This window comes from Vicia villosa, unplaced genomic scaffold (genome assembly GCF_029867415.1).
Source record: "Vicia villosa cultivar HV-30 ecotype Madison, WI unplaced genomic scaffold, Vvil1.0 ctg.002629F_1_1, whole genome shotgun sequence".
NCBI classification, from domain to species: Eukaryota; Viridiplantae; Streptophyta; class Magnoliopsida; order Fabales; family Fabaceae; genus Vicia; species Vicia villosa.
The window spans coordinates 128274-200362 of NW_026705989.1; the positions used below are offsets into that span (position 1 = coordinate 128274).

General features: G+C 34.3%; 4 protein-coding genes across 6 annotated transcripts; 1 reads left to right on the forward strand and 3 right to left on the reverse strand.

Annotated features, from left to right (window-relative positions):
- Window positions 1–16065: 16065 nt before the first annotated feature.
- Window positions 16066–18320, reverse strand: LOC131639431 (membrane steroid-binding protein 1-like). The gene is made up of 2 exons (XM_058909929.1): window positions 17931–18320; window positions 16066–16717 (listed from the first exon to the last, which is right to left on the reverse strand). The coding sequence occupies exons 1-2, from the start codon at window positions 18245–18247 to the stop codon at window positions 16390–16392; spliced, it is 645 nt and encodes a 214-aa protein (XP_058765912.1). The 5' UTR covers window positions 18248–18320; the 3' UTR covers window positions 16066–16389.
- A 5929-nt stretch (window positions 18321–24249) lies between these two features.
- Window positions 24250–26554, reverse strand: LOC131639433 (F-box/LRR-repeat protein At3g48880-like). The gene is made up of 3 exons (XM_058909931.1): window positions 26420–26554; window positions 25401–25796; window positions 24250–24996 (listed from the first exon to the last, which is right to left on the reverse strand). The coding sequence occupies exons 2-3, from the start codon at window positions 25757–25759 to the stop codon at window positions 24438–24440; spliced, it is 918 nt and encodes a 305-aa protein (XP_058765914.1). The 5' UTR covers window positions 25760–25796; window positions 26420–26554; the 3' UTR covers window positions 24250–24437.
- A 9640-nt stretch (window positions 26555–36194) lies between these two features.
- Window positions 36195–46156, reverse strand: LOC131639425 (DNA mismatch repair protein MSH3-like). Of its 3 annotated transcripts, XM_058909922.1 has the most exons (14): window positions 45044–46156; window positions 43604–43792; window positions 41697–41858; window positions 40821–40919; window positions 40458–40706; window positions 39706–39987; window positions 39468–39599; window positions 38856–39116; window positions 38702–38773; window positions 38322–38471; window positions 37610–38077; window positions 37174–37451; window positions 36882–36943; window positions 36195–36782 (listed from the first exon to the last, which is right to left on the reverse strand). In XM_058909922.1, the coding sequence occupies exons 1-13, from the start codon at window positions 45977–45979 to the stop codon at window positions 36925–36927; spliced, it is 3297 nt and encodes a 1098-aa protein (XP_058765905.1). In that variant the 5' UTR covers window positions 45980–46156; the 3' UTR covers window positions 36195–36782; window positions 36882–36924. The 3 variants fall into 3 exon arrangements, with proteins under 3 accessions (XP_058765905.1, XP_058765907.1, XP_058765904.1); XM_058909921.1 differs by having other exon boundaries at window positions 36214–36943; XM_058909924.1 differs by lacking the exons at window positions 39468–39599; window positions 39706–39987 and having other exon boundaries at window positions 36195–36943.
- A 13927-nt stretch (window positions 46157–60083) lies between these two features.
- On the forward strand, window positions 60084–63882 carry LOC131639426 (pre-mRNA cleavage factor Im 25 kDa subunit 2). Its single transcript, XM_058909925.1, has 7 exons — window positions 60084–60342; window positions 61389–61434; window positions 62623–62716; window positions 62805–62878; window positions 62973–63059; window positions 63154–63264; window positions 63606–63882. Exons 1-7 carry the CDS (start codon window positions 60224–60226, stop codon window positions 63675–63677), a joined length of 603 nt encoding a protein of 200 aa, XP_058765908.1. The 5' UTR covers window positions 60084–60223; the 3' UTR covers window positions 63678–63882.
- The last annotated feature ends 8207 nt before the right edge of the window (window positions 63883–72089 follow it).

Here is a 72089-nt window from a genome sequence, read left to right on the forward strand (position 1 = left end):
TAGCACTACAAATTGAATTAAGTGAAAACACACACCCTCAAATTAACATATATACTTATGTCTCCACAAAACCAACCATCTATAAATAAGATTAACTAGTGGTTTTTAGCTGGGCTTTAAGAAAGGTTAGCCCACACTAATAACCTGAAGTACTTGAAAAGAATAGTCTTTTGTAAGGGTGTTTGCAGTGTGGTTTGGGCGATTTTGACGCTAAAAGTCGTCTGAACCATAAGAGAAAAAGTCTTGCGGTTTGGTTCGGTTGGCTTTTAGAAGAAAAAAAACTGAACCAAACTAAACCAAACCAATGTGGTTTGGTTCGATTCGGTTTTTTACAAATATTTTATTGAGTCATACATACACATATAGATGACAACATAACTTTAAACAACAATAAAACTCATCATATTTAGACAACAACTTCCCATTTGATATTTATAAATTATATCAAACAAAAGTGAAATAATAAACATAAAATTATAGCATAAAAAATATAAAAAATATTATAATGAAACAAACAAAAAAATAGAAGAGATGAGAGATTAGTGAAGATGGAAATGAAAGAACATAAGAGAAGAGAGATTATAGAAGAAGATATGAGATAAAAACGAAATTGAAAGAGAGAACATTTGCATAAAAATGAGAAGGTAAAAAAGAAAGAATATAAGATAGTAAAGATTAGAGAAGAAGAGGTGAGATGTATGTGCGGAAGATGACGCGATAATTCTAGGAGAGATTTGAGAAGACTGGAATTGAAACCATAAAAATAAGGATGAGAAAATTGTTCGTAATCATAAGGCTAATGTATAATAGGTTTAAGTTTGATTTGAATGTGAGTTAAGTAAAATATATTTAGGTTGTAACATAATGCGGTTTGATTCGGTTTGGTTCGGTTTGTAAAATATAAACCGCAAACCGAACCGAACCATATGGTTTTGTTAAAATATGACTCAAACAAATCTGAATCAAATGCAGTTTTTATCGGTTTGGTTTGGTTTGTAGTTTTCTATTAGGTTGGTTTGATTTTGAACACCCCGCCAACTTTTTTAAGTCTTAAAAGTTACTTTAAAGTTAAAGTTAAAAATAAAAGCTCTTAAACTTTAAAATTATTTTTAATTTAAAAGTTGTTTCGTAAAAGTTAATAATATTATTATTGAAAATCATTATACAATAAAACAAGATATAATATTAACCTATATAATTTAGTGTATAGTATAAGAAATTAATAATATTATTATTGAAAATTATTATACAATAAAATAAGATCAAATATACAAAATAAATAAAAAGTTGGACGTATTTACAAAAATGACAATGTAAACAGAATAAAAATAAATAAATAAAACATAACTCTAGATGTTATGAACCATGGAAAAAAAGTGAAAAACTTACGTCTATTGTCCAAGTGCCATTTTCTTTAAAGAAAAATATTTTTATTGAAATTCGAACCGCGACCACATGTTTTAAGCTCCAAAAAAGTTAATTTCAACCCATTTTTTACAAGCTTCTTTTATTTAATTTTTTGTCTTAAAAGAAAGCTACATTTTTTCATAAGAGCTTTATAAAAAATGTGTTTGGCCCTCCATTTTCTTATAAAGAAAAAAAAATTAGATAAAAAGCTAAGCCACGAGAATAACTCAAATATAATTATCCATAAATTTGATAATGAAAACTATATTTTTTGTAATGCTTAGTACAAGTGAACTAGCTATGTCTTGTGGTGGAAGGAAATAATCTTGTATATATTTGATTTGATTCGATTTTATAGAGAGAGTTAATTTTTTTGTTTCAATTTCTCTTTAATATTGATGGCAAAAAGAGATTTAAATTGCAAAAAGTTAAATCATGCCACACTCGAGGAATCGATATAAAATAGTATATCTACATCTATTGCTTGAATCAATTGGAACCAGCCCTTGCTTCATTCCTATTATTGAATTATTTGACACTAAGATATAGTAATTTAAAACTAAAGTATGATTGAAAACATAATTTAAATCAAATACCATAACCAAAAACACAATATAAACTTAAAAGCTTGAGTTTTCTATTTATTTATCTATTGTATAATACATATATTATATACATGTAACTAATCACCAAAGAACTTCACCAAACAAAAGTATCAAAAGCAACTCTTAAAATCTAAGTAGAGTGACCCTTCCAAATCTGATGAATTAATTATGTAGAGGGTTTGGTCCAGTAGGAACTACATGATGAGAAACTACATGAATTTGATTGAACTTACCCTTTCTGGAATTCAAAGAAGAGAGAATAGCAGAATAACTTTGTGTAAACATGGAAGAAAGTTTCCTTTCTGATCTCTTTTCCAAATTACGAGACATGGAACCTTGCATTACAGACAGGAGAATCATGAGAAGCAGGACTATGGTTGAAGTTTTAGGAACAACCATGTTTGTAAGAGCAAGAAAATTGGAAGAAGAAAAAATTTGTTTTAGAATTAATATAGTGATTTTAGCAAGTCTAAGGAATGGTTCATGAGTCTACACTAGAAGCTATAATAATGGAAAATAAGCAAATTTGAAATATAAATAGACATTAGTGACGATTGCCACATTCTGTGACTCATATGCTATGCCAAATGTCAAAAGTTGACTTTTCTAAAATAAATATGTTATCCTTAAAATAAATGTTGCACCATTGCATTGTTCTAGAGGATTCTTAGTTGTTAATTCTGCTAAAGAAATATTTGGAAATATTAATTTATCATGTGAAGTTTGCAGTTGTGTTATGTAAACACAAAATAGGACATCAAATACAGATACTCTTCCTTCACAATATAGATATTGTGAGATTTTTTTTTGTTAATTTTTTTATTTGTTTTTTCTACAAATCTATGTATTTTTATTATTTTATAAATATATAGAATAAATAATCAATATCTTATTTTTTATTAGTTAATTACGCGGTGAAAATAATTAATATGATATATCACTAAGTGGGTAATAATTTATAATTTTAATTAATAAAGTAGCTAAAATGGTCCCAAAAAATTATATAAATAAATTGAAAAAAATAAATATTATTCACGGTGTAAAAATAAAAAATTGTTTTATTGAATACATAGTGGTGATTGGTTAACGGTATAAAGATATTTTTTAAAATTAATTAAATTATTGATTTTTTAAAGACCATCCACAACTCAAAAACAAGACGGCTTATAAGTTTTAATAATATTTTCTGTCTTAATAATTGCAGTCTAATGGTTTAGACAGTCAGAGCAAGAGAAACCAGCTGTATGCAGGCTCCTTTATGAAATAAAATGGAAATTGACATTAATATTATTTTAAGGGAAAAAACTTCCAAAAAATGTCAATTCTTGACAGTTTTCTATGTGTTTCATATTTTATATCTCTGTCATTGACTAAAGCTAATAATATATACGCACAAAATACTTGACCCAATCAAAAATACAAAAAAATAATGAAATTCAATTTAGAAGTTTACACTATCATGAATATGAAGACAATTTAGATTATTCGCTAACATCCAATCCTATAACAACAACAAGCAGCAAGCAACAGTTTGGGAATTAGAATTGTCTATTAAATATTTGTATATATGCAAGGAACCAATTTTAATATGGCACTCTTAACATAAATTTTCCTAACTTTTGTATGGTACTAATAATTCCTTGATAAGAACTTATTAGTTAGACTATTAATTGGTCATATCAACACACTATTTTCGTCCCACGTTGTTTTAGTAATTATGTAAATTTAGATAAACTTAATGAAATTCATACAAATTACAATCAATCAAAATGTCTATATGGAGAGGAGTGTGTTAGTATTGATTTGTTAAGTGTGAATTAGAAATTTTATATTAAATAAAAAAGTAGATAGAACTCTTGTAAAATTAGAAGCCAATAATAACCAATACTCCTACCTATGCATATAATTACATGCATACAATCATAAATTTAACAAATTATTCATGTATGGGCGCATAAAAAAATGAAAACGATTTTTAATTATATAATATAAGAAAATTTCTTCACCCACCTCCTAACCTTCTTGCCCACCCCTGGTGAATTTACCACAATACCCCTTGTTTCGGAAGTTCATTTTCGAAACTGTACTTATTTTCTTAAAAAAGGTGTTTTCGGAAATGTATCTCCGAAAACGTGTGTTTTTTAATATAAAATATTGATTTCGGAGATGCATCTCCGAAATAAAGTTACTATTCAGAAAATGTGGTGTTTCGGAAGTTCATCTCCGAACGCACCTCCCTTGGAGAATTCGGAAATGAACCTCCGAAAATATGTCTGGACAGAATAAAATGAAAAACAACAACAATTCGCTTTATTTAATCGGGTGAAGATTACAACGATAATATTACATAAAATTAAAGTTACATATTGTTGAACACGGGTAGGTGGGGATGAGAGAGTGGTGGGGAGAAAAAAAGGCTTCCAAATTTCAAAAGGTTTTTTTATTCTTTTAATAAAAATACGTACTACTGTAAGTAACAAATGACGGAGGAGGTGTAACCGGGGCCGGAACATATGACGGAGGAGGTGGATGTCCAGAGGAAGAAGAACCGGAGGTACGTCCACCGCGAGACAAAGGAGCCAATCAATGTAAGCTATAGTTTATCATTATCATCAGGGGACGTCATTACAAAAAATTAGGAAAAATCTTATTATTTTTAATCTTGATTTTTTAGAAATGACGTCCCCAGATGATAATGATAAACTATAGCTTACATTGATTGGCTCCTTTGTCTCGCGGTGGACGTACCTCCGGTTCTTCTTCCTCCGAACATCCACCTCCTCCGTCATATGTTCCGACCCCGGTTACCACTTCCAAAAACTAACATGATAAATCTAATACAAAAACACTGTGCGATACAATCCGAAATCAGAACAAAACAAAACAAAACACATCAAACAAAACAAAAACATGTTATTCTGCCCGACGAGCGTTACAAAATACACATCAAACAAAATAAAAACACGTTATTCTTCCCGACAAGCGAACTCCTCCGAATGAAGATAATTATACCAATCCTCATCCCACTCAGTATCAGAACCATCAGCGTTGATCACGCCTGAAGGCTGAGCCTGCACGTCCGAGCCATGGACCCCCAGGGGACGAGAAGCAGAACCAGTCAAAAGCTTCTTCACCTCCTTCACCTCCTTCACCTCCTTCACCTCTTTCACCTCCTTCTTTGAAGAACCCTTTCTTCTCTTAGCGCCCTCTTTAGAAGACGCAGTCCTGCGTGCTGGTTGGTTGCCTGACATGTTCCTGTAAACAATTGAAAACGATTAATATGCATAGACAAAATAAAAAACAAAAAAATTTGAACTTCTGATACATTTCGGAAGTTCATTTCGGAAAACTAGGATGGAGGTGTTTTCGGAAATGAACTTCCGAAACACCCCTGCGATGGAGTTTTCTGCAACTTCCATGACAGACCCCTAAACCAAACTTCAAACCAAATCAAAATGCTTCTAAACAACCTAAATACTACTAACAACCTAACCATATATCATTTATGCAATTAAAACCCTAAATAACATGCATTTCAATAATAGATCTAAAAATTTCAAAACTTACAAAGTGTTAGGATTGAGGGCTTTTGAATGTTGTTTAGCAGTGTGATTGGAGCCTTGATGCAGCTTTGGAATTCTGTTTGCACAAATTTTCGCCTTTGCCACTTTTTGTTTTGATTTAGGGTAAATGATTGGGGGAGGGGGAGTGTTTTGATAAATCTGCAGAAATCGCAGTATTTCGGAAGTGCACTTCCGAAGTATGTAAATTTTTTCAAAAAAAGACGCTTTCGGAAATGAACTTCCGAAGCAGGGGTATTTTGGAATTTTCGCTGGGGGTGACCCCCATAGGGAGGTGGCCAAAGAAATTTTCTAATATAAACATGTTGTAAAAATTAGAATTAATATTACATGATATTATAACATATTTATTTATTAAATGCAGGGTAAATAATTCAATTGTCACATACTTCAAATTTTAAGATTCTCAATAAGAAAAGCACAAATAAAATGCGACGGTAAAATAGATCTAACATAATTTATAGGAAAAATACTCTTTTTCTCGTCCCTTAACTTTGCCTTGAGGTCCATTATGGTCCTTTAACTTTTAAAAAGTTCAAATCAATCCCTTAAGTGTTAAAAACAGAGCATGTAGGTCATTTCCGTCCAAATGTCAATAACGGCGTTAACTTTTGCTGATGTGGCATGTGACATGTAAAATTCAATTTTTGTGACCAATATAGTGATAAAAAAGCGGACACTAAATGAGAATTTTTGGATTTTAATATATTCTTCATCTTCTTCAAAATTCATTACCAAATTAAATTAAAAATATAAATTAAAACAGTTTTAGAAGAATTGTTCTTCTCCAAATCTTCAATCCTTTTATCTTTCCAGAAAAATCATTATCTCCACCTAACTCCTTTTCTTTTCCATTTCCATAATTTTTAATGTTAAGTGTTGATGCTTATGGGTATTTTTTCTATTAAAAACAATAAATTTGAACAATACCCATTCATATGACAGTATCCATTCGTGAGGGTACTGACTCAAATCATCTACAATGGGTTTTGAAAATTTTCTCACAACCTCCATGGAAGAGCCTCAAATCATCTACATGTTTTACTGCAACCACGATATAGCATATTAACTCATACAACAACCCACTATATTCTTCAAACCCACAATATCAAATCTACAAAAATGGGTGTTGAACGTTCTTGATGGTGGTGATGAACGATATTGTTGTTGTTGTGGATTGTTGAACCGATTTGAACTGATGATGATGCTACTGTTGCGATTCAGAATATACAGAAACGGGTGAGACCCTTCTGATTTTTACAGTTCTTTCTTTAATATCTCTTCCTCTCACAAAATAATTTTTGAAGGGTTTTTATGAAGGAAAATGATGGTGATTTTGGGTTTTTATTGTGTTTGTGTTGTATGTGGTTTACTGAACATGAACCGTGTTCTTTTTCTTTCTTCTAATTGTTTATGAAAAGTTTGTGTAGATGAGGAAGATGGTGATGAAACTTTAGGGTTTCGGTTTTGTGTTTTGCAGCTGGGTTTTCTGAAATCTGTATTTGGGCTTTGCAATTGTTTGATTCTGATCTTGGGTTACGTGTTTATTTTTTTTCGCTGATTTCCAGGCCCCAGACTAGGGTTTGATCTGATTTGGATTTGGAAAAATTGGAGAAGAAAATGAAGATCATAAGTCAAAATTCAGAAAATACTTAAGTGACATATTTTTCCGTCGCTAAGCCACGTGGAATTCCACGTCAGCGTCACATGGTGTTATAAATTGACTTTGACTAACAGAATGGATGGAAAGGACTAACGTGGTCCAGTTTGCAGAGTTAAAGGATTAAAATGGTCTTTTTAAAAATTAAGGGACCATAATGAACCCGGAGGCAAAGTTAAATGACGAAAAAGGGTATTTTTCCTAATTTATATATAAGATAATAATCCCAGTATCTGTAGTCTCTAGATGTTGAGCCTATACTCTCTACAAAATCAAAATTAATGTTTTAAATTTATTATTATTGCCCAGCTTAAGCGTCTTTTAATAAACAACATTTACAATTCCAATATGTTTTACAAAATCAAAATTTATTATTGATTGTAGTATAAATATATATATATATATATATATATATATATATATATATATATATATATATATATATATATATATATATATATATATATATATATTTTCTTGTTAGGAATTGTAGCTTCTAATTTGGTTTCAATTCTAAAAAAGGGTAAAAGCACTTTTAGAGTGTATAATTGATTCTACAATGATTTTAACATGTTTGTTTTTATTATGTAGAATTGATTATGGCTTTGAAATTGATTCAACTTAAGTTAAAATTTGTAGTTTTTGCCTTCAGAATTGATTTTGTGTGATTTTTATATTTAAATTTATTGTTCAACATGAATGTATTCAAATATAAATCAATTTTATTAAACTCGATTCTATTAAAATCAATTATATTAAAATCAATTATCTTAAAATTAATTTTGGTCACCGTCAATACAAACAAGGTGTAAGAAAATTACTTTTGAAAAAGAAAAATTGAAATTGAAGTTGAAGTGGAAGTACTTTTGAGACTTAATTTTATTAAAATCAACTCTACCAAATTCAATTGTACTAAATAAAAAAATATATCAATTTTAAAATTAAAATAGAATAGAAATACATTTGAGATTTGTAAAAGTCAATCTAAACCTGTCTCCGGTATGAACTTGGTCCCTCATAGTCCAATAGTTAGAAAGTGTGTTCTCCACGCAAGAAAAATATTTAAGTGGAAAATAATAATTTTTCCGTGTTTCATTTATTTTGCAAGGGTTTGACAAGTCTAAGGAAATCAATTCTAGATTTCTAGGTTAACAAGACATTTATGATTTATCTAAGAAGCAAGATGCGATCACATGTGGGGTTGCTAGAAAGTTCAATTTGGTTTTAAGTAGTGACTTTGTTTTAAGTATATTTCATATTTTTTAGAAATTTAATTTCTATTTCAAAACTCGTACCACTTAGATACTCTTTTAGTTTTTATAAAGCATCATTTAGTTTGTTTTATAAATCTATATTTGTTAATCTAATAGTAATTTTTTCAATTAATTTATGAAATCATGTTTTTAATAATATTATACATGTTCATGTTGAAATAAATGAAAATTTTGTAAATATCTAATATTAAATACATAAAATATAAAAATTAAATCAATTGTTAATTGGTCTATTATGATTGATGTTGGACTGATAAGAAAGATCACACGACGATCGGGAGGTGGTAGAAAATATTTAATAGTATAAATGACCCACAAATCAGATTACACGGTCAATGGACCAGATACCAGTGGTGAAAACCAAAAAAAAAAAATCAAAAAACTTATGGTGATAAAATTTGATTTGGTGGTCAATATTGAGTTGGTGGTCTATATATATTTGTTCATCCACGCTTGTCTTTTTATTTTACTTAAATGCATTTTTTATTACCTATTTTATTAGGTTTTGAGACTTTTTTACCTCTCATCAATTTTCTAGATATGACATACTGTTGGGGGCGTTCGCGGTGCAGTTTTGGCAGTTTTGACGTAAATAATCATCTGAACCGCAAGAGAAAAAGTGTGTGGTTTGGTTCGGTTGACTTTTATAAATAAAACCAAACCAATGCGGTTTGGATTGGTTCGGTTGGTACGATTTTTTTTAGAAAAAATTATTGAGCCATACATATACATATAGATGACAGCATAATTTTGTATTTAGTCATTTATGCTTTATCAAATAACAACAAAACTCATGATATTTGGATAACAACTTTTCATTTAATATACAAAAATAATATTAGATAAAAGTGGAATAAAAAACATAAAATAGTTGTATAAAATAATATCAAAAATATTATAATGAAATAGAAAAAATAGGAGATGAAATATTAGAGAAGATGAAAAAGAAATAGCAGAAGAGATGAGAGATTAGATAAGAAGAGGAACATTAAAAACGTAATTGGAAGAGAGAACGGTAGAATAAAAATAATAAGATGAAAAAGAAAGAACTTAAGAGATGCAAGACTAGAAAAGAATAGATGATATGTACTTGGAAAAGAAGATGAGAAGAAGGCACAATACCGCTAAGAGAGATTTGAGAAGACTTAAACTGAAACCTTAAGTGTGAGGAAGAGAAAATCATTCGTAATTGTAAGGTTAAGGCATAATAGGTTTGAGTTTGGGATGGATATTAGTTAATTGAAGTTTTGAGGGTTGTAACATAATGCGGTTTGGTTAGGTTTGTAAAATATAAACCGCAAACCGAACTGAACTGCGCGGTTTGTTAAAAAATGACCCAAACACATCCGAACCAAATTCATTTTTTTGCGGTTTCGATTTGGTTTGGTTCGATTTTGCGGTTTTCTATTGGGCCGGTTTGGTTTTGAACACCCCTACATACCGTATTCATTTAATATGTCATAGTAATGCATCATCTAAGACATTGTTCCCTTGTCACTTATTTAGAATTATAAGTTGTTGTTAAAATAAATATAATATAATTAATATTAGAGAAATTATTTTTAGATAATTTTTCAAATAAAAAAAGTTAAATTGAGAGAGTTTTATTCCGCTTATGAACCCTAATTGCAAGAATCCTAAAAATAAATTTGGAGATCTTGATAATTAGGTCATAAGCAAAACTCCAAAAATTGCAGATGATAATGAGCATAAAGCAAGTGAAGATTATGATCACTTGCGTATCCTACTTAGGAGTGATGATAAATGTGATATTGAGAAGCTTTAATCTTGTTCATATTATAGCAAGAAATGGAGTGAAGATCGGAGTTAATGGTGGATCTGAACTTCTAATACAGCGGAGTGGAGACTGATTTGCAAGGTTAGCACTCCAACGCTCAAGTCAGTATGTGAAGGAGACGAGTGAATTGAAATTGAGTACCTGAATTGGCGAACTCTCTATATATACTGGATGGAAAATAACAACCTTATATTTGTTATGCATGAATTATGGAGAGACGTTGGATGTATCTGGAGTTTTGATCCTCTGTACTTATCTATAGGGAAGTCCTTATATGCTTAGAAGGTTCTTAAAGGATCATAGCTCCTTTTGGGTGGTCGTTCGAGGTCCGATATGATCATAAAGGCACAGCGTTTAATGCAAATAATAATGAAAACATGACCAGACAGGCTAGTTGTTTCTTATTCGCCCTGTTTTCTTTTTGTTTGCTCAAACACTTATTGGGGAACAAATTTCCATGCTTCTGATTTGGATGGTTAGGAAAGCCACATTTATTTCCATTACCTTGCATTCTCCTTGGTTTCAGTGGAGTGTTTGATATATTCTCTTTGCTCCCTTGAGGTCGGCATTGATGGTGACCAGTTTTCCTTAAAGATTATGGTATTTGAGCTTGGGGTGGACTGGCGAGGCTACAACATTCATGATGGCTGCGAAGGGTCTTCCTAGAGTGAAATTATAGACGGTCTTGTAGGAGACCACGAGGAATTGCCTCTTTTTTTGGGCTCGTCTTCTTCTAACTCTATTTTATGACTTCTTGGATAGCTAACCAGCTCTTCAAGAGCTATGTTGTTCATATCCTTAGATAGCTTTAACACAATAATCATAGGTCTCCATTTTTTTAGAAGGCTTCTAATGATCTTTTTGACATGATCAATTATGGTGTAACCTTTTCCAAAACCTTAAGGGTGTTTTTGGTTTAGAAGAGAAGTTGTGAAGAGAGAATTAGATAAGAGAAAGAGTGTGTGAGAAGAGAGAAAAAGATAAGAAATAAAGTAGATTTGATATAATGATTGGTATAAGAGAAAGAAAGGAGAAATAGAGAAGAGAGAAGTGTAGTTTTTTTAAAGTACAATAATGCCCATAAACTAAATAATATTTCTATCAAAGTTCATTTAATTCTTGTATTTAAACTCAATTAATTAATTAATTAATTAAATAATTTTTAATTTAATTAAAAAAATAAATTGTTAATAGTAACATTATTTTGATACAATCGATAAACATTTTAATAATAATACAACGTGAAGAATATTATTTTGTTGGAAATATTGTATTACATATTAGTTTAACTAATAACATAAGGGTAATATAAGTTTTTCTCACACTGGATCTCTCTACACAGTTAAGTGTTTGATTGAAAAATCAATAACAGAGTCGGAGCTCTGATACCAATTGAAGGTTAAGAAAAACACAAGAAATGGGGGGTTTGAATTGGATTTTCAAAAACTTTTTCCTTAGAAAAACTATTCACTCAAACGAACAAGATAGACAGGTGAAGAAAGAAAAGTGGCACTTTCGGTTTATACAAGCTCACCTTAAACAAGGTTAATCGTGTTCATACGCCAAGGTGATTTCTCCTTCAAAAAGGACTTAATCCACTAATCTTGAAAGATTACAAACAAACATCTAAGAGTTTAGAAAAACACCTTAGTCGTCTCAAGTATACAGACTAACACCTAGTCACTTGAGGAACAAACAAATCTCAAAAGATTTAAGAAGTGTTTACAATAGTGCTTCTAGATAAGAGAGTGAAACTGATTTAAGAACAAATGTTTACACACAAATAACGAGTAACAACTCTTTGTGCTTGAGATTCTCTTGAATGAATTTTTTTTTAATTGATTATTTTTCATTTTGACTCTCAATTTTCTTTCTCTTTGTTTTTCATTCATGTTCTTGTAGTTTAAAATTTTCTTCAATGGGATAGTGATTCTCTATATAGCCTAAAAAAGTATACCGTTGAGAAGAACAAAATATCACTATCATTTCCAGCTGACATAACCGCTCCTATGAGATCGTGGGAGACAAGAGCACACAAATTCCTTTGGTCGTACATACGTTCTCACCTTAGTGGAGTTGGTACTGTGATGTTGTACTATTATCTTCTTGTGCAAGTTTCTGATCTTCTCTTCTAATAAAATACTTCTGATCTGAAGTAATGATGAGTACTAAAGAGATCATGTTAGATGAGTATTCCAAGAGTATCAGAGTCTTTGGAGTCAGAACTTTGTCTTTAGAGTTGAAAGCAAAAGTTAATCTGAGGAACAATTCTTGATTTCTTAGGTGGAAACGAAAGTTTATCTGAGCTGGAAATCTTGATTTATGATTTGGAAGCGACATCTTATCTAAAAAACACATGGAGATCCTTTTCTATCGAACATTCAACTTTCTTCTAAACTATTGATGTTTCTTTAGAAATGGATGCAATAGCTCTTCTAAGGTGTGCCAGCAATGTTTATGATGATTTTTCCATATGACTATCCAAAATCAAATAAATAATTTTATCTGCACACTTAAGAAACTATTAGAGTAAAAAATTGTTATATATAAAATATATGCATTGTTATCATCAAAACTAGAGATTAAGTGCAGAATCAAATCTTGTTCTAACCATATCCCCATTTTTGATGATGACAAAACCATGTATTTTGATTAAACAATTTTACAAGGTTATATCAAAAAAGTATCAGAGTTAGATAGAGTAAACTCCCTTGATATAAACAAGCTCCCCCTAAGTCTAAGACTTATAACAATTTTAGAGATTAAGGGATATCATAGCGTTGTTAACTTGTCAGAGCCTAATTTCAGCATAAAGTTTGCTTATCAGAGCTTGATTTTATAAGAACCTTGAGTTATCAGAACCTTTTGAACAACAAAAGTTCTTTTTCTGAACTAGATCCATTCGCTATGTTCAGCTTTTTCCTAAAACAAATTATAAATTTCTTGCATATATAATATGTTAGAAATTCATGTAAGCAATGAGATTTAGAGAATTAGATATGAATCAAAATCATCACTATTTTCTCCCCCTTTTTTCATAATAAAGAAGATAATAAATTTTGTTAAATTTTAATTATTAAGTGCACTTGTTTAAAAACATCAAGAAAGGAATAACCAAAACATGCAAACTTTCATTGATAATAGAGAAAAGTGAATACAAAAAAACACTCATAAAACAAAAGGAAAATATAACAAAAACTTAACAGAAATAGTTAAAAACTTAAAGAGTTTTCCTAATGTGTCTAAGGATTAGAATGAGGAAGGCTCTTCTAAACAAATTGAGCCAGCATGTTCTAAATGTTTTCGTTGAGGGCATCTTGCTTGTCGAGTCTTGTTCCGACCAACTATTTTTCTTTGTGCATGTCTTCAAGAGTCTTTAACAGAAGGGGGAAATATTAGCACCATTTGAACCTCTGGAAGTCTCTTCCACTTATTTCTCAGTTGTTATTCTAGCAGCTTCAGTGGCTGCTTCCTCAGTTGCAGCTTTCTTAACGACCTCTTTCCCATCATCCTCTCTCTCAACAGCTTTCTGAGCCTCTATATCTTGAAACCTCTCTTCAACTTCCTTGACAAAATTATCTTTGATCTGGCCTAAAAGATTTATGATTCTGAGAAACTCAACAGACATCCATCTGTTAAACCTGTTCCAACTAGTATTCACTTTAAAAGAGTTATTGCAAGTGCTAGACTCCTCTTGGAGCTTCTTCACTCTCTGTAATGCATTGTCCTTGAACATAGAAATTACTTGATCAAGGTTCAGGTTATGAGGATGAAGACCAGAGGTTTCACCATCATGATTGGTTTCCTCGTCATAACCAGTTTCATCAGAAACGGTTTCATCAGAGTCAGAGGAATTATTTGGTAGGATGATGTCATTGTTCATGCAGGTGACTCAGGATCAGAGGGTTCATAGATGTTGGTGATATCTTGGAAGGGTTTAGTGGTCTTAGTTGGAGAAATAGGAAGTGTAGGTGAAATACTAACATCAGAAGGTTGAGTGTTAAAAGTGATGGAAGGTTCAGAAATAATAGCATCAAACATTAGTGGAGCAGTGATGATGATTTGTGGTATTTCTGTTGGGCTAGTGGTTTCTGGTTGAAATGAGATAGTGGTTTTTGGGATAGATGAGAAGGCAAACGAAAGTAGTGATTCAGATAATGGTGGTGTGAATGTTGGAGGTGTAAATGTGACTGTGGGACATACATATGTGGTTGTTGTTGTGGATTTTGTTGGTTGAAAAGTAATTGTTGCTTTGAATTTTTTAAAGGGAGTTGTACTAAAGGTTGATGAGAGTGGGATGAAGGTAGTTGTAACTGTGGCCGAATTATGTGGAGGTGGTGTAGGAATAGATGAAGTAATTGTTCTAGTATCAGAACCAGAAGCATCGAGATTTAGAGAGTCAGAAGACTTACTAGCAGGATCTAGATGAGAAGCCAGTGCAATATTCTACAAAGAGTTTGCAGATTCTCCTCGCTCCAGAAATTTGAGCTTCTTACTTGGTTTCTTCTTTATTTTATGAATCCTCTGATCCTTCCTTTTGAGACTAGTTGGAGATAGAGGTTTGTCCACACGAGGTGTGTCAAACCCTTCAGCTTCAAGCATTTGAAGATAAGCTTTTAGAGCTTCTGGTGGATCAATCTTTATGAAGAGAGGATATTCATCAACTGGTATCCTTTGATTCCTTATGCTTTGAAAGTCCGTATGAATGCTTGGTTTGACCACAACCCAAGATTTCTTAATAATGCTCGTGCTTTTGAGATTATTTCCATTGGAGGGTTTTCCGATTTCTGCCACAATATATTCCAAGAGATTTAATTTGGTCAGATGATCTATAAGACTATTTTCAATCAGAAAATCCGATAAGAGTCTTCCTAGAGGAATGTAGTTCTTTTTTCCAGTTTCACTGTTTCTGGTTTCTATGATAGAGTTTCTTAGATAGTTGAAGATGGAAGGTGTATCTTTTCTCCCTTCATCAAATAATACAAAGTATTTTTTATCTGAGTTAACATAATCAAATGAGCTGGAAGCTGGTCTGTAGTGTGTACACACCAGAATGATTCTGAACCAGACTCGAAGATTCTTGGATAGATTTGTGAACTTATAGGATGATTTTCCTTCATGAACCGCTTGCTTGCTTCCTGAATAGATTGTTGGATTTATCACATTCAGCAGAAACTTTGATTTAGGATTTGCACGATAAACCCCTTTTCCTCTTGATGCATCCATTCCAAGCAAGGTAGTGATAGACCGTTCAGTGATAACCACTTTAACACTCAGAACATGAGATACAATGTATAACACAAAACTAGCCATTTTGATGAGATGTTTAAGTTCATGTTTATGTAATTTCAATGCCATTTTTAACTACTTTTATGTTACATTCATATTTATGTAAACCATTGTAGCTTGTTTGGCTTTATAAGAGGTTTTTGACTCAGTTATTGAAACCATTTTTGTAACATCTTCCCACTAGTTTTTCCTTTTAGATTTGAGAGCATTCAAATTATAAAGTAATAAAGCATGATGAAAGAAAGACCACATTGTCTACTATCAATTAACCGCCATATAGAAAACATATTTGGGACAAGATGAAAAAGTCAAATAGAAAGTAACTCGGGGAGAAGAAAGACACCAAATCTATCCCAATATTTTAAATCAAATTGACCTTCATGACAGGAAAAAAAATATAGTGCTAATTGAATGGAATAGATGTCACTTTACTTCATCACATAACAATCAATTTCATCAAATTCCATACATTCACTTCTTTTATTATTTGCTAAGAGCAATGGAGAACAATTATTCTTGCTAAAAGCAATACATTATTCAATCAAGGCTTATGCAAAATATGCAAAAGACCACAGCATTTCATTCCTCTGTTACCACCACTACAATTCATTATTTATCAGACTGAATGTTCAACTTCAAGAAAAGCAACAGTGCATGCAAAGTGGCAGGCCTAACATTAACCATGAAAACATGCCTGACACTTTGCTCGGACTTCTCAGCAACTACTATGTTGTTTTTCTTTTTCCATGATTTTTTTTGCAATGTCTTTGTGGGATTAATCTTTATCTGCGTCAACCTTCGAAGGTGTTTCATCACTTTTAACAGCTGCAGCAGTTGGATTAACAGCGTCAACATCGCGGGGAGTAGATTCCGATTGATCGCCGGTGGACTCGGGAACTGGAACTTCCTTTTTAATAGTTCCAACCTTAACATACTTCTCCATGAACTTGTATTCCCAGTCTTGTAATGCATCAACCTCAAATGGGCCAAGATCGGAAATATCACCAGTCAGATCTTTCTCTTCAAAAGACATCCTTGCTAAAGCTCTACTAGCATCCTTGCCAGCAAATAAAGCATAAGGACCGCCGGGTCCATAAAACATCCTGGAACGACAGATGATAATAATAAGAAATGGTATAAGCACTCTCTTAAGTTACACAGAAAAATAGTTGCATATGTATATAATTCATTGTTTTTAAGAAAGTGTTGTTAAGAAAAATCATGCATCAATTCTGTTTCTTGGAAATTGGCAGTTGGTCAAGATTGGGATCTTGCATAAAATTGGGAGAGGATAGTAAGATCGTAAAACATAAGATTGTATCTAAGATTGGAAAATCTTACCCAATGTTTTTGTAAGATCGAGAGGGGTAACAAAATATTAAAATATAAAATAGTAACAAAAGTTGTTAGATACTTCTAAAACAAAAAATCATACTATATATTTGAAGTATTTTTACATAATATTATGGTAGGAAAGTGGATTTGTGGGAAAATGACCATCAAACCGTGATTGTTGCGCATTTGTATCTTGTCACCATTCTCGGTTTGTAATGGCAGTGGTAAGAAAACAGCCGATCATAACCGGAACTATCCTAGATCGCACAAAATCAATGGTTTTACGCTTTCTTTTTTTTTCACAATTTGGCTACTACACACAGTTCTTCTTAAGACTAGGATTGTTGGGGGATGATAAGATCACAAAATCGTAAGAATCAATTTTAGAGACAATTTGGCTACTAAACACAGTTCTCCAAATTATTGCTTCATGTTAGAATCAATTTTAGAGACAAAACTAATTTACTCAATATCATCTCTACACCTTTGAAATCAATTTTGAAAAGTGGAACCAAACATGTGTATGGTTGGTTCTGTTTATAGTTATGCAGTGACAAAACTTGATTTTGACAAAAAATAAGTTAACTTTAAAATAGTTCTTCAAATATCATTGGCAAAATCATGTTTTGCCCAGCTTTAAGTTAGAATCCACACAGAAGGCAAAATAAATTCTACTCAAAAAAGCAACTTTACACGTTCAAAATCAATTGTGAAAACAAACATAGGCTTAAAACCATATACTATCTAAAGTAACATTACAACAAAAAAACAAAGGAAACAAAAGGGACAAAAGATGCACATATGGGTAAAAAAAACTTCGTAGAGAATCAAAAAGAGCCGCACACAAAAAAAACAAAAAAACAAAAAAACCCCAACTTTTTATATGTGTAATGAAAAAACTGAAAATTAACAATCACATTCACAATAGGGTATCAGAAAAATAAATTAACAGAAAAGATAAGAAAAAGGGTTACGCTAAACCTGCTCTGGGAGACATCATAGATCTGACCCTTAATGGCCATGAGCAAGGGCTTATCATGATCCTTTCCATCGTAACCCTTGAGCTCTTCTTCGGTGATTTCACCCAGCTGAACCGGAGGTCGGAGAGGGGGAACCTCCGCTTGGATGTGGCGCGTTTGGTGGTGACGGTCGGAGGAGGAGGAGGCAAAGAGACTAGAAACGGAGAAGTAAAGGGCTATTAGAATCGCCGCTAGAGTGTAGAAAGTGATCGGAGATAGACCGGTGAAGGCGAAGACGACCTCCTTTTGGGCCTGCCACCACAGCTGAAAGGTTCCCATGAATGAATCGGTGTTAGAGAGAGAGGAACGGTAAAATATAAACAGAGAAACGTTAATGCTTCTATAACAAACTAACAAAAATGCAATTATATTCCGAAATTCTTAAATATATATTAAATTGTAATTTTATATTTTTCTTGTTATCTCACATTAAAAAAAATAATAAGACTAAATGTTTTCTATTTTATTTTTTAAGATTTGTATTGATTTTAATTACTAACCAAAAATATTATATATTATTAAAATGAATAGTTATCTTTATTCAATACAAAACAATTAAAATAATTTTATTATATTAAATATGTATTATAGCTAATTGATTTTGTTTCAATTACAATTATTTAATTTAAAATTTACATATTTAGACAATAAAAATTAAATATTTTCAAAAAAGGAGCATAACTTTAAATCAACTTTTCATAAAATATAAAAAGTGACTTTTTGGATAGTTTTAACTTTCTCCTTTTTATTTTTGAAGTTTAATTGATAATGAAATTGATAATGAAATCTTTTAACTTAATTTAAAATTTTATTTTTTTGTTTTTATTTTATAAACATATTTTAGTCTCTTAAAAATCGATCTAATAGCTAAATAGATCATTTATGTTAAATGTTTTGAAAAAAAATTAAGTTGCGATGACTTGGCAAACCACTTGCAAAAAGTTAAAATAGTGAATCAGCAAACATTTTATAAACATATAATTCTCTTCATTCTAAAGTAAATTGTAAAAAGAAGATCATCTTTCGTTTTTTCGTGTTCAAATTTCGTCTTCTTCAAAAAAAATCTTCAATGTCAAAGATTTCCAATAGTTCTTCAATATCAAACAACCAAAGTTTTGAGACGGTTGAATTTGTACTTAGAAGAAACAAAATGAGGGAGTTGTTTTTCAATAGAAATGTGTTATCGGTACTGTATCGAACATGAATAGTTTGAACTTTAGGAAAAAGTTTTTAAATTGTAGAAACTACATAAATCACATGGAAAATGATTGTAATTTCTTCTACTGGTTAGGTGATGAAATTGTTGATGAAATGGATCTAAAGATTGAAAGACAAACGATTTTGAAGATAACTAAAACTTCTTTAAAGCGAAAGTCAGAGATAAATGCTTTAACAAAATACACAATGAAGGGGTCTCTACATTAAGAAACAATTTTGAAGATAAGATTGATATATTGCAAAATGCTTTTAAGACATTAATGCAACAATTTAATCTTCAAATTAATATAGAATCTATAGAAGTTTTGTTAGGATTATCCGGGAGTGGAGATGCCAATAGTGATACAAAGGAGAGTGATTTCCAAATGCATTCATCTACATCATCTCATGCTTCATTTCTTATAAAGGTAATTACATCAATGTTATTGTTTTGGTGATGTAAGTTGAGTTGTGTTTGAATTATGCTAGACATTTTCTCCTAGTGATCCGATAATGTCCTGCCCTTAGGTTAATGAAAGAAAAATTATATCATCCCCCTCTAAAAGAATTGCAATGCAGTACAAATTTATTATGTTAATTACTACAAGAATGACAAACCTCAAATTATAATGATATGTTTTAATAGTAATCCCTAGGAGATCTAAGAAAATGTGTGTCAGGTTCTTCTTTTTTTTCTTCCATTTTTTTATGATTTTGTTTTTTTTTAATTCCAATTTTTGTGATTTTATTGGTGTTTACCTATGGAATTGTTTTCAATGAGCAAAACTTAGAGTATGTGTTTATTGTTTGACAAATTTTAGTGTTTTATATAAGAAGGTTATTTGAACTTAGAAAATGTTTACATGATAATTGAATTAATCTAGTGTTTGGCGGCATATAGATAGTAGATATAAGTGCAGTATCCAGTAATGATTAATAGGCCCTAATGGGTAACAAAATGGAATGCTACTAGGGGATAAAAAAGCTACTGATCCATTCAAATATATTTGTTTATTCTGCTAGACAAACTAATATGTCATTGCTGCATAATTTTCATTAAGGTGTCAACAGTTTCCTATTGAATGAAATTTGGTGCAAAATTTTTTGGTTACGACATAGATGGATTACCAGCTTCATTGCTGCTTTTGAAATTTGGTGTAAAATTTATCAGTGGCGGCATAGTTGGATACCCATTTCTAATTTATGTGAAATGATTGATCCATATCTCTATTAATTTGGCTTTATGGAATTTTATTTTTCTGCTTTGTCATGAATCCCCTCATCATTTTGATTTCAAATTGCATATTTGGTTGGTTTGATGCATTTGTGGGGTTGTTGTTGATTTTGTTATCATTTTCTTATGCATCAAAATATCAATCAAGATGATGATGAGAACGACGGTGTAAGTGACGAATTTTAAGAGGACGACTTAAGTGATGAGGATGAAATAGGTATGAACTTCAAGAGAACAACATAGATGATGAACTTCAAGAGGACAATATAGCTGATGAAGAGGATGATGGAGATGACGATGAGTTCAACAAATTTAAATGAGTTGGATGTTGTTGTTATAGGCTTATACTTGAGCATTAAACTTAAAGAAACTATATATTTTGTCATTCTGCTAGACTTATACTTATAAGTGTTAACTTATAGTATTAAGTGGTGTTAGACATTTTGTGTTTCTTATGTATATTTGAGTTAATGTTTGAAGATTTAACTAACACAATTTTTGTGGTACATGTAATTTATGTTTGATGCAATTCTTGTTTAATTGTTTATTTTATAAAAATATGATAAAAAAATTCCTAAGTAACTTATAGAAACATTTTGCAAGCTTTCTTACTATTTCACTTTTAGAGAACAAATGGTAATTGTTACCACATATGACAACATTTGAAAACCGTCCCCACGGAGTATTCTCACTCTACCATTTCTAGGGGGCAATTTTCAATCATTTCACTTTTTAACTACACCTTAAAAATGTTTCCTGAAATGCCACAGGAAAACATCGTCTTTTCCTATTGTTTAGGGGACGTTTTAGGAAAGTGTGCCCAAAAAGCAAAAAAACATCCCCTTGAATAATAGGCAATGCTCACACAGAGGACGGCTGGAAAACGTCCCATATTCTTTTTGGTAACGTTTTTTTCAATTCTGGAAACACTTTTCAGTTGTTGTCAAAGAGGAAAAATGTTGTAGTGATATAAGCGAACTTGGACAAATTTGACATAGACATCAAGATGGGATCACCGGGGACGAAGAAAAAGGTAATGTAGTTGAATGAGACGTTGACGGACTTGAACATATTCATCTTTAAGTTGGTTCAACACGCTTTGTCGTTCTACAAGTTATTGAGAAAATAAGCACGCTTCAAATGGAACATATGGTGCGAGCAATCATTTGCATACTTAAAGGCGGCTCTATCAACCGCAATAATTTTATCTTGACCAGTTGTCGGGGAAGTTTTATATCTTTAACTAGTCGTTTCCACTAAAGCAATTAGTTTCATCCTTATGGGAGGGGTGAATTCTGCTCAAAGTTTGGTGTACTTTATTTCTAATTAAATCCTTAATTGGACCCGAAACATGCTACTAGAATATAAAGAAGGTAACGTTGATGCTCGTTGCCGCATCTAGGAAGTTGTAGCGGTACTTTCTGGCATATGTCGTTGTCATCCATATTGATTTGGCACTGAAGTAAGTACTCCACCGACTTGATTTGGCTAGATGATTAAAATAGTAGTCTATTGAGATTTATGAATTTCACATCTCTTTCGAACCTAGGTAAGCCCTAAAGGCACAATTATTTGCATATTTTATATCAGAAATGACTCTGAGAACATTAGAGTCTGGTCATACTTGGATCGTGTTCACCAATTATTTATCCACTAGCCGAGGAAGTAGGGTCGACCTGATAGTAGATAATGAATTTGGCTTGGTGATTGATGTATCCCTACAGTTTGAATTCTCTAATACCAATAATCAAGCCGAGTATGAAGCTTTCATCGTCAGCATTACATTGGTCGCTAAAATGAAGGTGGAAAACATTAAGTTGCAAACAGATTCTCATCTGGTAGTGTCACGGGCCAAAAGTTAGGCTCAAACCAAAAACCCTTTGTTACAGCAATATGTAGCACTGACAACAGAACAAATGGAAAATTTCAAATCTTATGAAACCTTGCACGTCCCAAGAAAGCAAAATATCATAGCGGACGTCCTTTCTAAGCTTGCAAGCACCAAAATCTCTGGTGTTAATCATTCTTTTATCCGGGAAACTCTGAGGAACCTGGGTAACGAAACCCCTAAAGTATTGATGGCAATCGTAGAAGGCACTTCATCACTTTCTGCATCTTGGTCACTACAACATACATCGAGAAGAGAACACTTCATGCCGATCTGGCTGAGGCGGCTCCCATGAAGAGGAGAATCAGCTCATATTCCGTGATAGAAGAAACTTTGTAAAGAAGAAATTTTCGACCCCTCCACTAAATTGTCTTAAAGGGGCAGACGATGCATACACCCTTGGCGAGGTACATGAAGGGATAGTCGGACAACACTTAGGAGCCCGGAATCTAGCTAAGAAAGTCCTCAGGGTCGTGTGTTACTAGTCATCTATGGTCCAAGAAGCCAAAAATTATGATGACAAAAAAATACAGTAGGATTGAGTGATAGATGTACGCTATTGTAGCTCGTCTTAACATGTTGTCTAGATTTAAAATTGTATATGATGAACGTTAAGTTTGTATTCCTTAAGGGTTTTATAAACGAATAGGTATACATTTTTCAACCTCTCAATTTTGAGGACCTAAAAATCTGTCCATATTTTTAAACTAAAAAGAGCTTTCTACAGTCTCAAACAAGCTCCTATAAATTGGTATGAGCGCCTTAGTGACTTCTTATTAAAATATTCAATCATGGAACCGTAGATACTACATTGTTTATAAAATGTCAAGGAAAGCATATTATTCTAGAATTAGATATATGTAGAGGATATTATTTTCGATTCTACTAATGAGTCTTTGTGTAGATAATTTTCTAGCATCATGCAGGGTAAATTTGAGATAAAGGCTAAGAAAACAGATAAAGGCACATTCATTAGTCAAACAAAATATTGTTTGGAGCTACTAAAAAAGTCATTAGTCAAACAAAATATTGTTTGGAGCTACTAAAAAAGCATGACATGAAAGATTCAAAATCTATCTCTACCCCCAAATGACTTCAAACCTTCTAATTGATAAGGATTAACAAGGATCAGAGGTCAGGATCATCAAGTACATAGGTATAATATAAAATCTTTGTTTTATTTGACTGCAAGTCGTCTTGATAAAATATTTAGTGTATGTATGTGCACTCGATTTCAAGTTCCTCCTATAGCCTACTTTAAGAAAGTTAAACGTATTTTAAAATTAGTGCGATTAGTGTCACCAAAATTTTAATTTGTATTCCTGCAATAAAAATATTGAGATGAGACACAATTTTCTTAGGAATCATATTAAAAAAAATAAAAATGTGATGTGATTTTTGAATGTGTGGATATCAAATAAAGAGTCCTTCAATTTTGAAAATATTTGGTGGACAGCCAAATATCTCAATGATACCATCAGAGAAAAAGAATCGAAGAGTGTTACTGTTAACCATGTGATAATGAAAAAAGATAGAGAAAAAATAAGATGTTGAATAAGTGTATAAAATTTAAGTGTCTAAATACAACCATGTGTATCCCTTCTTTACATGACAACATTCTTGAACAATGTTGAATTTGTTTCATCCATCTGTTTGATTTTCAATCATTCATTACGGACAGCAGACACGACATCGACTTTGACAATCAGAGTAAGTAATAATTTAAAATAAAAAAATTAAACATAATCACAAATATCAGTGTCATATCTGTGTCTGACATGGACATGCATGTTATCATGCATGTCGGTACTGGATACTACATAGAGTATGTAAGCTTAATGGATATACTTCTCATAGTTCAAAATGAAAACATTTAGGAAGAAATATGCAACTTTTGGCAAGAACTCATAGAAGCAATGTGATATCAAACAAATGTATTTAAAATGAAACCAACAAAATTCAGAGTACAAAATAGAATTTATTTGTATGCACAGTTCCAAGATTCAACAATTTCCTTCTAAAGGTACAACAACATCAATTTGCAAACATTAAAATTTGTTATTTGGATCTACAATTAAAGGAAAAAATTTAAAACCCAAAATGTTCAACAACCAGATCATACCAGATACCAGATCGCTTTTATCATCCCCTTAGAGTGCAAGAGATTTCACCTCGTCTTCTTTCCAAAATCCTTCCTCGTACTTGTACCACCTAACGATCCCTTCATCAGTTCGTGTACGTTGGCACATGATGCATGAGTTATCCATGCATGTGATGAATTCACGCAGCCGAGTAGCCTTCTGGCGAATAGCCGGATCAAGTTCAGTGATAATTCTTTTAAATTGAGGAGGAGGAAGGCCTTCCATTAGAACGCAGTGCGATATATTGAGCACTTCTAAATGTTTTAAGCTGTCTAGGATGAAAATGAGAACATCCACGTATAGCGTCGTACAACGAAGGCTCAAGACTCTCAATTTCGGAACAAATGCAGCGAGAGTTGAAGCAAAGAAGATGTCGCATGGACCCATAATCTTGAGTTCACTGAAATTCTCGCAGTTTTTTGCGATTTCCTCGAGAAAATACGGCGGGTTCGCTATACTAGGCATCGTCAGAGACTCCAGCTTCTTCCAGGAACGGATGGCTTTGCACATTCCTGTTCTCTTGATTCTGTTCCAAGCCGGCAGAACCAGTCGTTTGAGTTGTGGGCTCCTGCAACAACGAACAAGAGACTCGTTACGTTTCAATCTCTATTTTGAAAGAAAGCTAATACAAACAACTTATCATACAAAGCATCTCATAAAAAGGTGGTTCAATTTAAGTTATCGCCCCGATATACCAAACAATACTGACATGTTAGTATCAAAGGGATATTCAATCTATCATATTCCTCAACGAATTCGCAAGTATTTATTCCTTTTATATAACCCTAGCGCGTGTTAACTTTATATGGTCTATACTAATTTCAGAGTAAATCATCTTAAGGTCGAAACCAATCATAGAATTTAGTCCCTGCAGTCGCGCGTAAATGATATCCAATTCGCGCCAAAAAAATTATATCCGGTTCGCGCCAAAAAACATAGATATATAATATTGTTTCCAAAAGTCGAAATTACCTTTCAGCGGTGTATGTCAACATATCATCACTTACATACAAGTTGAAATGGAAGATCAATGTCACTATACTCTGCCTGCTAAGACTCAGCGAAACCTTCAACAAACGTGTCAATATCTTATCAGACCGCTCATCAACGTAAACAAACGGCTCTAACGGAATCTTGATGAAATTAGATCGTAACATTGACAAATCAAGTGTCTTCCAACGAAGCGGATCACAGCAAGCCGCGCGCCACGCGCTACAAACATGAGCAACGCCAGATGTTAACTCGAAAATGTCAAACAACTGAAAAATCTTCACCAAAATATCTGTGTCCAGATCCTCCCATCTCCTAGTGTTCGAAACAACATCATCCATTACGCCGATTTTCCTAAATTCTTGTGCATAGAAACACCTACAAGAAACCAAATTTAAAACAAAGTAAGTTCAAACCAATTAAAGTTAAAAAAAACTAGAAGCATTACATGACAAGAAGAACAAGTTTTCTGAAATCAACAAAGGTTATAACCCAATTAAAAGTACAAATTAGATACATGTAACCTCCACAAAGCAATTCATGATTTCCATAACCTCAAAAATGAAGAACTAATAAGACAAAAAAATTATCATTGAACCCCAAAAAACCATTGGCACTTTGATTCAGTTAAATTTACCAAAGCTCAATTACCCATGTTATGCCAATTTCCACTACCCTTCCTAAGAAAAAAAAATGAATTTTTTTCGTATCAGATCTCAAAATTGTGAAACCCAAAACAAAAAAACCAGAAGTGGTTCAATTACCACCAACTTTCTGATCAAACCAAATTACACAAACCCGGAAATAAAAAAGCAAAAAATCAAAACTTGGAGAGTCAAAAAATCATGGGTTGGTAATTTGAGACAAAGATCTAATCCTCGTGACATAAATTTTCTATCTTTCAGAAATGAAAGAGATATGAAAGTACATGCAAATTTGTGTCTTGTGATTGTTCATGTGTGAAGAGTACAGAGAAGAGAGAGAGAGAGAGAAAGAGAAACCTTAGGACAAGACGAGAAGAGTGCGGGGTGGACGATGATGTGGTTGTGTCCTTGTCGAGTAACAACGTTGAATCATGAATAATGAACACAAAATGCAGAGGTTTTCATGTGTTCCGTACTCTCGTTCATTTCTTCTTTATTTATAATCTTATTATAAAAAATATATAATTAAAGTTGAATACAATGAATTTTTAAATTTTATAGTATAAAATTTAAGTTAAACTTATCAACTTATCTTTTTAATATTCATTAAAAAGATTAATATTTACATCCATTTTTCATATCCTTTAATAAAGAAACTATTATTCTAGATATCATATAATTAATTTAAAATAATTATATAATTCGACGAATATATAGAGTTATGTTTAATTTTAAGAATCGACTAATATCTACAGAAATATTAACGGATTATTACGTTCAATCTTAAGAATCGGTTAATATTTACAAAAATATTTGCGGATTATTAATAAAAGAGGTTTTAACATCAACATAGCGGTCAGAGTTAAATCGACTATCTTTCTAGAGAAGTTAGGTTTGATTGTAGTCACAAATTTTCTACAATCACGTTATCACGCATTGTTAGCTGTCTGAATAATATTGGATTGTTGTAAATTAAAAAAGGTAATTTTTAAAATTATAACTAGCGTTTAAAGATGTATCAACTAGCGTGCAGACATAAGGTGGAAAGACAAACGATTCTTCATTCCAATAGATTTGCATCAAGGTTCAATATTAAGCTCCTACCTTTTTACTTTAATTTTGGATGTATTCATGGAACACATCTAAGAGCTAGCATCGAAATGCATGTTTTTTGCAAATGATATAGTTTTACTTGGGCAGTCAAAGAAGAATTTAAATGAGATATTAGAGACTTGGAGACGAGTTTTAGAAACGCGTGATTTTCGCTTAAGTAGAAGTATTACAGAGTATATGGAATATAAATTCAACAAAAGAAGAAGTGTTGCTAACCTTTATGTGAAAGTTGGAGACCATATCATCTCTCAAGTCACACGATTTAAATATCTTGGGTTTATAATACAAAATGATAGTGAAATAAAAGGAGATGTAAATCATCGTATTAAAGCTGTGTGACTGAAATGGAGGAGGGCTTCAGGGGTTCTATGTGATGCAAAGGTATTGCTCAAGGTGAAGGAAAAAATTTATCGAACTGTGGTAAGACATGTTATGTTGTGCGAGAATAAAGTAAGTGTAGCATATAGATGAAGATATTGCGATGGATGTGTGGTAAGATTAAAAAGGATAATATTAGAAATAAAAATATTAGAAAGAGTGTTGGGGTAGCACCTATAGAAGAGAAGATGGTGAAAAATAGACTTAGGTGGTTTGTACAAGTAAATTATATGGTAAGAATAGTATATCAAATGAAGAAAAGTCAAACAGTTAGAGAAAGAGAAAGATGTTGAAAGACTATAAAAGAATTTATTATGAAAGATTTCGATAATTTGAATAAAAGCATGGTTTTGAATAAAATGTTATGACAAAAATAAATCGATTCATATGACTTCACTTAATTGAAAAACTTTATTATTATTATTATTATTATTATTATTATTATTATTATTATTATTATTATTGTATTAAATGAAATTTAAGTTTATATATTTTAGACTATTTGATCAAAATCTAACTGTCATAACCTAGGTGAAAAAAAATTAACATCATGTGATTTCATTTTTCTTTAGGAGCTAATGATGCAAAAGATATGATTGATTTTTTCTTTATCTTTATGGTGTGTATAAGTTAAGTTTTTAATGATAAATAATTATTGATATGATTTTATGATAAAAACATTGATGGAAGTTAAGTTAGTGAGGTGTGTGAGAGAGATGAAAATGAATGAAGACAAAGATGCGGATTATAAGGGGAGTTTCTAAACGAGAGTTGGCTTTAATTTAAGGAAACAAAGTGACACCGTTTCATTTTGTTAGTACTTAGTAACGGTTGATTTAATTTATAAAAGCGGTTTATAAGTTGTTGGGTGTTGATAGTTTTAAGGGAACACCAACCTTACAATTCGTAACGTTAGCTTTTCTTTCCGACAAAAATATTCGCATCTACTACATGTATCACGTTTCTTTCATAACCAAGCAAAGGATTTCACAATGTCTTGTGTTATTACTGTCTCGTTCTACATTTTTAGTACTTTTAGCTTGAAAAACACATGTTCAATAACATGAGTTTAAATTGTTAGGTGAAATATGTTTTTAGTTATTTTAAAATTAAAAACATATTGAATTTAGCTTCTATTTAATTTTGTAACTATGTGTTTCAGTCTCCATATTTCGAATTTTTTTACCAACGTCTTCATCTTTAACAACTTAATATACATTCTACCTAACTTTCTAACATGGATTTTAAATTCATCACACACAAAAATTAGTGTATGCTCTATGAATTTGCCTCCAGATTTTCCGAATCATTAAAAAGGATTACGATTTTGTTTCATCTATCCACGTTCATTTATTCTCTATTTTAAGAAAAATAAACTCAAATGATAAATAAATCTCTCTAGTTTATTAAATAGATTTCACTAATAAATTTCATTAATTTATCGTACAGGTTTTGTTGTGTGATTTGGATAAGAAAAAACTCTTTTAGGAAAAAAAGAAAATGTACTGACAGTGTAAAGTATTTTTATATTGTCAACCAATGAGAGACATGCATCAGAATAAATCCTATTTTTAATTTAAAAAAACTGAAATTACATAGCAAATAAAACATTTTGATTGGTTGTATGTGCAAAACTGTTTTACACTGACAGTGCACTATCTTTAAACTCTTTTTTAATTTAATAATAATATTATAAAGACATGATAAAATAATAGATTTTAAATAATATAAATATTGTTGAACATTTATACCCACTAAAAAAAGTACAATAAAGTGGTTTTATACGGTGTTTACGGTATTTGAACGGTGTGTCGGGCTACCTCACGTATAGTAGAGAGAAGCTCTGCGTATGACTTTTTTAAGGAAAAGTGAAGATACCTTCCTCATTATGGGAATGAGGTATATACATAAGACTTCATTAACTAGATAGTGGGAGTTGTGGAAGACCGGTTCTTCCTCCATTATAAGGAGAACAGTTTTTTCATTGATTGGCTTCTTCTAGTCATTATTGTAGAAATATATTGTGGGTGATGTGACTTCACACACAAGAGAGTGGTGAATTGTGTGTTAGAAAAATTTAAGTTTGAAAATAATTTGAATGAAAATGAACATTTGAAAATATTTTAGAAAAGTTTTAAAATTGAGCAGCAAAAAAAAGTAAGTGCAGAAAGTAAAAGTTAACGAAGAGAGAAGAATACCAGAAATTATAGAGGTCCAGTCAAAAGAAAAAGACATAATCCTCTTCCCAAAAATTACTCTTGAGAGTATTCAATAATCTTAAGAGCTTTTAGTGGGTTGAACTCTCAAACCCCCTTATACAAAGAAAGTGAAGTTTGTGGCTAACTTCCAACCAAACAACAAATAAGAAGTAAAGCGGTGAGTCTTCCTTCCAAACTGTGGATTGAAGTGGTTAGTTGTCTTTCCACAAGAAACTTGGAGCGGTTAGTCTTCAAGCTTCATATGAAGATTTTATCATGAGCTGACTTTGGACCTTGGAGAGCTTTTAACATCGGGCTGAGCTCGTGAACCGAAACCTGATTTTATATTGGTCTAACCCACAACCTGTGAGATTTTACCAGTTCTTGGTGAAAAAATATCATATGAGAAGCTAGAAAATATTCTCAGTTCTCTTCCAAGGAGGTTTGATATGAAAATCACAACCATTAAAGAACCACAAGATGTAAGCACTGTCAAAGTAAATGAGCTAAATGGCTCGCTACTCACCTTTGAAATGGAAATAAAAAACAAAAAATGTAGCATTCAAATATGACATTGAAGATGATGAGAGAAGGTAAAAGAAGATATTGATGATAACCTAATTGGATATAGTGCTTCTTGCAAAAATATTTTGGAAGATCATGAGAACACTTGACAGGAGATCAAGGAATAATGTCACAACCAATTTCAAAGACAATTTATCTCCCAATACCAAAGATTTTAATCCTCAGTGAAAATCTAAATAAAGATATAAACAAAACAAAGACAATGGAATCCAATGTCATGAATGCAAGGGCTTTTGGAACATTTAGACGGAATATACCAACTTCCTTAGGAAATAGAAGAATGGGTACGCTGCCATATTGTTAGATGAGGAATCAAAGAATGATAGTGAAAGCGAAAAATCCAACAATGTTATTGCCTTTAAAACTCGTGTATGATCCAAGTCCACTATGGATAGTAATGAAGGATTCAAGTGATGAAGATCTCTATGATGGTGTTATTGCTAAGCTTACAAGTTATTGCATCTTAAGTTGAAAGAAGAATTCATATTAGGTGAAAGATAAAGAGAGATAAAATCAATATTCGACTTTGAGACAAAGCAAACCTCACCACCACCTTCTCAGAATTAAAGGAAGAAGTTTACAACTTGAACTCCAAACTTGAAGGCATGACAAAATTTGTTCGTATATTGATTCTGGTTCTAAAACCTTGATGAAATTCTAGGGATAGAAAACCCACAAGATATATGAAAGGTATTTGGTTATACTATAGCTTCTTGAATTCAAAATCCAAGTTTGTTCCTCCTGTTAAAAGACTAAGTTCATAATTTCAAACTAGGCTTAAATGCACCTTTGGTCCCTGTAAGTTAGCGAGTTTTTGATTTTCGTCCCGGTAAGTTTTTTTTCTGGGTTTGAGTCCCTATATTTCACTTTCGCGTTTGTTTTAGTCCCTAAAATCAAAATCCGCAAGAAAATTCGCAGGAAAACCTGCAGATTTTCCTACGGATTTTGACTTTAGGGACTAAACCGCGAGCAAAAAGTAAGATATAGGGACTCATAACAACAAAAAAACTTACAGGGACGAAAATCAAAAACTCGCTAACTTACAGGGACCAAAGGTGCATTTAAGCCTTTCAAACTATATGCCATAACATCCAGTACACTAATATTTTCGGCAAAAATTGATGAGTGTGTCACTATTATGGTCAACAAGTTCATATAAGACTTTTTTTGCTACAAATTGTATGGTAGATCATACTACCATTATCAACATCATCTCATCAGTAACACTTCAAAAGATGTTTTTCCGCAACAATTATGGAAAACCAAACAAGAAACTACAAGTCACATTGCCTACACTTCCTTAAGAGCTTCCTCTTGTAAAAATTGGTGTTTTGACAGTGTTTGCTCTAGACATATGATTGGATAAAAGAATTACTTGAAAGATCTAAAGTCTTACTCCAATAGCTATATTACTTTTGGTGATGGAGCTAAAGGAAAAATTGTGGGAAACGGAAAGTTGGATTACACAAGCCTCCCTAGCCTAGTTGATTTCTTCTTGTTGAACATCCCACTACAAATCTCATCAATATTAACCAATTGTACGATCAATAATTATGCATTAATTTCAATCGATATAAATGTGCAGTCACTAATAAACATCAGTAACAAATAATGAAAGGTACCAAATCATCAAACAATTTCTATATGTGGTGTTCTTAATCAAAGGATCAATTTCAAGTTTGTATGACCTCCAAGGTGGAAGAATCCAAATTTTTGCACAGAAAACTTCATCATTTAAATCTCAGACGTATGAGGAAGATTGCCTCAGAAAGGATATCATTGGTCTTCCTAATCTCAAGATTGAAGAAGGGAAGATTTGTGGAGACTGTCACTTAGGTAAACAAACCAAGATATCACACAAGAAGGTTCAACATATTACTACCTCCGTAGTTCTTAAACTACTGCACATGGATCCCGTGGGACCCATGCAGGTGGAAAGCATAAGTGGAAGAAGATAATGTCTTTGTGTGTGTGTGTGTGTTAATGATTTCTCAAGGTACATCTAAGTTGATTTTATTCAATAAAAATCATATACTTTACCATTTTTGAAAGCCTGTGTCAATGCTTACAGCATGAGAAAATTGGTAAGATTGTTTGAATATGTAGTGATCATGGAAGGGAATTCGAGAACTATAGTTTCTATGAATTTTATTCTTCCAAAGGCCTATCTTATGAGTTTTCAGCTCCCATCACTCCTCAATAAAATGGGGTTGAACGTAAGAATCAAACACTTCAAGAAATGGCTAGGGTCTTACTTCATGCCAAAAATCTATCCTATTACTTTTTGGTAGAAGCCATGGACATTTCTTGCCACATTCACAATTATATGGTTATTCGACCAGGATTTAAAGCTACTCACTATAAACTATGGAAAGGAAGAAAGCCAAGTGCCAAATACTTTCATGTTTTTGGAAGCAAATGTTACATCCTTGTTGATCGAGATCAAAGTCGCAAATTGGATCCTAAAAGTTATGAAGTAATCTTCTTGGAATACTCCCTAAATAGTAGGTCACACTAAGTATTCAATAATCGTAGAAGATCCATGATGGATTTTATCAATGTTATTGTTAATGACAAGCAACACGATGATGTCTGTGAAGAAGAGGAGGAATCCACTACTCCATAGGATAATGTCACACCAGATGTACCTGACAAAGGTACCAACATAATTCTGTCAACTAAAGATGAAAATATAGATCTATATGCTTGTAGGTATAAAGTTGATAATCCTGAAAAAGATCCTATATGAAGTTTTGATGACGACAATGTCAACAGTTGTGATGAATTCGACGAAAATACCTTTCAACTCTTTGATGATGGTGACCCAACTAGAAAAAAGTCTCAAGCATCATCATGCAAAGAGACTCAAGATTGAAGTGCCTGTATGATCATTACATATGGCAGGGAATAGTGAAGCCTCAAAGTAATGAAAGAGATGGAGTGTGAAAGTTATTCAGGTTGTGTCTGAAGAGTGACCCGAGTTTTATAAAAGTAAAGGAGTAGTTCCTAAGTTCTAAGGCAACTCCCACACGCACTTAAAAAGACTTTTTCATACATTTTAATGTCTTAACGATTTTTTCAAAATCGAGCCAAGTGATTAAGATATTGTCCCCTATCTTTTAAAAGATATTTTGATCTACCCAATCGATTGGGGACTTAAGCCAATCGATTGAAAAAAATATTCAGAGTCATTCAATCGATTGGAACATTAAGCCAGTCAATAGGAGAAGGGTCAAACATTTAACCAAACAATTAGGAGAACACCTTAATGACTTGTAACGGTTATGTATCACTTCTTTCCTTTTAAACAATCATAATTGATTTTAGGGCTTCTAATCGCTTGGCTAATCAATTCTGCCCATGGATCATTTTCTTTTCTTGTTTTTTATTATCTATATAAAGAAGGTTGCCCCCTTCTTCATTTCAACTCACTTTCAAAAGTTTTACATTTTCTTTGAAATTTATCTCTTTATTTTCTGTCTTTCTCTCTGTAGAGATATTTCTTTGTCACTTAAGTTGCCTTAGTGCTTTCTAAGGAAATTTTAATTGTGCGAAAAAGTAACTTGTATCACAATCCCCCCCCCCCCCCCGGGTTTTGTTCTTAAAGTCACTTGTCCAATAGAAATTTGAGATATCAATTTTGGGTGCCAATAAATTTTAGTCCCAACCCACGTAATGAGGGAACTAAAAAAATCAAGGGATTATTTCTCTCACCCTTATGGGTGCTCATACACCCTTACGAAAAACCAAAATTGGCCCAAGAGTTCAAAAATGTACTTCCAGATGCACCTCAGTCCACACTCAATTTATTCGTAAGTGTGTCAGACCCTCATTTTTGACAAAAATTAATACGGAAATGTATTTTCGTTTAACTAATGGATGTGCACCTCCGGACAGGATTTTAAACAAATACACGTCAGACCCTTCCTCATTTATGGTAAAAACACTCTAAAATTCTTCTCACTTTCAAAAAATATTATAAATCCAAGTTTCCTTTCTACTTCATACAATCCAAGTAATTTGTCAATTTCTACTCTCAAACATTCAATCAATCGAAGTGCTCAACATCAACTACATGTTTGATAAGTTTTTCAATCCATGTTTTTTTCACATTTGATTTTTTTATACATGCATTAAGAAATATAAACTTTTGGTTACGTAATATACATCAATACATAGGTATTTATATTCGTTGTTAGGAATTATAACTTAGCCATGCGTGGTTTCATTTTTTATTTTCCTGTGTTTCTGTCATTTTCGCTTTTCTGAGTTGAAGGTAACTACGAAAATTCACTTCCGTATTGTTTAGGAATTGGATTTTCAACGAATATAGAAGTGCATTTTTATATTTTGACTGTCTGCATTGTTTAGTTTGATTTTGAATGTCACTCATATGGGTTTGATTTTTTCTATTTTGTTTAAATTGTCTAGTTTAATTATAAAAAACATGAATGACAACCAAGATCGACTAAGGCTCGGTAGAGTATCCCAGCATGCATCTGTTTGCAAGAAAAGAGTCTGGCCCTCACGACTAGGGGTAGGAATATGTCAGGCCGACTAACAGGGACCTACGGTCCAGCCTACATAAGTCTAGGCCAGATCAGGCTTTTTATATAAATAGAAAAGGCATAGGCTTTTTTATAAGCCAATTTAGCTAAAAAGGTTAGGCCACATGCCATATAAAAAGCCTTTAAGCTTATGAGGTCGGCCTACTTCAATAAATATGAATAATTTTATTATTATTATTATATTGTATTTTGTACTTTGAATTAAAACATAAAAATAAATCTTAATTATCTTAAAGAAATTATGAAAATAAGATGAAAAAATATCTTATGAACAATTTCATGTGTTGTGATAAATTCTTTCAAACAAATAGTATTACCAAATTTATACTACTAGGTAAAGTCAGATAAGTCAATGCAAACAAACGTTTAATCTCATTAATCTTTTAATTGGTTAGTCTATATAAAATTTAATTGAATGACTTATTTACAAATGTTCAAATGAAATAAGCTTTTAAGTAGGCTAATAGGTAAATCAGGCCTTCAAAAAGGCCAGACTTAGGCAAAAAAATAAGCTTATGATAAATTACAGGCCAGACTTAGGCTTTAAATTTTTTAGCAGGCCAGACTCAGGCTTGACAAAGGCTAGCTCGACCCGGCTTATTCCCACCCCTACTCGCGACCACTAGTCGATGTCAATACATTTGATGCGAATGCGTCAACTTTTAGGATTCAAGTGTCTCTAGCTCGTCTTCCCAAAGACATATGTCACCTGCTGGTGTCTCAGAAGCCCCACTGATCCAGGTTGATACACATGCCTCCGGTTCAGCTGTATTTTTTGAGATTTGTACGACACATCACTATTGCCATCATGTTGTCAAGCACGTGTGGGAGGGAGAAATAAAGTTTATTATATTTATTATTTGAAACACATTGAGGATGTCCGTATGACACATCATTACACCCATGATGTCAAGCACATGTGTGTGTGTGTGTGTGTGTGTGTCAAGCACGTGTGGGGGGGAGAAATAAAGTTTATTATATTTATTATTTGAAACACATTGAGGATGTCCGTATGACACATCATTACACCCATGATGTCAAGCACATGTGTGTGTGTGGGGGGGGGGGGGGGGGGTTGTTAAAACACCTACATAATATTCAAACATTTTGACGATGATGTATTTTTTTGCAATATCATGATGCTTTATAATACATCAACCATAGTAAAAAGATTGCAAGACTACAACAACTTGAGGAGCAATAGTTTCATGATGACATGCATCTATCTAGGTTGCGAGATTTATGCATAACTAATTATACTACTATCAATTATGGTATGTTGTTAATATTCGTTGAGAGATAACACTCTTGAGACGTCGTCTTTTCATCTTCCATGTGGTGACATGTTTATCACACTAGATGATGTCTCACGCCTGCCATATCTTTCAATCAAAGGAAGATTATTAGATCACTCCATAATGACCAAACATGATGCACTAGAAATGATGAACTATTTGGGTCATAAGGGACTTGAACCAGAGGATGCCCCAAAGAAAATGATGATACTAGAGAATGTCATGCTAAATTTACATTTTTGGAGGAAGTGTACAAAAACCACCTAACTGCGAGAGTGGGTGATGATGCACAAGGGTTGATGATGCATATGTTATTATCATTAGTATAAAATAAGTGATGATGCATATGTTATTATCGTTAGTGTAAAATAAGGTTACATCAATTGCACACCTCTATTGAACTATTGAACTGGCATTATTTTGTTCATGCTCAAGACGAAATACAAAGCAAATTTTAAATATTATAGAAAACTAAACAATTGATTGATGGTGTAATTTCCCTCCCACTTGTTTCTTACCAAACGTAAATAAGATCAGCAGAAACTTTGACCCTAGTTGCCTCAAATTAAGACATCTATATACGCTGCATAAAATATAATCAAAAGCATAACCACGGTTACAAATATCTAATTAAGGCAGGAAAAATGTAAAGCGAAAATTGGAAAGCTTAACTAAATTATACAACAAACACTAGTAGAGCTTTTGAACCCTGCATGTCATCTCATTTATACCAACTGCATTGACCTGTTAAAAAGCACAAGCAAAATCAACAAGAGTTGTGATGAAAATTGTGAAGCAACTGCTATCAGCATCAACAAACAAATCAGCTTGTCAATTCCTCAAAAACAATTAGAAAAACTACTTTGTTACACCCTCATGTTCTTTATAACCATATTATAGGTACGAAATATTCACCGTTGTTTAGTATTAACTATAAAACTTGTTGAAGAATAAAGGGGAAAGAGGTACTTCACCTGCTAACTAATGTCTTTGCAATGCTTCTAGCACTCTCTAAAAGTTGAAAGCTTTTCGCATTGTCATCATCTAGTATTGCAGCTTTTAAGTTTGAATAGAATTCCTTAAATGCACTGTCAAAGTCTTGACGTGGACAATCATGTGGTTCTTGCTCTTGATCAATAACAGGTGCTTCCAACAACAACTCATTTCCTGATCTACCATGTAATCTACTGTTTACTAGTGATTCTAGTTCAGAAGCCATGACAATACCTCGCCTAATGCAATATGGTGGTAACTGAAAAGCGTGATGTTTACAATCAATATTAAATGAGACTCAATATACTAGAAAATTCAACGATTATATCATTATCGATTTTCTCATGCTATATGAAAAAACTTAACGGCTCTTGATATATAAATCAAAGGAAGTAACATATGATGACGTGAATTTACCTGTGCAAGATGGGCAACCTTAAAACCAAAACTCCTCTCCGAAACACCAGGTATGAGCTTATATAAATAAGTGACATCTTCATGATCGTTGGAGTTTTTACTTGAATCATCGTTTGCGGTCATATGTGACATGTGATATGCTGCTACAGAGCCTGGAAATTCAGTTTCTAGACTGGCAATCTTTGGATAATGAGTGACAAAGAGGACCAAGCTTTTCTTCTGCTTAAGAAGATAATGTAATGTCGCATAAGCAATGGCCATGCCATCATGTGTACTTGTACCTCTCCCAAGCTCATCGAGTATAACCAGTGAACGTTCTGTACATCTATGAAGTATATGTGAAGTCTCGCTCAATTCTTCTAGGAAAGTGCTTCTCCCTAACTGAATACTGTCAGAAGCACCCATCCGAGTGTAGATCCCATCAAGGACATGTAATTTTGCTGATGATGCTGGAACATAGGAGCCAACCTAGAGAGATAAGGGAATGTTTCAATAAAGCAACGGCCATAAGGGACAACATTGTCAAGGAGAAGCAGTATGTTAATATTTTGGAGGTGGAAATAATTCGACAACTTTGATAGTATGAGAGACGATAATTTGAAAGAAAAAACTAGCTCAATTTCAAGACATTCAATATATAAAAAACCATTCCCAAAAAGGATAATTTCCCTTCTGTCAAAGCAGAAAAGTAGCAGACAGTGCATTGACCTACCTGAGCCATGAGAGTAATTAGAGCCACTTGGCGAACATAGCAACTTTTCCCTCCCATATTGGGTCCAGTGACAATCTGACAATACTCTCTGTCAGCGTGCAATTTTGTATCGTTTGGGACAAAATTATTTTGCAAGGTGGTCTCCAAAACCTAGTGAGAAATGACTTATCATAATGAGTTTTTCAAAACCAATCAGTGAGAAAATTGAATCAACTTAGCCAAAGTCAAAAGCACAGCAGCCCCAAATTAAGTCTTATTTAGTGAGAAATGGCATGCACTAAATACACAAATTATGACAGGCATTTGCATTACGCAGCTCAAATACATTCAAGTAAACACCAATGTGAATTACACAAAATTTCAAACCATCAAATTCATACCGGATGTCTACCAGAGCAAAATTGTATCTGAACAGGCTCATCATCATCTACAAAACCAGGGCGGACATAACCCTACCACAGTAAATAGAGAACTGTGTTACAAAATGCGACAAATGATTGTAGGCACTAAATAAATCCTTTAAGAACAACAAACCTTATTTCTTGAAAGAGTGGCGAGTGAATGCAGACAATCTAAAGCAGCTAGTGCTTGAACAGAAGCTTGGAACTCAGCATAATGTTTACTGAAGTCCCTCAGAAAGCTGTCCCATGCAGCTCGGCAGGCAACAGTAAGCTTCTCTTTAGCTAATGATAACTCATCCAATGCTGTCACTACTTCAGGAGGGTGATACCGAATTGTTTTCTTTGTGCTATTTATCTTAACCCAATTTGAAGGAACTTTTACATCAGATGATAACTGCAGCCAAAATGAATAACAATATAACTTTTTTACAACCAACCATTAATTCTATTTAAACAAATGATTTTGGACTCAACTGTCAAATTAGAGTTCCTGACTAGTGAACAAGATGAAACAATAATTGGAATTAATTTTAAATTTCACTGTAGAAAGGAAAACAAAATTGAAACATTTGGTAATAACGTAATATTTAGAATCAATTAAACAATCAAGGACCAAACGGATATTGCCAACAGACAATAAACATTTCCCATCCATCCTTATTTCCCATGGAGCGTGGCAAAAAGAAGCACGGCTGCAACTTCTGTAAAACCAATACTTAAAGTTTCAGTGTCTCAGTCAAACTACCTCTATCAAGTGAGTTACACCAGAAACAGACATATATTCCAAATTTCGCATTCCAAGCCGTTTGCGGTACAAGCCAATCAACGAATTTAATTGTTCCAATTCCATCTGAAAAGCCTTTCGAGCTGTAAATACCTATTCATAGTCATATTTTTTACGTGGATCAGAATTAAAGCAGATAGTATAAAATGAAGCCCAAAAAAGAAACAAATTATTTAGTGTATTTTTCACACAGACAAACCTCTGGAAATTGTCCCTCAGTTGCAACGATCATATTTGTCAGATCTCCTTGATAAGCAGAGTCTTTATTTAAAGATGACAACATTTTTGCTGCTTTACCAATAACATTTGCAGAGGAAGCGGTTGAAATTAACTTCTTTAACAAACCAGAGTACAATTTATTATTATTATTATTATTATTATTATTATTATTATTATTATTATTATTGGTATCCCCCTCTCCTATGCTAAGTTGCTGAAGCCGTTTTCCAGCAGACAAAATAGCTTGAATAATGGAAATAAACTGTAAAAAGACAGCATGGTTGAAGCAATCAATAGCTAGAAGCTTTATGTCACATATAAAAAAACTCAAGTGAACTAATACCAATTTAATATAATATATAAACTTAAATGACTAAGTACGACTGTTCAGAAATAGCAATTCTCTTAACCATTGCACTTCACACTGCATTAAGACTCTAGTTCTCATTCTCAAACAGCAAAAACATTTTCACCAAAATAAATCATTTTATTACAGTTATTCACTTTCTTAACCCAGAAAAGTTAAAACACTCGCATCAAACGGTGGAAATCCAGACATGCACAATCAGGGAATCTTGTCATTAAGTGAATAGAATATGTTTAGCTCTATTTGTATCTCCCTCTCTAATGTAAAGATTAAAAGTGAACAGAAATCACAAGAAACATAGGACAGTTCATTAAATTCCATAATATAGTGAAATACATGAATATCCAACAAAAACTATTTATCACCTCAGATGGGGTAGCAGTGCAGTGGAAAATTCTTGTAATGCCACGTTGTATATCAGGTGCCCGGCCCAGGGCTTTCAAAACCAATGAAAGTATGTTCGCTAACTCAGGCTGCACAATCGTTACATCAGGATCTTCCTCAGAACATCCAAGATTCTTCATGCCATTACAAGTTCCCATGGACTCTGCGATTTCAGACACAGCATTAAGACGGGCAGAAATCGTGGTTTGATCACACAGTGGGTGTGTCACCTGATCATGCACATGAACAACAATTAAACAAAGAACTTTTTCGCCTGATAAAGAGAAGAAAATCGAGAATATAACAGTCAGTGATGGTATATCAGGAATGGAAGCATCCCATACCCAATGCCTAAGAAGCCTGGAACCAAATATAGTAAGAGTGTGATTCATAGTTTGTAGCAAGGAACCACTATCAGATCCATCGCTGTTATTTTGTAAGACCTGATAACATATGAAACATTCATTAGCAGCAAGAATCAGCAAGAGAATTTTAAGCACGCACGAGGAAGGAAAAACCAAACAGTACTAGCTTATATGACACAACGAAAAAGAATAGAAGTATACATGACGTTGTAACAAGCCAGCAAGAAGACAAGATACTTTACTACTATACTCTAACTACTTTCATATGAAACTATAAGAACTAATGCCTAAATCAAACAAGAAAATGTAGGTTTATACATACTGCAGTCACCAGCCAACAAGAAATCCTGACATTTAGTTACAATAATTTAATTATTTTATATTAAATGAATCTACAAGAACTAATACCTGAAGCAGAGAAAGGGCAATTAGGTGTATGATTAGATTGATTAACAGTGACATTTATCCATATACCACAACAATGCTAAAAAGCAAAAGTTGGTCCAATTCATGTTAAAGGACTAGTAATTAGTGGAGACTCTTGTGATGCGATGTTAATGAGGCCATTTTATTGGATATTCAAGGTTATCTTAGTTATGACTACCTTCCTTATAATCCTTGTACAAAACTTTATGTAGTTTATTTCCATCAGAAAATGATAATGTGAAGCATTTCCATCCACTAGGTAGACAGCACATATGATAGCTTATAATTGTCACACTTCCAAACAAAAACAAAAATTGCAACATCTATCGCCGAGGTGTAACGTATGCTTGTCTTTTTCTTTTATTTTTTGACATTAAGTATGTTTTGTCCTTACCACTCTCAAAAAACAAAAGGTAAGCTTATAATTACCTCCAGTTGTAGTAGTGCATTGGCTGAGAGAGTCATTTCAGTATTGTTTGCAAAGGGCCTTAAAGCACCTGAGCACAGAATTCTTTCAAAACCGAATCCCTTCAAATGGCGAATAGTTAAAGCTAGAGCTTCAACAGCCAAATCTGGAAGGTTCATGGCCTCCTATATAATTAAAAGAATGGAAAACAAAGTATGTTATCAAGAGAAATCGCAAAAAAAAGAAATGTATAGTTATAAACTGTAAAGTCAAAAAAATTATTGTAGGCATGTGATTTTTTGGGGGAAGAAAATTTTAACTATAATAAGACTTGAATTTTAAAATAAATATTTCAAAATTTAGCAGTTGATTGAATTATCATCATAAACTACAATCCACTACAACAACAATAACAACGTCCAATCCTTTTTGGAGTTGATTACATGGATCAAGTGGCTTATCAATTAAATTAGAAGAAACACCGTTTATCTCTAAATCTCTCGTAATGGTTCGACATAGTTTTCTTTGGTCTGCCTCTACCCCAGACTCTGACTAATGGAGTATCATCCATCTAGTCAAGTCTCCTTACCAATGCTTCTAGATACCAAGTTTTTACATGTCTTCTTCACACATTCTGATAGGACCCGCAAAATCAAGGTAACAAAAGTGTATATTATTGAATGGAAATAAATGGATGAGTTTAAGAGATCTACAATGGTGGCAAAACCGAAAAGGAAATGATAAACTAGAGTTCGTGACTTTTATTCCAAAGCAAAGCTCCTAACCAGAGATAACTCTCCTAACCAACTCTTAAAAATATTTTTGAATGCCTCTCAACTTCCTCTCCCTCTCTGACAACAGAAAATTTCTAAAATTAGGGAATATCCTAACTAACTCTCATTTCACTTTTACAGCCTTCTAGAATATGTCTATGTGTCTAGGTGTCCTATCAATGCCTCTTATAAACAACCTTGTCCTTAAGGTTGAGAGTAGTTTTGATTGACCTTGTTGTTTGGAGAAACATTAGCTTGTTTGAGAGAACCCACATATTACCGAACCTACTAAGAAAGATGAAGATGGACAGCAGCAGCTGCACCCATACACTTGAGCCTTGAGGACCTAATTCCACCACTCATTTGCCAATTGCAATTCCTTTCTTGATAGGTGTGGTTCCATAATTCAGAGAGTAACATCAACTTGCAGACTAACAATGGTCCCATGATAGTATTCAACCTGCAGTATTTCATATCACTTTGTATTCCCCAAATTTTTCCTCTATCATATACTCCCTCTAGCCTGATTTATAAGCAATTTTTTCAACTTTCACACATATTAAGAAGTACTATTTTATGTGAAAATTGAGTAGTATAGACAAAATAACCTCATCCAAGTGAAAGGCCATAGTTTGTGCACCTTTTTTACAAGAGCAGCGATCCAAAATCAGTATATTAACTGTGCACACATTCTTTCTTTTTTTTTCTTTCAAAACCAATACTTAATGAAATTTTACTATTTGTACACTCATCTGCAACGTTCACATCTGAAGCATTTCTGCATTTTATCCGCCAATCCTACCTTTGTATCCTTTTCACTTTGTATGATAGACCCAAGTTATTGAAACATGAGATTTTTGGTATTGTAGATTATCCAATTTCCACCTCTAAGAGACAATTTGTGCATATCTTACTAGACTTGTATTCTATATTCTGTTAAACTCCTACTTAAGCAAAAGTAAAACAGAACTTGACTCATAAACTACAATGCACTAAAATAACAAATTCCAATGAGATGCTTTAATATCATAAGACAGAATCTGACTAGTAGAATGATGCATACTCAAAATAACAAAATAATAATGAATTTAAGACTTGTTAAAGTTTGCAGTAAGGATACCGAGTTTTATAAATAATTAAATATCAGTAGTCGGTACCTTGACTTCCATCTGCTGAGTTTTATGCTCAGTCAATTCATTGCCTTGCATTGAATCTGATGAACTATCAACACACATGTTTTCATACAAGGTCATAACTTCAGCTAAAGCGCCTCCATCAGTGAAGCAATCTCGTGAGGCACGCTCCACACGAGCATTTGAGGAGGGTCCAGCAAAAGCTAATAATAACTAATAATACATCAAATCACAGTTGGATCTTAGGGTTAGCGAACTTATTTATAATAAACCAACTGAGCTTTTGAATCACTGTAAGTAAACTATCTAGTGTTTTAAGAAAACAGGTCTTCTTGTAAAGATTACACGATTTAACAAGAGGATAAAACTTCCGTCTTCATAAATAATAGGAACAGAAATTTTCTGAAAGATTAAGAAATAAGCTTTCCAAGCATTAAAATTTAAAACATTTCAACCGTCTTTAAAAGGCGATGTATTGAATTACAAGAAAACTGAGATTGAAAACTCATGTCGTGAGGACAAACATGCACAATGCATAAATGGTAAGAATAAATCCTGAAATCGGTAATATAAAAATACATGGGACCTCATGTTGGTCCTTCAATGATTTCAGACATCCATTTGTTCCAAACAAAACATCCATTTAAATTTTCTGGCAACTTTGTCCTCTGTAAAAATTTCATCTATTGTTTTCAAAATGCAAATGTGAATTAGAACGCCAACTATTTGAACCAAGATAAGGGAAGGGAACTGTATTGTATCAGCATCTTCCAAGCTAAATCAGAAATTCATACCAACTATATGAACTGTGAATGATGGTAAGGAATTTGTTTCGTATCATCATCTTCTAATCTTAACTTAAATTTTCCTATTTGACAATCAGAGTGTACTGTATTGTCCGTTCCTTTTAGGATTTTAAATATTAAAACTTGGGCTTTAAGCTTTACTGAGCAACAGTTAGCTAAAAAGGTGAGGAAAGATTGGTCAAGCCTTATAAGAACTAATTTGGCCACTCTCTAATCGACGTGGGATCTAAACACACCCCAGGACAGAAACACCTGGAGTGTTGACAATTGTCGGTGGCCCAATAACAAAGACCTTAACAATAAACATCTTGCAAGTGAATAATTTTCCTTTTCCTTTAACTGGAGAACAATAAATATTTCGTTAAAAAAAAACAAATTCAGTTATCTAAATGCTTACAAATTTAAAGATCCTCAGCCAACAAGTAATGACTGATGATAACATACATTATATTTCAACACCATCCTCTAAATTGTTCTATGATAGATACATCATCCATTGCAGTATCAAGCTTCAGCATTCCAACAATCAAAATCTTTTCAATTAGATTCTAGCAAGTAGCAACTACAATCAACTGTTCTATTTATAACTTACAGAAACAATATCACAATTCTTGAAATGTATGAACAAAAATAGAAAGACCTTGGCAAGAAAAACTACCTTCTCAGTTTGTTTAGAAAGAGGGTCCCCAAGAAGCAACTCAGCCGGAGACAAACTAACAACAACAGCCTCAAGTTCACTCCTCAAAAAATTATCATTAAACTCTCCGTAAACAACATCTCCAGTCGATATCTCCACACCAACAATCCCAATCCTCACATCAAAACCACCTTCCACACCACCCTTAGACTTTCTCTCCCCCGAAATGCTCTTCTCCACAACACACAGCAAGTAATTACTCACCGACCCACACTCATCTTCCCCACCTCCCAAATCCTGAGCCGCCTCCAACGTCGCCTTCGTATACAAAGCCGACAACCCTCTGCAAAACGGGCCACCCCGGTTCAAACCATGTGCCTTAATAGAAGCAGTCTCTGTCTGCTTAACAACACCAACTTTATACCCCGCACTCACAAGCCTCCTCACATGGACATGAAGTCGAACAGTTGGTATGCTAGCAGTTAAAAAATTATGATTCATATGAGCATATATACCTAAAACTCTAGCAGCAGTCTCGGCATCCTGGCCGAAAAACCTATACTTGTAACCAACTTCAATCATTAAAAGAACATCAGGGTATTTCGCTTTGAGTTCCACTACTTGTTCCTCCAAAGGAGTAAACTTTACCGGTTGGGAAGACGAAGGGAGATGTGGGTCAGGAGGAGAAGGTTCTAGAAGCTTTTGAAGGAAGCGTTGGTGAAGGGAGGGATTGGGTGGGGAGGGTACAGAGAGTTTGGGTTGTTTGTTGGGGGATGATGTTAGTTGAGAGATAAGGCGGCGTTTGGCTGGAGAGAAAGAGACGGTGGTGGAGATTTTGGGGGTGGAAGGAGTGGGACGAGGAGAGGGTGAGGGTGGAGGGGGGTCGGTGGTTGATGAAGGGGGTTTGGGTTTTGGGGCGAAGAAGCGGGAGATTACTTGTTGTTTTTGTTTTCCCATGGTTGTGGTGGTGGTCGGAGTTGCGACGGTGGTGGTGGGTTGTTGAGTTACGAAGATTTGGCGGGAATATGTTGGGAGAATTGCGCGGTGAAAAGAATTACTGTCGATTTATCGACTCGTTAGAAGTTAACATGGTGAAAATGAAACCCTTTTTTTTAACACAGATTCTTCTACACATACACATGAATGTAAAATGAAAAACCTCGGGGCTAAGGTTTATTGGAAGTTTTAATTATTTATTTTTATTAATTATTAATTATTGGATTTTGGACTTCTCTTTTCAAATATATAGTTTAGACTCGAATTATTTTCCATATCAAGAAGATTTAATCTGAAATAAATTTGTGTATTTTTAGCGATAGAAGTTGTCAAAATTAGATACTAAGACAATTTAGAAAATTTAATATATGTGTTCCAAGATTTAACGAGATTTATCTATGCGCTGGATGCATTAATCATCTTATGAATTTAGAAATATCTGATGCAGATTAAGAAGTTCATGGACTACAAAGTTGTATTTAAAAGAGAAAATCTGACCCAATGTTTAAGTAGAACTCTTTAGAATTTGTAAATTAGGGGTAGGGATGGGAATAGGCTAGGCTAGGCTTTATAAGGCCTGGGCCTGGCCTACGATAAATTTACAAGGCCTGAGCCTGGCCTATGGCCTACTATAGTCTCGTTTTTTCAGCCTGGCCTGGCCTTTTTAAAAGTCTGGCCTGGCCTGAAAGCCTATTTAAAAGCTTCTTTCTTATTAATGTTTTCAATTAATTCATATTACTTAAGAAGCCTTATAGGTCACGTATATATGAACATTTAGACTGACCTATTTAGTATATTTTCCTAATATATATGCATATATAGACCAATCTATTTAACACTTTTACTAATATATATGCATATATAGGCCAACCTATTTAGACTAATTTTAATATATATGAAAATATAGGCCGGCCTACAAGGCTTTATAGGCTTTCTTAATAGCTTAGGCCTGGTGTTTACCCAGAAAAATGGTAAACAAGCGCTAGTTTCCTTTTTAAAGGTTACTTTGCGGAGTCAACTAGAATACTCCAGGACTGATTGCTTTATTTTGTTATGTTATGTGTATCTGATTTGTATTAAATGTAAAATAATGACTTTAACGTAAAAGTAAGCACTGAAATTAAAGGCTTTAAAGTAAATCAAAGCAATAAAAAAGAAAGACAGTAAATGTGCACTGAAAGATAAAATGTAGTGTAAAATTATTGCATTTAATTAAACTGGTACGCATACGTACATTCCAAAGTTGCACTCGTTACTCATTGCGCAGAGATTTGAGTTTACTCGTGTGTATGTAGAAAATGCGGACCTCTAACTATTCCTATAAAACTTGCTTAAATAGAAAAATAAAATAACTACTACTAACGGTCGACTGGCTATCAGTCAACACGTGTCTTCGACATGCAAGATCTTCAACTGTGAGACTTCCACGCGTCCTGTGAGAACTGCCAGAAAAACTGCCTGGAACTGCCTCTTAACTTCTACTGCCTCTCGACCTCCACTTCAGTTTTTGCAGCCAAAAATCCTTAAGTCTTCGCATCCTTTTGGTTTGGTCGAACGCTGAAGCCTCTGATCATCTTTCTAGTCGAACAGCTTCGACTACTAAGCGTTATTTGGTCGAACCACTTCGACCCAAATGGCAATGTAATTATTTAATTGAGGCCCAATTACCAATTTAGGGCCTTCTCACCAAATTGAGGCCCAATTGCCAATTTTGGGCCTTAGTTGCCCATTTATTTAGTAAGTCGAAATCCTAGGGTAACAAATTGCCCCTCCAAGCGACCTCTTTCGACTGACTTTAGGAAAGAGAAAGATGTCGTTTCAGTTCTTTCTTGGGTTTCGACTTTTGTTAATTCCCATTACGCCATGATTACGTTTCATTTTCCCAGGCACTAATTATTACCTAAACGCTAGGTAATGGGCTATTAACTGCTTCCAGCTTGCTTGTTTATTAAATTTATGATAACTTTATTAGCAGCTTCGACCTGACCATTTGCCTGGGCATAATATGGAGTAGATGTTAGCAATTTAAACCCTGTTTCTGCTGCAAAAGCTTGCATTTTTTGACCAACAAAAATTGATCCTTGATCAGTAGTAATAGTTTATGGGATCCCATATCTGTAGATAATGTGTTTTTGTATGAAACTAATCACTGCTTCTTGATCAGCATTAACCAGTGGGATTGCTTCTATCCATTTAGTAAAATAATCTATTCCTACTAAAATGAATCTTTGTTGCTTAGAAGACGCAGGTTTGATTTCTCCTGTCAAATCCAAAGCCCATCCTCTAAACGGCCAAGGTTTAATGATCGCATGCAATTCACTAGCTGGAACATGTTGAATACCTGAAAATTTCTGGCACTCCTGGCATCCTCTTGCATATTCAATACAGTCTTTTAGCATTGTCGGCCAATATAAACCTTGTCTAAACAACAACCATTTCATCTTATGACCTGATTGATGAGCTCCACAAACACCACTATGAACCTCTGACACAGCCAAATATGCTTCAGCTTCACTTAAGCATTTCAACAACACACCCTCAGTTGTTTTCTTGTATAAATCATTTCCTAATATCACATAGTTTAGAGCTCTATATTTAACCTTTCGATCAGTTCCTCCGACTGGATTATTTAGGTATCGGACCAATGGGTTCCTCCAATCAGCATCAGTCATATTGTCGATGGCAAAAATTTCCAAGGCATACAGATTTTTTATTTCAACATCATCATCTACCCCCTCGACTTTTGACGTTGACAATCGACCCAATTTATTTAATACTTCATGAGTTTCTTTATTCTTGATCTCGACCCTATTTTCCAACTTGTCTTTAGAAACTTTATACCCAGAAGTAATTTGTGCCAATTCATTGGCAATGTAATTGTTGGATCTTGGTACATGCAAGATCTCAACATGTTCGAAGCTTTCTAATAAGCGTATCACGATTGCATAATACATTATTAGATTTTCTTTAATGCACTTATACTCTTTCTTGATTTGTCGAATCACTAGTTCAGAATCACCTCGAATCTCAACCCGGGTTGCCCCTAAATCTATTAGGGCCTTCAAACCAGTTATCAAGGCTTCATATTCGACCTTGTTGTTAGAGCATACTTCTTTCATTTTGTAATGTAACTTAGTTGGAAGTCCCTTAGGGGAAACAATTAGGACTCCAATGCCTGAACCATTTTTGTGACTGGAGCCATCGAAAAACAATTTCCAGTTAGTTTGCTCGACTTGATTTACAGACGAGTCAACTAACCCATGGTCGACTATAAAATCAGCCACAACTTGTCCTTTCATAGTTTTTAAAGGGACATATGTTAAGGAAAATTCAGTTAGCGCTAAGGCCCACTTACCAATTCGACTATGCAAAATTGGTTTAGACAACATATGTTTAATAATATCAAAATGAGAGGACACATACACATCAACAGGCTTTATATATTGCTTGAGTTTGTTACATGAGAAATACAAGCATAAGCACAATTTTTCAATATCATTATACCTAGTTTCAGCATCTACTAGGGTTCGACTTAGATAATATATGGCTCTTTCGACGCCATTATCATCTTCTTGGGCCAACATACTCCCAATTGTCGAGCCTGATGCAGCTATGTATAATTTCATACTCTTTGTCCTACTGGGGGGTAACAAAATAGGAGGCTTAGTTAAATAAGCTTTTATTTGGTCGAATGCCTGTTGATGTTCTTGTTCCCATTTGAATTGATCTTGGTTCTTGAGTTTCACAAGTGGTGAAAATATCTTCGTTTTGCCACTTAGACTTGAGATGAATCTCCTCAAGAAATTAATCTTCCCCAACAATGACTGGAGTTGTTTCTTTGTTTCTGGCGCCTTTAGCTCCAAGATTGCTTTCGTCTTATTTTGGTTTATCTCAATGCCTTTCTTGTGAACCACGAAGCCTAGGAAATCCCCTGCATGTACACCAAAAGCACATTTTAAAGGGTTCATTTTGAGTCCATATTTCCTCATACGTTCAAAAGATTGTCGAAGATGGTCTAAATGACCATTTTCAGAGTCAGATTTTATTACAATATCATCAATATAAACCTGCATAAACTTGTCAATAAAATCATGAAACATGGAATTCATGGCTCGTTGGTATGTAGCTCCAGCATTTTTTAAACCAAAAGGCATCACCACCCATTCATAAGTTCCTAAAGCACCTGGGCATCGAAACGCCGTCTTAGGTACATCTTCGTCAGCTATAAAAATTTGGTTATAGCCTGAATATCCATCCAATAAACTGAGATATTCAAACCCGGCTGCAGAGTCGACTAACATTTCAGCAACTGGCATGGGATATTCATCTTTAGGAGTAGCCTTATTTAAATCTCTGAAATCTATGCATACACGAAGGCTACCATTTTTCTTTATGACAGGTACTATATTAGCTAACCATTCGACATACCTCGCAGTTCGAATAAACTTGCTTTTCAGCAATCTTTCAATTTCTATTTTGATTTTTTCCATAACCTCTGGCGCAAATCTTCTAGGAAGCTGCTTGATAGGTTTCTTCCCTGTGTTTAATGGTAGTCGATGCTCCACCACCTGTCGACTTAAACCAGGCATTTCATTGTAATCCCATGCAAAACAATCTTTGTATTCTTTCAAAAGTCGAGTCAACTTGGTCTTTAGGTCACTTGTAAGCCTTGTACTTACATAAGTAGGCCTTTTAATGACTCCATCACCTAAGTCAATTTCCTCAAGAGGATCTTGAGCTTGCATCCTTTTTACCGATCCTGATGGATCCATTTCGAAACCTAAAGGTTCGTCATCGTATATCCCGTCGAGTCGTTCGACTTGGTGATCGACTTCTTAATCGTTTTCATTTTTTACTATCATGGCCTCAATCGTCATATTTTTCTCTAGTTCGGCTTCTAAAGCCGCTTTTTCTTTGTTCTCGGCCAAATAGGCCGTTATTCGAGCCAGGTATTCTGACTCAGTGGTCATCGTCTTTGATTGTCGTCCTCTGCTCTAGAGGACTTTCATGGTTCAATGGTTCATTAGGGTCTTCTTTATTCCAAATGAAACCATAATTTGGGTCTAAGTTCAGATACTTAGACACACTTTCATCAGAAGGATATACATCTTCTGCTTTGTAGCAAGGAGCTACATTTGCCAAATGCTGGTCGAAGTGTTTGCGACCACTTTCAGTTTTGTAATAACTTTGGTCAGCTTCAATATTCTCCACTATACCATCTGACCTCCAAATGGCCACACGCTGATGTAAGGTGGAAGGAACTGCCCCAATACCATGGATCCATTCTCGACCCAACAGCAGTTTAAAATTTGCCTGCGATGCAATCACCATGAAGACGGTTGACCTGACAGACGAACCAACAGCTAGTTTTACTTGAATTACTCCAAGTATTCCACTTGTCTTACCCTCATAATTAGACAGTACCATATTATGGGGTCTTAAGTCTTTGTCCGACTTTCCCACTTTCTGAAGTGAAGAATAAGGCATTCAGTTTACAGCAGCCCCACCATCGACAAACACTTTGTTTATTGGAACACCATCCACTTTCGCCCTTATGAATAAAGGCTTCAAATGATACATCATTCCTCGACCTGGCCTCTCAAACACAGCCTTTTGCTCTTCTACCACTCCTTTTCCCATCACATAGTAACAAACAGGTGTTTCTTCCACATTCTCATCAGGAAGAAAATCATCTTCATTCTCAGATACCTCAGAGATTCTGTCGAACTCAGCCGGGAGTACAGAAACAATCCCACAGTCGATTAGCAATTCATCTGACTCTATGTCAAAGTTATCATCGACTTCTTCGTCTGACAATGGAGAATACTCAGGCTCTTTTTCTGTATTTGGGATTGGAGCATCGTCGTCGACCAATTCTTTGATCAATTTCTTTCTTAGGATCATCCCAGCAGCTAATCTTTCATTTGCTATTTTAGCCTGCTCCTCAGTCAACTTCCTATGAAAGGGTTTTGCCTTATAGTGAGAAAATCCTGCCTGCACCATTTTTGAACCCTCTTGTCCATTCTTGTGGCTTCTTTGGTAACGCCTCCATTGCGTTCGAGTCATGGGGTTCTTTCCTTTGTAGTTTGGAGATATGTAATCTTTTCTTTTAGATCCACTATCAGTCCAAGAACCTTCAGCATTGGTTCCATCGCCTTGAATCTGCCATTCTGGCCGTTTACCTCTGAAGTTAATGGGTTTCACCCATTTGTCTTCAGGGACATCCGTCTTGGGACGGAAAGTCCTTGGTTTTTCAAACATCTTCCTGTATTCTCCAGCCTTTCGACCACTGTTTTCTCCTGTATACATGAATTGACGATTCTTGCCTCGACGAGGGTCGAACCTCACTTTGTTTGCAGCATCGACATTAAAAACAACATCACACCTTGGACATAATCCAACTTGAGAGTTGTTATTGTGGCATCTCTCGAGGAATTTCAAAAGACTCTCTTTTGGTTCAGGATAAACCATGTTCAAAACTTTGCCATCAGTAGCGCCGCTTTGCTTTCTAACGAAACCATCAGTAGTCTCGACCATCATCACATCAGCAAGCTCGGTATAGTGAGCCTCTTCGACTTGCAAAGGATCAGTATCAACTTGCATTGATGACTTTGGCTTTTCTCCAAATTGTAACCTTCCTTCTTTCAAAGCTTTTTGCACTAAATCCCTGAAAAGGACACATTGAGAAGTTTTATGACCCAAGAAATTATGAAATTTACAAAATCCTCTTTTTTTCTTTTGTTCAAGAGGAGGATTTTTAAGTCCCGGGGGTACTATGATTTGCCCATCAGAAACCAAAAAATCAAATATTTCATCACATTTCGTTATATCAAATGAATACGTTTTACTAGAGAATTTCTCATTTTTACTTTCAACCAGATTTTTATCTTTTGAAGGTCTAAGCAATTTAAAAATATAAGGTGGTCCTGGCTTTAATTCAGCCACGTTAACCTCTTCCTCTTCGTATTCATCGTCGCTATTAGAGTCGAACTCACCTGTAGTAACATAAGCTATTTTCTCTTTCTTATGATACTTATTAGCCCTAGCCTTCTCAGCCTTTAGCCTTTCGACCTGGCGTACTCTATCTGCCAGTTGTGCCATGTCTCTCAAATGTTGGGTGTCTAATTTCTTCCTTATGGAATAATCTAACCCACCTGCAGCCATTTCGACTAACTCATGTTCAGGAATTTGTGTAAAACATCTAGCTTTCAGTAACCTAAAACGGTTTAGATAGTCATCGACTGGTTCTGTACCCTTTCGTCTAACTCCTGCTAATTCTTTCAAGCTAATTTTCGACTGCCCCATATAAAATTGTTCATGAAACAATCGTTCTAATTGGTTCCATGAGAACAAAGATTGGGGAGATAAGGTCGTGAACCAAGTAAATGCATTTTTCGTTAAAGAACTTGGAAAATACTTCATCTTTAGATTTTCATTGTTTGCTATTTCTCCAGCCTCTGTCTGGAACCTAGCAATATGTTCGACTGTCGACTCGCCAGTCTCACCAGCAAATTTGGTGAATTTTGGGACTTTCCACCCCCTAGGCAATTCTGTTTGCCTTACATATTCTGACAACGGGGAAACGAAATTTGGTCTATGCAAACCTACATTTATCCCATTTTGGACTAAAATTTGTTCGACTACATTAGAGATATTATTGTGTCCAACATTGACATCTTGCTGGATGTTCCTAAGAACCTGGTCAGCATCTTGATGCCTTTGTACTATTCTAGGGATCTCTTGCTCAATTTGATCTCCTTGTCCTATAGGCTCAACCCCTCTCACATTCGACCCTTGAGTAGTCGAAAGGTTTGGTTGTGGGGGCGCTCCAAAGAAATCTGCAATTCTGGCCATTTGTCCCGCCAATATTTCATAACTTTGATTCGTGTTATTTATCATGGGAGTAAAAACAGTTCCCATTTGTTGAGTAAGGGCATTCACCATTTCATGATTACTTTCGTCCATTTGTTGTCGAATTGACAACATTGACGTAGTACTTAAAGATGGCAAAACCTGGTGATTATATCCCATACTTATGGGTCGACCCCCCAGACTTGATGTGCTTGTAGCCATCATGCTGTCAGAATATAATGAAGGATTTGTGTGCAAACCTTGCATCATAGACGTGGGCATTCCAAACTGAGGGTTAAAACCTGGTGGAGGCATCATTCCATGAAACGGCGGTCGTAATGGATTCAACGGTGACCGTACATTCGTTGGTGATGATACCATTATTGCTGTCGTTGATCCACCAGTATTTGTTGCTCCAACTGGGGACGAATCTGCGGCATTTTGTGGTGTTCCTCCGGTCAGAACACCTCTTGATTTCCAGAAAGATCAGAATTATTTGTATTAACTTCAGCTATGTTAGTTAATTTCCGACCACTTCTTAATATCATTCATAACTAAAGAAAAATAAAGAACAATCGACGGGTCCCACCAGGTGTGCCAATTTGTTTACCCAGAAAAATGATAAACAAGCGCTAGTTTCCTTTTTAAAGGTTACTTTGCGGAGTCAACTAGAATACTCCAGGACTGATTGCTTCATTTTGTTATGTTATGTGTATCTGATTTGTATTAAATGTAAAATAATGACTTTAACGTAAAAGTAAGCACTGAAATTAAAAGCTTTAAAGTAAATCAAAGCAATAAAAAAGAAAGACAGTAAATGTGCACTGAAAGATAAAATGTAGTGTAAAATGATTGCATTTAATTAAATTGGTACGCATACGTACATTCCAAAGTTGCACTCGTTACTCATTACGCAGAGATTTGAGTTTACTCGTGTGTATGTAGAAAATGCGGACCTCTAACTATTCCTATAAAACTTGCTTAAATAGAAAAATAAAATAACTACTACTAACGGTCGACTGACTATCAGTCAACACGTGTCTTTGACATGCAAGATCTTCAACTGTGAGACTTCCACGCGTCCTGTGAGAACTGCCAGAAAAACTGCCTGGAACTGCCTCTTAACTTCTACTGCCTCTCGACCTCCACTTCAGTTTCTGCAGCCAAAAATCCTTAAGTCTTTGCATCCTTTTGGTTTGGTCGAACGCTGAAGCCTCTGATCATCTTTCTAGTCGAACAGCTTCGACTACTAAGCGTTATTTGGTCGAACCACTTCGACCCAAATGGCAATGTAATTATTTAATTGAGGCCCAATTACCAATTTAGGGCCTTCTCACCAAATTGAGGCCCAATTGCCAATTTTGGGCCTTAGTTGCCCATTTATTTAGTAAGTCGAAATCCTAGGGTAACACCTGGTCTATTTTATTAAATAGGCTTTTAAAAAAGCCTAAGCCTGACCTTTTTATCAAATAGGCCTGACCTAGCCTGGCCTTAAGTATGCTAGGCTATAGGCCCCTGTAGGCCGGCCTGGCCTATTCCCACCCCTAATTAGGGGAAGTAAAATATTGCAGGTTTGAGAGTCTTTTGTATAGGTGCTTTGTCACCCTTATATCTTTTGATATTTGTGGTAGACATTGTTGTTCTCACTCAGAAGCCTTTAGACAATGAGTTGAGGATTGTTCTTGATCGAAGCTTTTAAGCAATATCAAGTATTTGTTCTTGGTTAAGAAGTGCCTTAACTAAGTATTTTCTTCTTAATAAAAGGATCTCTTGATTAAGAAGTTTCTTTGTGTTTGAAATGTGATCTTCAGGTAGGTGAAAGGTCGTTAATACAATAACTAGGACTGGAACGGTTAGACATCGATGCGGTGATTGGAAGTGGGATGAGATTTCTCATATCTAATAGGTTATTAGGTAGAAGTTGCACAAGGTAACGATTAGGGTAGAAAGTTGTAAGCATGAGACTTGTTTAAGCCTTGAACTGATACTATAGTGGACTTCCTTCCTGGCTTGGTGGCCCCTAGAGTAGGTGATGTTGCACTGAACCGTGTAAACAATTTTGTGTGTGTTATTTATGTTTCTGCATATTTATTTTTTGCATAATCACACAGTTTTAAAATTTTGTTCAGCATGTCATAACACATGTCGGAACATCTGTCTCGATATTAGTTATGTTATTAAGATATCATTATGAACATGCATTGCTTGTACTAGAGAAATTTCAAATTATATTTAAAACAAGCCTCTGAAAATAAAAAATGGTGCTGATGAACTTCATCTTCAACCTTGGGACAATTCAAATTTTCCAAAATCGTATTTCTTCATTTCTCAACCAAATGCAGTGATGTAAAAACCAAAATTGCTCAAAATTTTACCGCGAGTTCAACAATATATACATCATAAATTTATTTTAACTATAGTTCTCTAATTTCTCAAAAAACCTCAAGAATCCTACAACTTTAAAACTAAATTAAATGACAAATAACAACAATCAATGACAAATAGGTTAGGGGTTTTCATCCTCACATCAAAGCAAACATAATAGAATTGAAAATTGTTCAAAATGATGCTCCTAACACAAAGTTAAAAGTCAAAAAGTCTTACCTTTGAAATGAGAAATGGATATGGGGGTAGAACAGTTGTGGAAATGACTTGATGATCCCTACAGCTTCAGTTAGGTCTTAGGAACGTGTGGCAATGCTTACTTTGAAATGAAAGTACCTCAATCTCTCTAACCACCTCGAGTTGTCACTTGAAGAAAGTGAGATTGTGAGATGTTGATGGAGGTGTTATAGTTGGTGTTTAATGATTACAGTTGCTTCTGTATGGTATATGCGATGTGTTTGGATGATAAGTTTGCAAGAAACTTGTAAGAGGAATTAAATTCGAAGAAATGGTTTGAAAGCTTGCAACAATGAAGCTTTTGTGTAAATTTTGGCGTGTTGGGTTCTAATTCTTGGTTCCCTATTTATAGAGGTTCCATATGATTCATGTAACTTGCAAAAATTCATCTTGGTTCATATGGATTAATGGTCTGGCCATTTGGTTCTAAGTTGCACAAAAATGCATGTTTGCTTCATGCTGAAGAAAAGGAGTGAATCAAGGGATTTGCCATGCTTTCTGCGCTTATGAGGTTGCTTCTAAGTGTTTAGATATTGTAGGATCTAATTATAAGAAAAGTACAAGCCTGAATGAATAGTGGTTGGAAAAGTGATCCTTTATGCAAATGGATATCAAGTTTTTTACAAATTCTTCCAAATATGGTATCATGAATTGGATAAAGCTTGTAATCCTTGTGTAATACATTGAGGATCTGTGTAATTGCTCAATTATGTGGAGATTTGCAAGTAATAGGACCTATAAAGTGAGATCTTATGGTAAGGCTAAAGGTTTGTTCATAAACTTGTCACAAAAAATGGACCTCTAATGCAACTTCATGGTGCCATCTTCCCAAATTTGATTTTTTTAGCTTAATTTCATGCTCTTGGACTTTTTGGAAAGGTGAGGTTACATACTTCAACTTTCATGTTGGTTGCTTGAAGAATTTCAACTTGGATCATGGAGATAATTGGCTACCAACTTTGAAAAAAAAAATGTTCTAACACTTAGAAAAAATTTTAAGTGTTGGAACATTTTGACAGCATTGAAATGCCAACTTAATCACTTTATATCTTTCAACCCATGCATTTATTTGGAATCCACCTCATATGGCAAAGTTGTAGTATGGAAGATTATTTTCAATTTGACCTTTTGGGCATGAAAAACGGTGTCTTGATGAAGAAGTTACAAGTCTTCAAAGTAGGTCACTTGAAAATGAAATTTTCCATAACTTAGAAATATTTCTAAAACCCTAATTCCATCTTTTGAATCTTTTGGTTGGTTTTCTTGATTAAACTTGATCAAGTGGTTTCATTAATCACGTTTTCGTGATTCTTGACCTTGAAAGTCCATGTTTAACCAGACATTCCAAAAGTCAGAGTTGGTTCTTGGATAGTTGACTTTTTATCAATTGAATTGAAATCTTTTCAATATCAATGAATCAAACTCCTCTTGCCAAATGAATGATATGAGTGGGCTATAATGAAGTACTTGAGGACCTTAAACCGTGTTTTAAGCCAAAAGATCATGCCTTGACCAAAAAGTCGAGTCTTCAAATGAATTAGGTCAAAAACCCTAATTTATGTACCAGATGAAATTTGAAAGTTGATGATCTTAAATTGAAGCACACTTGAGCTTGATCAAATGGTTTCATTAATCACGTTTTCGTGATTCTTGACCTTGAAAGTCCATGTTTGACCATACATTCCAAAAGTCAGAGTTGATTCTTGGATAGTTGACTTTTTATCAATTGAATTGAAATTTTTTCAATATCAATGAATCAAACTCCTCTTTCCAAATGAATGATATGAGTGGGCTATAATGAAGTACTTGAGGAAATTAAACCGTGTTTTAAGCCAAAAGATCATGCCTTGACCAAAAAGTCGAGTCTTCAAATGAATTAGGTCAAAAACCCTAATTTATGTACCAGATGAAATTTGAAAGTTGATGATCTTAAATTGAAGCACACTTGAGCTTGAATATTGATGGGGAAAATCAGTTTATCACATGAGAAGCTTGAGTCCCTTTGACAGTCACAAAACCCTGACTGCTTGAGCTCCTTGATCCAACACACATACCTTGTGAAAGAAGCAAACAAGCAAATACATATCTCTTGAATTTTGAGGTTAGTGATGATGCATGAATGATCTTTATATAAGATGAATGATGATTAAATTATCTTAAATTTAATGCAAATGACGGGGGATCTTAGGGTAAAAAATTGGGGCATGACAGACGTGATTGAAGTCTAGTCTATGGGACTTAATCTTAAGTCTTATTTAAGGGCTTGATAAAATTCCCGTCCGAGAGGTCCCATACCTCGTCTGAGGGACTTATAATATCATCAGCCAAGCTGATCATAATTTTTCCTGAGGGGCTTATAGTATCATTAGCCATGGTGATCATAAGTTCTCCTTAAGGGTTGAGATTTTCCATCAAACATGCTATCTAAACTCCTCGTCAGAGAGACTTAGATTTTCCTCGGGCGAGACAAAACACATAAATCTCTCCCAAGAGGCGCAATCGAAGTCTAGCCCAAGAGACTTAATCTTAATTTTTTTTTCAGGGCTTGATAGAAGTCCCACCCGAGAGATTGAGATTTCCTATCAAATAAACTATCTAAACTCCCTGCCTGAGAGCTTGGAGTTTCCTCGGGCGGTACCAAACAAATAAATCTCGTCCAAGAGGCGCGACTGAAGTCTAGCCTAAGAGACTATCTTAAGTTTTTTCTAAGGGTTAGATAAAAGTCTTGTCTAAGAGTCTCATCAGACAGACTCAACATAACTTTTCCCGAGGGACTCTAAATTTAGCCAGACTGGTCCCCCATGCCATATCCAAATGAAACTTAGGACCCCGGGATACTCCACTACTATGTAGTCTAAAAGCACTCAGTCCTTCATCACATCCCTTATGCTTGAGGGTTTATGTAGTGTTATATTTGTAAAAGGTTTGACTAAGGCGGGATGACTATGACACTCAAAAGGAGCGATGACCATATGTCGCCCCGATGGAAGGAATTACATTGCCTTAAACGTCTCTCACTCGCTGAGGTATGGGAAACATGGAGAAAAACACTTCTTGTTCAGAGTAAAGTTAGGGTCAATAGCTGATCTATGCTCTCGTAGAAAGTAAGAATTTAATGGTCCATAATTGACTAGTGGTCGGTTATCATTCCTTAGGAAATCCCAAGTCCTAGAGCCTATATAAATACCTCTCCCTTAACCTAAAAGAGAGATATCATAACTTAACCAGTATATTACATAATGCATAGCCTCTCGCCTCACATGAGATGACCTATCTTACCATCATAGACACCATAAACATTACCATACATGGCCTATTGCCTCTGCAGAAAAGTCCTAATCACCCTAACTATTATAAATCTAATAAAGGACTTTGAATATTCGCTACTCTTGTTGAGATATCTCTCTCACACACCCCTGTAGATACAATCTTTTTACACATCAAACACAAATCTCTACTACTCTTAATTTATTTTTGTGTTTGTTATAAAAAATATAAAAATTAAAATTAAATAATATTTAGTTTGTTTGATAAAAAAAAACCAAGAGTTGGTGTAGCGGGCTCGCGGCCCACATTGGATGTTGGGTTTCGGTTGTTTACAGCTCTGACAGGCGGTGAAGTCATAAGACTTTCACATACATTGATTCACCTCAACTTCCCTCCTCTTTCTCATTCTCTTCTCCATTTCTCACTCAATCACAACACAACTGAATACAACACAAGAGTGCGAAAATGGTACCGTCTCAGGTCGTAAACACCTACCCATTGTCCAGCTACACCTTCGGCACCAAGGAGCCCAAGATGGAGAAAGACACCTCTGTCGCCGATCGTCTCGCTCGCATGAAAGTCAAGTTCGTATCATTCCATATCCCTCTCTCTATCTTTTTCAGTTTTCATTACTACCCTTACGTTAATTTTTTAGGATCTTTGGTTACTAGTTAGGTCACACAATTTCAACTCATAAACCCTAGAAAACCCCAATCATACTATACTCTTTGAAATTGAAATAAAGATTTTGTACTAGATTTAACCGTATGCATTGTTGGACTGGTTCAGAAACTAAACGAATTTTTGATCTTTTTCACTCGCAAGAGCTGATCAAGAACTTGAATTAACGTGGGCATGAGTATTCGAGTTTTGGCGGTTCAAAACTGCATTTTTTGGTTTCAGTACTCTTTCTTAGTACGTTCCTTTAAGCGATCCAAATGTTCTTCAAATGTTTTATTATTGTTTAGCAGCAACAGTATAATAAGGCAATTTTTTTGAAGAAAAGGTTTTAGAATTTGTTTGTTTGAACAAAGCGGCTGATTTAGCCATGGCTGATTCTCTTTATTATACCATTACTCTTTCTGGTGTAATTCCTTGAAATTAGCTTTTATATAGCTCAAATTAGCTTGCCTTCTATGAAGTTGTGAGATGTTATCGTTTAAACCAAACTGCCGCATTGATTCATTGATACAATTCCCACAACTGTGAAGAGCCCAAAGTCCATCACGCGTTTTATAAAATGATGAAAGCTATAAAGATATGTGCTCTAGCCTGTTTGCTTTGATGTGCTCTCTTGAGTTGTTTGTTTTCCTCCTTTTTCTCATCACATCCCAAACTATAAGAAATATACTTTGTATTTCATATGTTTGTAAAACAATACATAAGTGGTATTTATAGGATACAAGTGTCTGTTAAATAGAGCACAATCAGCTGATAATCAAGAGTAGTTACTCTCCTTATCAATGCTGATTCTAAATGAAGTAAAAACAAATAATTACAATTACTTACCATTTACATTCAGTCTTATTCTTATGTAATTTTTTTACTTGTTCCTTTTCCTGGGTGCTGCTTAAATTAATTACTCAAATGGTTCTGAAATATAATTATTTCCTTCGTTTCCAAACTTCAGTTATATGAAAGAAGGAATGAGGACCAGCGTGGAAGGAATTTTACTGGTATGTTAACTGATTGCTCTCTTTCACTTCCTCTCCCCCCTGTTTTGTTAAGTTTTAAACTTTAAAAATAACTTTACCACATTTTGAGGTATCAGTTACATGCATGAGATGATGTCATATCATCTTATCACGAGTCATCTAAAGATATATCATTTAACTCCAAATCTCTCTTGATGGGTTGAACTTATAGTTTTCTTTAGGCTTCCTCTACTTCTAACTTACTGAACATCATCCACATGATCTACACATGCTTTTATGGACTTTCTCCGCATATGTTCAAACTTCTTAAAACAAAAATATTCCATATTTTCTACAACATGAGTTGCCTCTACTTTTTGTTAATGAGAATTTTTAATCCTATATTTTCTTGTGTGATCACTCATCCATTGTAGCATGGTTATCTCTGCAATGTTGATCTTATTTTCTTGCTGGCTTTTTACGGCTCAACGTTAACTTTCATACATGACAAATCTTATAGTTGTGCTAAGCTTGTCTATAGGTTTGAGTGGAAATTTGAATCCTATAGTATTGACATCTCCTTCTATCTCCCTATAATTTTGTACAATGGACCCAAGATTCTTACCATAAGACTTGTGGTAACTAATTTACACCTCGAAACTAGTATTTGTCCGCCTCCTGCTGAATTTGCATTCTGTACGCTCTATTTGGTTGGGTCTGTTATCTGAATCGGAAGGTTAATTATATATTCTCGACTTTATCATAACCTATGTTGCATTGTTGTCCAGGCCACTCTCTCATGCAAATTTAATATGTAGTACCAAGTTAACTAGATCTATAAAATTGGCATAGTGCATCTAGTTAATTTCTTTAGGTACCCTTCTAACATGTACAATAAGGTGAATTGATAAATTTAGTAGATGCTTATATTTTCGTTTGTAGAATGGAGGTGTGAGATTTATGGCGCAAAAGTTACTTACAGTAGAATTTTATAAGGCATGAAATTGACCATTAGTTGTTGTTTTGGTTAGTAATGAATAATTTGCCCTTTATGCACGTCCGCCCAATTCCATGTTAAACTTGTCCTGGACACTTAATTTCTTACAATTTTTATTTACTTGTCCCTTTGATGTATTTCCCTACAATTTCTGTTAAGAAAATACTTCCACTCTTGTTTTCCTGGAGATTCTGTTTATTGTCATGTCTCAGCTTTGTGCTTCAATTTTCTAGGTACAAGAACATAATCATCCTCATATTCTTCTTCTGCAAATTGGAAACACATTTTGCAAACTCCCAGGTGGCCGTCTTAAGCCAGGAGAGAATGGTAGGGTCTTGCTTCCTTGCTCCGAATACGATGCTCTGAAATAGCAACCTGTGATTATGCTAAATGCACTTTTTTTGGTTGTTTGCAGAAATCGAGGGCTTGAAGAGAAAATTGACTAGCAAGCTTGGTGCTAATTCACCTGGTCTTGTACCTGACTGGCAGGTATGATCTGTCACATACCTTTTAGATGTTTGAACTTGGAAAGCTTACTAGCAAGCTTGTTATTTATATGCACTTATTCTTCGGCATCCCGCAGATAGGTGAATGTGTTGCAATCTGGTGGAGGCCAAATTTTGAAACCATAATGTATCCATACTGTCCTCCTCATATAACAAAACCCAAGGTAATTTGTCATGGGAATATCATTGATTGAAACTCTTGCATGGCTAGTTCTCTTGGTCTATGCTTTACAACATCCATTAATATCTTTTATGCAGGAGTGCAAGAAGCTTTTCCTTGTTCACTTATCTGAGAGGGAATACTTTGCTGTACCGAAAAACCTGAAGCTGCTTGCTGTTCCGTTGTTTGAACTCTATGACAATGTTCAGGTAGGGTATTAATCATTATGCTTTTTGTCTCATGTTACTCGATTATATATTGAAATTCTTTATAATTTAGAGAGATATGAAATGACTATCACAAATTAATGGAAACACATGCTCATAAACTGAAACAATTTTCTTTCAAGGGAATCAATTGAATTTCGCATGTCAGATTCTTGGCTCATCTACAATGTTATCCCTTTTTTAGCGCATCTTAGAAATTTTCATCTCATGGATTGGTCATAGAATTTAGTTTTGGAACTTATTCACATTATTATGTTTGCTAGTCAAAAATGATAATAATTCTATGCTGTGTCTTATGAATTTTGTGTATCAATTAATTGCAGAGATATGGACCAGTCATATCCACCATTCCTCAGCAACTTTCCAGATTCCAGTTTAAAATGATCACTAACTGACCGTAATCGGAAGCTTAGACACTCTGAAAGAATACTGCTTTCCATTTGTCATTTAAATACTAGGACTGATTTGATACATTATCCTAAACCCTAAACCCTATTGTCATTGCATAATCTGGTCAGAGAACTATTTTTGAAGTGTGTTTCTAAATAGATTTGTAATTTGTGACACTGTTTGTATTAATTCATTGGATTTTGGGTTGAATTATCGTGATTATCAACCCAGGATGGGAAACAACCTCATAGGTTAGACCAGAAAAAACCGAAGTTGAAATCAATATGACAGATGAGTATAGCGATCCCGTGGTCTGTTTCTCTGCCCTGCTCAAGTTCTGAATATCAGAATGGAAAGGTAAAAGAAATGACGAGTTTTGGTTTCATGTAACACAACATAACCCTCATGTAACAAAATGTACAAAACCTTTTTCTTTTGACGGGAAAATGTACAAAACCTATATGTAAGACAATTTGAAAATTTTGTTAAATAGATGTTTTGCCGATCCAATGCTATGGAATCTGTTGCAAGTCCAACGACATTGTGTAATTCCTTTTAATTTATAGACAATTTGAAGAGTATGTCACGCCTTCACTTTTGTATCCAAAATTTGAGGGGACTTCATTGTTTACAGAAAATTCTGAGACGACTTCACTACCAACCCAAAATTCTGACTACCTCTATTATGACCTAAAATTGGAGTTGATCTCCATGTTGATTTAAAATTAGGGTTGACAACCATGCTAACCAAAAATGTAGACTGGCCTCCCTGCTCACCCATTATCTAGGTTGACCTCGATGAATGATGATCCAAAATATGGGCTGTTCTCCATGTTGATTTAAAATTCAAATTGACTTGCTTGTTAACCTAAAATTTGAATTGACCTCCTCCATTCACCGAGTAGAGGCAGGGAACTTGCACTGACCTCCATTCACTGAGCGGAGGCGGGGAACCTATAGAGACTATGAATAACAAGTTAATTATGAGTTCCAAGTGTTTTAGGCAGACAATGGAGCACATCTTGTTGTTAAGACGAAGAAGTTATTTTTTTCTCAAACAAGTGGTAGTGGGAGACTTAGTATTTGCTTGAATTGACTTATTTGAGCTTATTTACTACCATAAACTTGGCGGATGTTGTTTGAGACACTTTATTGGCTTATGTTATTTTTTATATATTTTTTGAATTTATATTTATAAAATCTTCAAGCTAGTGAGAACAACTTATATACAAAAACAATTTAAATATATTTTTCTTTTGTTATAAAAATAACTTATGCAACCTTATTCATAACCGTTTTATTTATTTGAATTCATTCACAAACGCTTATTTTGATAAGCACTTTTGACATAACCTGCAAATTCAAATAGATTGTTTATCAAAAGAGACTCTTACTACTCTCATAAGTGAAAATGTGGCGATGGGTGGTTTAGTCATCGCATGAGTGGTTTGTGGCACATGTTTTTTGTGACTATTGATATGAGGTTGCATGTAATGAAATTGAGTATTATAGTGTTTGACATACAGTACCAAACATTTTACAACACTACGGTGACAATCTGTTAGATTTCTTATTATGCTTGTCACACCATTTATTGTGTCCACTATATGTTTAATTTTAGGACTAAATAGAGGAGAGAAGGGATGAAGTGGTTATAGGATAACATATGAGATATGACCACAACCTCTCTAATTTTGTAAGGGAAAGACTAAAATTTCTAGATGCAATTTGTCTTGTAATAATATAGAATCTATGCGTGAGTTGTCCATTTTCTATAATGTGTACAAATATATCTATCTTTTTTCACAAGACACTATATTCCAAACACATTCTACATAATTTCCAATTTTATTTCCTTTTCTATACAAAGATAATAGACGGCAGATGATGATTCTTCATTCTTTCCATGAGTTTAGACACAGATTAAGATAACAATTACATAAGTTTAAGCATAATCTAATATATATATATTTTAAATTATACGTGCACAGCGTGCTTCAAAATTTGCATATATGTCCTTTTGTGCTTCTTGCACGCCTACACCTCGTTGAGTACTTTAGTTACAAGACTCCCAAATTAATTACAGTCTAAGACTTTTATTTTTGATGGCAAATTTAGACATTTTTTTAACATTAATATTACAGGCTTAGACTTTAGACTTATCTTTTTTTAAACATATTTGAAACCAAATTGATGAATCTTTATGCTGTTGGTCTATTTAAAAAGGCAATATAGAAGTCTTTGTTTCTCGATTCTCATAATTATTAATTTTATTTGACAAAATAAATAATTTTTGCTCTTTAGGGAAAGCCAATTAATATTCATGTCAACCATGCGTGACAATATTATTTTTATACTCTAGCGGTGTCCGTTCAGCACTTTTTAAAATACAATGTTAAGTTGTATTTGCTATATTTAATTATAGGAAAATAATAGTATAATTTAAGGTATTTTTGTTTCACTAATAATATAAATGAAATATAGAAAAATAAACCCGTTGACATTATTTCATATTTTCGTCCAACAAAAAAAATTCATTTCAAATACCATATTTTAACTCAGATTTTTAGAGAAAAATAAGGAGCTATTCGAAAAATAAAATGGGATTAATGGTTATGCACTGTCAGTATAAAAAGTTTTACACTGTCAGCCCATCACAACCAGTCATAATTATTATTTTATATATAATTAAAATAAAAGTCAAACGCAATTTAACATCCGACGGTTACAATTTATTGACGGTGTAAAACTACTTTACACCGTCGGTGTAAAACTACTTTACACCGTCGATGTATTCCCATTAAATTCAAATAAAATTTCATCAATTCGGATCATTGACCGTTTCATTTATATAATACATCAAGTACAACTAAACCAGTGTATTGAATTTTTTTTTTTATATTGGTCAAAAATAGAGCTCACAATAGTAATCGACATAAGAGAGTGTATTGAAAAACCAAGTCCCATGTAGTGACAATTCAAATCACCCATCATTTATATCCACATACTAAGTTTAATAGTATTGGAAAAAACTCAAATCCCACATTAATTAAAGATACAATATAGAAAATATTATATAAAATTATATCTCTCATCTTACCAATCGATTTTGTAAAGATGAGTTATGTCAAACTTTAAATCTATTAGAAACTAATTAATTAATATATGTTGGAGTTTGTAATGAAAATTTAGTTTATAATATATAATATGAAATAAAAGCCTCAGTAAATATTTCTTGTATTACATTACACTTTTGTACTTGTATATTTGCTAGGAATATATAAGAGGCGACACAAGATTCACTTAAGACAAATAGATATTTTTCAACACAGTGCCATTAGCCGCCCTTTTATCACAACGAGCACCAGTCATCTGAAATTGTCGTTCTTTGACTGAGTTACTCGCCCGCTTACGAGGGAAGTGACATGTTCCCATCTAATAATAACATGGGAGACAATTAAAGACGAGAGACACATTTCCCAAAATAATAAGGGAAACAACCACTCATTCCCCACGTTTCAGAGAAATAAATGGGTCACTACTAGGAGTCTAAGATCCAGGTCCGAGAGACTCCTATAAATAATTTAACCCTTATGATGAGGGAGACATTCAGTTCACTCTAAAAATATTGTAAACACTCACCATTCATGCATGAGTTTGCTCTAATACCACAACAACCATTAAAACCTCTAACATCCCTACATTGTTAGTATAAGCCCTAGAAGCCAATAGTTTTATATTGAACTTGATACTTGCATTAAATTAATAATATTAAGACACTTCTTTGTTATGTTTGTTTTTCCAAAATAATTAAGTCTCTAGAATAACTAGTCTATTTAACGAGACATTAAGTGTGAATTAATAATGAGATCACATTAAACATAAGGACAATATTCTTAAAGTATATACAATCAACTTTTATTGTAAATTTGGATAAAGCAGTGAGACTATTATGTGGATAGACTGATGATCACATCTCATGAATTACAGACAAAGAGTTATCAAATCTTAATATAGGTATGAATATTTGGAGTAATATTTATACTGGATTAACTCACCATGAGAATAATACATAGAATGTTATGCAAATATCATAAGTTACTCTCAAGGTGATAGTGTTGTATACCACCCTTTGACCTAAAACCCCTATGAACCCTAGTAATGGAGTCAAATACTTCATTACCAATCAAATATTGTCTATAACAGGATAATTATAAAGATGTTTGATGGGTAATCCACAAATCATGCTGAAAGACAGGAGTGACCTAGATAGAATTTGTCCATCCTGCGTAACAAGATATATGTCTAAGGGTCCAATATTGAACTAGACAAGTATGGCACGGTCTATGCCATGTGTTTAATATATACATGAGAGAAAAAAGGTAATAGTACACACAAACATTATCACAAAAATATTTTGTTAGATTGCATGATATTTTTCTTTACATGGGTAGTAGGGATGTGTTGCGAGATACCTCTCACTGTCTATTATATTAAATACGTGATTTAGTAAAATTGTCAATGTAACACCCGTATAATTTTAATATTAATTTAATTGGAACATTGAATTAATAATTAGAATTATTAAGAATTTGTGGAAGATAATGGAAATAATGGTTTATGGCATTTGGGCCATGTGAGGAAATAGTAAAAGAAAGGGGGTGATTTTGTAATCCTTTTACTAATTTTATTATTATTTTCATAAAACAATTGGAATTGGGAAGAAAGAAGGAACGTGCAAGAACAGAGGGTTGAGAACACGAAGAACGTGAAGGAGAGCTGTAGAGGGAGAGGCCAAGGATCAAGAACTCTTGTCTAAGGTAAGGGGAGACTCTCCATTTAATCTCTATTATCGTGTTATGGATAATGATGTTGATTAGGAGTATTGTTTGGATCAATGGATTCTATATTCTGAATTCTTCTGTTTGTGTTCATCAATTGGATTGGAATTTGTGATTGTTAATCTCTAATAACTGAGTAGATTTAGGTTATGATGAGTAAAATCGATTGTAGAATCATATACTATTGATGTTGAGTGAATTACATGGTGTTTAGAATGTGAAATTTCTGGTTTTGAGACCCAAATCGCAGGCTGTACAGATGAATTCGCGAGGAAGACGAATGGGTAAGTTGCAGATTTTTGGGAAGACGCTGTTGATACGCGTGTGATACGTGTATGATACGTGCCATACGTGTATGATACGAGCCATACGTGTATGATACGTGTATGATACGTGCCATACGTGTATGATACGTGCCATACGTGTATGATACGAGCCATACGTGTATGATACGCGTATGATGTTGTTTTGTGTGGAAATATGGTTCTGTCCATACGCGTATGATACGCGTATGGTGTGTATGTTTTGTCTGAAATTGTGCTTCTGTCCGTACGCATATGATACGCGTATGGTGTGTGTGTTTTGTGAAATTCTGACTTTGCTGGTACGCGTATGGTACGCGTATGGCCAGCGTGACTTGCAAAGTTTTGCTGTTTTGTGATTTTAAGAATTCAGTGATGAGTAACTCTTAAAATGCTGATCTGTTTGGAATGAGGTCTGATTTATGATGATTAAGATGAGATAAATCGTATGATTGATTGATATATGATTTTAATTGAATGATGCAATTGTACATATATTTGAACATACTTGATGATGATGATGTATGATGATGTGTGAGTAAAGATGATGCTACTCATAGTGAGATGATGATGTTGGTATGTTATATATATGTGTTTGCATGCATTCATAATCATAGTTGAGGGATGTATCCTAAAGATGAGAGGATGCAGTGAAGGGCAAGATTCCCATTGTGTGGAATCTGTGCTGGCAGGGCCGTATCTGGATGATGATAGATCGGTTGGTGGATGATTTCCACTGGTGATGTTTGGTACCACATGCATAGTGTCAGTTTCATACATGTGCATGATTGTTTGTAACATGGTTATATATGTTATGTGATGATTATCTGTTATCTGTGGATGTTTAGTGATGATTATCTGAATAAGAACAATTGGGTGAATGATATAACTATGAAATGTTATTATTTATGATGCAATAACATTGGTTAACTGTGATGAGACTCACCCTTACTTGTTGTCATTTTCAGATTGAGGATAGCGGCGCGACTTGGTGAGGATTAGCTCATAAGTCGGTTTTTAGTTATAGTGTCGGTGTCATGCTCTGGTAGATGTAACACTGGGAACACGTTTGTTTTGGAGTTTGATTATAACTCTATTTGTTTTGTTATTTGAAGTCTTATACATTGATGATGGATGTTTGACTTGATGAAGTATTTCCGCTGTGTAAAACATGAATTGATTAATGAGTTATGATCTCAGGTGTTTTCAGTGAATGCATGATATGTACCGACGTGTGTCTTTATTTATTTTATGAATTGTGACACCTCTTGTATGTTTACTCTGATTAATAATTGTCTATATGCCGCGGGTTATTAGAGGGGTGTTACAATAGTGGTATCAGAGCATAGTCGGTCGTTGTGACCAGAGTCTTAGGGTCAGTCTTTCCGTGTATGCGACTAATACGAATTATTTGTCGATACTTTTGTTCTGACTGGATTGTTTGTGTTAAGCAGAACAATGGCTGGAAGAGGAGGAAGAAACGATGATGCTATCGCTGAGGCTCTGGGCATGATTGCTGGTGTGTTGGGAGGGAATGCCAATGGAGCTGCGATTGGTGCTGACAGGCAGCTGAACAGTTTTCAGAGGAACAATCCTCCATTGTTCAAAGGCACGCATGATGCTGAAGGTGCTCAGAAATGGCTTAAGGAGATCGAGAGGATTTTTAGAGTCATTGACTGTGCTGAGGATCTCAAGGTGAGGTATGGTACTCATATGTTATCTGAGGAGGCTGATGACTGGTGGATGTCAACCAGAACTGAGCTGGATGCTGGTGGTACAGCAATTACTTGGACTGTATTTAGAAGGGAATTCCTGAGGAGATATTTTCCTGAAGATGTCAGAGGCAGAAAGGAAGTTGAGTTTCTAGCACTGGTTCAAGGCAGTATGTCAGTACCGGAGTATGCTGCCAAGTTTGTGGAACTAGCAAGGTACTATGTGCACTACAATGATGATGAAGCCAGTGAGTTCTCGAAATGTGTCAAATTTGAGATTGGTCTTCGTGATGAGATCAAGCAGGGTATCAGGTACCAGAGAATCCGGAGGTTTGTTGATCTGGTAGATTGTAGCAGGATTTTTGAGGAAGATAACATCAAGCTGAGGTCATCCCACTCTCGCGAGTTGGTTGACAGAAAAGGGAAGAAACATATGGATAGAGGTAAGCCATATGGTAGAGGTAAACCTGCTGATTGGAAGAAACCCAGTGGGGGAGATTCCAGTGCTCGTATTAGATGTTACAATTGTGGTGAGATGGGACATCGTAGGAATGAGTGCAAGCTTGATCAGAAGAAGTGTTACAAGTGTGACCAAGTGGGTCATATTGCTGCTGACTGCAAGAAGAGGGTTGTGACTTGTTACAACTGTGGTGAAGAGGGTCACATCAGTCCTAATTGTCCTAAGCCAAAGAAGAACCAATCGGGAGGAAAGGTTTTTGCTTTGACCGGGTCAGAGACTACTCTAGAGGACAGGTTGATTAAAGGTACGTGTTTCATTCATGGCACACCTTTAGTTGCAATTATTGATACTGGAGCAACTCACTCTTTTATTTCTTTGGATTGTGCTATGAGGTTGAATCTTGAGATATCTGACATAAATGGAAGTATGATTATTGACACTCCTGCGTCGGGTTCAGTAACTACTTCGTCTGCATGCTTGAATTGTCCGGTTGATATCTTTGGTAGAGAATTCGGGATGGACTTAGTGTGCCTTCCGTTGAAACAACTCGATGTAATCCTGGGAATGAACTGGTTGGAATTCAACCGTGTTCATATCAACTGTTTTGCGAAGACGGTGATTTTTCCTGAAGAGGTTAGTTCTGATGGTCTGGAAATGACAGCTAGACAGGTGAATGAGGCTATCGGAGATGGTGCAACAGTGTTTATGTTGTTTGCATTGATGAATGTGAAGGAGAAAGTGGAGAGTAGCGAATTGCCTGTTGTGTGCGAGTTCCCAGAAGTTTTTCCAGAAGATGTGAATGAATTGCCACCGGAAAGAGAAGTGGAGTTTTCTATTGATTTGGTTCCGGGAACTAGTCCAGTATCGATGGCACCGTATCGTATGTCGCCGTCTGAATTGGCTGAACTGAAGAAGCAGTTAGAGGAATTGCTTGAGAAGAAATTTATTCGTCCTAGTGTTTCGCCGTGGGGTGCACCTGTGTTGTTGGTAAAGAAGAAAGAGGATTCAATGAGGCTGTGTGTAGATTACAGACAATTGAACAAGGTTACTATCAAGAATCGGTATCCATTGCCGAGGATTGATGATTTGATGGATCAGTTGG

Excerpts from the sequence above, each read along its gene's own strand:
- LOC131639431 (XM_058909929.1), bottom strand. The coding sequence starts at position 18,247 with ATGGGAACCTTTCAGCTGTGGTGGCAGGCCCAAAAGGAGGTCGTCTTC. Across the intron at positions 16,718-17,930 it reads TATGATGTCTCCCAGAGCAG|GATGTTTTATGGACCCGGCG; the intron begins GTTTAGCGTAAC and ends CTGTCGTTCCAG.
- LOC131639433 (XM_058909931.1), bottom strand. The coding sequence starts at position 25,759 with ATGGATGATGTTGTTTCGAACACTAGGAGATGGGAGGATCTGGACACA. Across the intron at positions 24,997-25,400 it reads TTGACATACACCGCTGAAAG|GAGCCCACAACTCAAACGAC; the intron begins GTAATTTCGACT and ends TCGTTGTTGCAG.
- LOC131639425 (XM_058909922.1), bottom strand. The coding sequence starts at position 45,979 with ATGGGAAAACAAAAACAACAAGTAATCTCCCGCTTCTTCGCCCCAAAA. Across the intron at positions 43,793-45,043 it reads TTTCTAAACAAACTGAGAAG|TTATTATTAGCTTTTGCTGG; the intron begins GTAGTTTTTCTT and ends ATGTATTATTAG. Across the intron at positions 38,472-38,701 it reads TTTGCTCTGGTAGACATCCG|GTTTTGGAGACCACCTTGCA; the intron begins GTATGAATTTGA and ends ATTTCTCACTAG.
- LOC131639426 (XM_058909925.1), top strand. The coding sequence starts at position 60,224 with ATGGTACCGTCTCAGGTCGTAAACACCTACCCATTGTCCAGCTACACC. Across the intron at positions 61,435-62,622 it reads GCGTGGAAGGAATTTTACTG|GTACAAGAACATAATCATCC; the intron begins GTATGTTAACTG and ends TCAATTTTCTAG. Across the intron at positions 63,265-63,605 it reads AACTCTATGACAATGTTCAG|AGATATGGACCAGTCATATC; the intron begins GTAGGGTATTAA and ends AATTAATTGCAG.